Here is a 72,089-nt window from a genome sequence, read left to right on the forward strand (position 1 = left end):
GGGAGTCAGTGCTGACCCATACTGACCCTGTGTATCACAGAAAGAAACATTGCTATAGTTGGGCCATTGAAATTCATTGTTGCCCTGGTGTCAGTCTCTCTCCTTCTTCGGCTGAACTTGTACATTATCAAGTCTGGTGCTCTTTTTCAAGGACTGGTCTCTCCTGAGAACATGTGCAACCTAAGTGAGACGAAGTCTCACGTTCTCGACTTTAAGCCACACACTGGCTGCACTTCTCCCAAAGCAGATTCGTTTATTCTTCTTACAATCTATGGTCATTTCAATATTCTGCCCAACACCCCAATTGAAAGGCATCGTTTTTCCTGCAGTTTTCCTTAAACGTTGCCTTGCTTTTGGCACCTGAGGTGCACGTGGTTTACCCGGAAGGGATGCAGCGAGTTCACTCCCTCCAAAGAAGAGGAAGAAAGGGAACTTCTTATTAGAAGGTAATGCGAGAGGGGTGACTGACAGCGAAACAGGCTTTGTGGTGTGCTGTTTGAAAGCAGAACGCACAGAGAATATGCGCCTATTACTTTGTTTTACGTTAACTCAAGTTTCAGGATAACAACAGGAAACAACTGGCGACCATGAGCAAGCAAACAACCCAATAAACTTCTTTAAGTCTTAAGGCAGCCTCAGATGTCTTTGTTGACTAACTAGATAGCAGGGCCCAGCTTTTAATCACTAAGAGTCAGGTAAATAAGAGAAGACTCTGAGCACTATCTGAGGTGACAGATAATGCTAGGTGACATCCACATCCAACCTGCTTGTCTCTGAGCAATTTAGAAAATTCTATAGAGACTGCATTAAGCAGAGTGCCTTAGGTGAATTGCCCTTCATTAGTCAAGGGCTTTCCCCCCCCCTGAATTACATTAAGTAAAATAACTTAGTTTATACTTTCACATGTGTATGAGGTGATTGAAAATATAATTTTTATTATTTTAAAATAATTTCAAGATACAAGATAATTGCAAAGATACAAGGGATTCTTGTAAGCTCTCTGTGAGGTCAGTAAGTGTTAACAATTTCATCATGTTTTCTGTATCATTCTTGGTCTATTTGAATATAAGGGTACGTTGAAACAGCGTATCTTTTCTCCCCTCACTTACTTCAATGGATATTTCCTAAGAACAATGACATTCTCTTACAATTATCCAAAACAGGAAATGTAACATGATCACAATATTATCATATGACATATGAGGGGGTACTCCCCCAAAATGAAAAAAAAAAAGCTCCCCTGGACAAAGCCTTCATAGTATGCACTTTTCCCACTAGGCGAGCATCCAGCAACTCGCTCTGAGTTAGTGCACCCAGTGGCATCACCTGGGAAGGTTCTCTGTGGTCACAGTGAATATTTTCATAAAAGGAGTTTCACTCAAACATTCATTTTTTTGTAGGGACCGATTTAAGAGACCAGCATGTGACTGAAATTTTGTTTCCTGCTCGAGAAAAATGCTGAAGGAACTGTTGTGGTGTTGAACATAGCTTACAAGGACAGCACTAAGGGAAAAAATCCAAGTATAGGAGTGGTTTTATTATTTCAAAAGAGGTGAAATGTCTGTTGATAACAAACCTCATTCTGGATGGCTGTGACCTTCTCAAATGAACAAAAATGTCGACTTTTAGTGCATTTGGAGTTCATTCCACCAGATCGGACTGTTAATCAAACTTTCTATTTAGAGGTCTGAAAAGATTGGGTAACAGTGTACAACACAAAAGACCTGATTTGTGGCAGATAGGGGACTGGTTTTGCCACAACACTGACCCTGCTCATACAGCCACCTCAGGGAGCCCGTTTTGGGCAAAACCAGCATGTCTCTCTTGCCCCCACCCTTACTCACCTGACCTCATTCTGTGCGACTTCCACAAATGCAGAGGGGCATGAAAGGACAGCGATTTGACGACACAGAGGTGAAGATGAAAATGAGGGAGGTGCTGTCTGCAGCCCTCCAAACAGATGAGTTTGAAGAATGTTCCCAAGCATGGAATCGCAGCTTCCACAAATGTTTTAAATGCAATGGAGAGTACTTTGAAGGTGATAAAGTTGTTTTGTAAAAAAAGTTAAATACATAGCTTTGAAAAAATGCATTTTTATACCCCCTCATACATCACAGTAAATTAAAAAGTATTGATACATAACATTGTCTACAAAGGATCTTAAAAGCTTGTGAACAGCCAGGTACAAATACTGTTCCATCTGGAAGAAGAGGGTAGGAAGTCAAAGATACATGGTTACTGTTAGTCCAGTAGAGTAACACATCATGTGAACATCAAATTCCACAAGCCCCAGACCAGAAGAACTAGATAGGGCCCAGCTATCTCTACCAGTTGCTCTGAAAAGTATCACATTAAAAGGTCCTGGATCCAGTGGGAGAAAAATGTCGAACAAAAATTTAAAAATAATAAGAGAGACTATACTTGCTCATGGTACAGAGAGCGATTGCTGACCGTCAGTCACCCTTCCAGTCTGGAAATGGACTCACCTCCATCCCTCAACTGTCATCCCGGCAACAGAACTAAAAGGGGAGAATAGTCATCCTAGAGACGTAGAAAAACGTGAGAATAGTTATCCATTTGCGGCCAAAAGGACAGCGTTTGCCCAAGTACGGGGTTTAGCAGGGTCAGGAAAGAAGGGAGAACGGAAACCAGAAAGAGGGAGAAAGGAAGATAAAGGTCAGTGTGCTGTAGGAATTGCAATCAGTGACATGGGGGGGGGGGGGGAATAAATTGTTAAATGGAAAATTGTTTTTCTCTGTAAACCTTCACCCAATTCATAACACAGGTTTTTTAAAAGGTACAAAATCCTAGCATTGGGTCATGGGTTGACACTGCTGACTTTGTGGTTAGCACCTAACTGGTAACCCATTACACCTGCTGGGTTCCAAGTACAGAATCCTAGAAAGAGAAACATTTATTTAATATATTTATGTATACAAACATTGAGAAACAATGAATTCACAGTTATATATATATATATATATATATATATATATATATATATATATATGAAGCTATTGTTTCTCAATATTTCTCCATCGAGGCTACACACTTCTGAAGGCAGTGTTTCCGTCTCTGTAACCCTTCCCCACAGCATTACCCATGTTTCCATTTCCACTGTGGAAAAGTGGCCGTTTGGGCATCCTTGAGGCACTCAACTCATGCTCCTTTCAAACTATCTTTGAGTTTGGGGGACAATGCAAAGTCTGAAGGGGCAAGGTCAGAGCTAGAGCTGGTTAGAGTAAGGTTTCTCCACAAAATGTTCACAGGACAACCCTTGCAGAAGGAGCAGGTGCATTGTCATGATGGAAAAACATTCCTCAGTGGGGCTTCCCTGGGCTTTTTCTCACCCCTGCAGATTTCCATTTTCTTAAAACTTCTTCCTAATAAGCCCCCATCAACAGGCTGTGTACTTTGAGAAAAAAACTACCAAGATTACCCTGCAGAGTCCCCCTAAAAGTTGTAGATACCCCTCAGCAACCACAGCTTTTGATTCCACATTTGCTTGAACTTGACCTTCTATTTGGGGACCGAGGTAAGCATATTGCCGAGAGATCTTGTCTGGAGCTATCATTGAAACATGTGTTTGGTTTGGAATTGATCCATACATGTGTGAACTGGAGCCCAGGAGCAATACTTTTGTTTATTTACCTTAGAATTCCATATTCAAAATGTTATCAATCGTCCCAAGAATAACTTTTTATAGTGATTGCCCTCCTAATCGAGGCCCCAGCTCAGGATTACCCTGTGGGAAACTGAGGACCTGGACAAAAGTGTATGTCGCCTGCTCTCAGCGCTTGTGACCACACGGCTTGGCATGCCCGCCCCTAGAGTGAGGCTCACTGCCACAGTCCGAAATATGGGAAGTGCTACCATACACATATTCCAGGACGGATGTTTCTCTACATCACATCTACCCCTCATAAATGCTAATGTAAAGCTGTCTTCTGCAGGCACCTGGCTCCTCACATAAGCAGTGAAAGGATACTTATCTCTAAGAGCATCCACTCCTGTTGTCCTATATGATTAAGCAGAAATTTGCACCTTTTGTCTCCTGCACACCAGGTACTCCCATTGAGGTATTCCCTATTAGGGCTAGTGTGTTAGACAGGGTTCTCTAGAAAGATAAAACCAGATTGCTGATAATTATATATATACATATATATTTATAAAGATAGATATATAAAACAAGAAATGAACAGTTAAATTATAAACAGATATATAATACAAGAAATGAAAGTTAAATTATAAAGTAGTACAAATGGCTCAGTGCGACTCACTCACTCCCGTGAGAGAGTTGTGAGACACTAGCAGTCCCTCAAGTCTTGAGATGCAAATTTCATTTGTGTGGTCTTAAAGGGACCTCAACTTACAGCGACACAGTCCCCAGGCTGGGCGTCCCACAGGTAGTGTGCCCTTTAAATTGAGGCACAGAACAAGCAAGGCAGCCGCACACTGGTCCGATGATTAAAGAGCAAGAGACAAGAGAGGCGAGGCTCACCGAACTATTTCTCTCTCCGCCCTTTAATTAATCCCACTTGTGTTTATGGGCCAGACTGGCACAATACTCTATCTCAGCTAGGGGCATTCAAGATTAACACGTTGCCAATTTTAGTGTGTATGTATAACAAGAGAATTGCAAGCCTCAAGTACTATAAAACCCTATTGCTGCATAAACTCTGGACTCCTCTCCCCCCTCTCCCATGAGAATGAAATCAAGCCCCCTCCATTCCCTTGTCTGTCTTCTTTTTCTTCTATAATTGCATAGGTTACTCCGCAGGACTTTCAACTGTGGGGCTGGACCCCACATTATCCATCATCATTGTCATGTCTTTAGCCTTCTTCCATCTTTAGCCTTCCTTTGTCTTTCATAGTACTAATATTTTTTAAACTTCAGGCTAGTTATTTAGATGTATCTACGTAAAATACAGCCTGTGTGTGTTTCTTGTGAGAATACTATGTAATGTTGTGTTTTAGGTATGATCTTAGGAGCCATGTGATGTCAGGTTCATCCATAATTTGTATTGGTAACTTTGACCACTTGATTATGATGGTGACCAGCAAAATTTTAGATTTGTAACACACTGTTTTCTTCTTTGTAATTAATATGTAATTTGTGGGGAAATTATTTTGAGACTAAGTAACTACCACATTCATCATCACACCTTGCTTTAGCATCTTTTGATGTTTGTGTTAGATGGAGTTACCAAGAGATGCAGAGACTCTCATGTATATATGTAAGATAGAACATTATATCAAGAAGTAATTATGCATCAATAGAACATATCAGTAGAACATATCAACCCAATCCAGATCAATAGAACATATCAACCAAGTCCAGATCAAGTCCATAAATCCAATATTCGCCCATAAGTCCGATATTAGTCCATGAATTCCTCTTCAGAATCACACAGCACATGTAATGATGCCAAATACAGGAAGATCACAGGCAAGTAAATGGAAAGTCTTAGGGGGTCCAATGATTTCAGGGCTCTTGCTGCCATCAGTGTGGCTCTATGCAGCTTGTTAACAGGAATGTGAAGCAGAAGAGTGTGTTCCGCCTCCAGGGAGAAGAGTGGAAAACTCCCAGAATCCTCATGAGAAGGCCATACCCACACAGAGGCATCGTTGGCTATGACCTGATTGACAGGCTAGACTCCACCCCTTCACTCATAATACCCTCAAATTGACATGAGATTATGTAACTGCCACATGATTCTTACATACCAGGGCTGTGAGAAGAACAAACAGACCTGTCTTGGAAGAACTACAGCTCAAATGTTCCTTAGAGGTGAAGGTGGCAAGACTTTGTCTCACATACTTTTGACATGGTAGCAGGAGAGACTAGTTCCTGGAAAAGGGCATCATGCTTGGTAAACTACAGGGTCAGCACAAAGGAGGAGGACCCTCATTGAGAAGGATGGATAAAGTGTCTGCAACAATGGGTTCAAAAAAACAAAAACAAATTCACTGCCGTTGAGTCCATTCCAGATCAGAGCAACCCTATAAAACAGAAAAGTACGGTCCCTGTGAGTTTCCAAGACTGTGGAAGAAGAAAGCCTCGTTTTTCTCCCTGGTGAGGCCTGTGCTCTTAAACTGCTGACCTTGATTGAGGCTAGCAGCTCAACACCTTATGCCGCCAGGCCGCAAAACCACAATTGTTAGGATGGCTCAGGGTCAGACAGTGTGTCCTTCTGCTGCACACAGGGTTGCCATGTAACAGAGCCTGCTAAATGGCACCTACTAACACCTAAGCAACTATTTTCTTGTGGAGACAATTCACAAAGGATGACGTTCACTCGTTTAAACTATACAATTCAGTGGTTTTTGGAATATTCACAAAATTGAGCACCTATCAGCACTAGCTAATTGCTCTCCAAACCCCCCCTGATGCAGTCCCTGGACTCACCAGTAGAAATGAAATCACCTATCATGTAGCCTATTTAATCCGGCTTCTTTAAACTTCATTCTTCTTGTGTCATGTAGCTGCACTCTTACCTCCTTTTCAACGGTCTAAAGCAGTTGTTACTGTGATGGTTTTTAAAAAGGCTGTTTCTACAGCCATTGGTCCTTCTGTTCACTATCAACTTTCTTTTCACCATCCTCGGTCTGGAAGCTCTTTAAGGAAACCGCACCCAGGGAGTTCACGATCCCCCTTGCCCTCAAGCAGCTTCCAATCTCAGCTAAAAACGGCTTCAAAAGGTGACCCTTCCGGGCGTGGGTGCTCCGCCCAAACAGCGACGGATGCGTGCCCCGTCCATCGTCCACGGCCCCGCCCCTGCCTCGGGGCCCCTCCCAGCGCGGCTGGAGCTGCGGCGGGCGGAAGTGACGCACCGGAAGTGGCCCTGTTCCCCTTGCTGTGGGAGGAAGGCCTCAGACCCCAAGATGGCGGCGGCGGCGGCGGCGGCGGCGGAGGAGCGGATGGCTGAGGACGGCGGCGGCGGCGGCGGCGGCCACGGCGACGGCGGCTCTCCGTCGGCTGCCGGCCCTGCCCAGCGACAGCCCCCGCCAGCCCCGCCCCAGCCCTCCCCGCCGGGGTCCCAGGCGCCCCCCGCCCCAGCGCCTGCCCCAGACCAGCTGCCTCCGAACAACACGCTGGTGGCGCTGCCCATCGTAGCCATCGAGAACATCCTCAGCTTTATGTCCTATGACGAAATTAGCCAGCTCCGCCTGGTGAGGACCCCCGCGCCTGCCCCCCCAACCTGGCAGGAACACCCCCCCCTCCCTTCCCCCGGCCGAGCTCTGGGAGGGGCGGAGAAGGGAGTGCGCTCCCCTGGGAGGGGGCCTCCCGCGAAGGCCGGCCGGCGCCCGACTGCCGAGCGCGCCTCTCCGCGGCCGTCTCGGGGCGTGGGCCGGGCCCCCGGGCCGCCCCTCCGTTGGGGCTGGGACCCACCCGGGGAACTTCGCCTTGGGGGCGGGGGGCGGGAAGGTAGCGGGAGTTGGGATTTCCACCTTGCGTGCACTCGGAGCGTGGAAACCCAGGGCCACCCCCACCCGGGGCACCCCCACCCCCGCCTGCGTTTTGCACGCGACCGTCCGGCGCCGGGCTGGGATCGGGCAGGGGAGAGAACTCGAACCAAGTGTCCAAGTAGGGACGTAGGGCCGGCAAAGCCTACTGACTTGTATTGCTAGAATACTGTATTGTTCCACTACCACCCAAGTTGCCTTGGAGGGGGTAAAGTGGAATTGGTCATTCCCCCCCCCCCCCAACTCAGGTAAAGGTGTGGGGGGATTGGAATGCTTCGGCAGAGCCTTGGACCCAGCGCCCAATTGACCAATAAAGTCGAGCCCGGGGACTTGACAGTTCCGGTTTGCCTCCCCTCCGGGAACGCTTTCTCCCCAGTAAGCTGCAGGGGGGGTGGGGGGCCTGACAGGTCTGATTGCTCCCACGCACTTGCCAGTTCTTTTTCTAAATAGTGGTTTATCTACACCCTTCAGCTTCAGGAGAGGTCTGATACCTTAAAAATGGTGGCGATCAGCCCGCGGTTTTTACCAATAATGAATTTGCCTTTGGGGAATTTTACTTCTCTCCAGAGATTTGACTGCCGGTGTGATGGATGTGCTTGGTCCATCTGATATTTTGCTTCCCTCCAATGACTTTATCCTTAGGTGGCAAAGGAGATTAAAGGAGGTGGACATTTTAAAGTGATTGCAGACCGAGGCCGTGCTTGGAATTGTTTTTAAAGAGGACAAAGACATACATCCGAGTGTGTTGTGTAGCGTTTTCTTGTTAATCAATATACTGTATTTTAGGCTTATTCTTCCAGTGTAAAACTGATACCAGTTGCAGTGTGAAAGGCCATCATCCTTGTTTTTAAAAGAAAGCTTAAAGGAATTCGTTGAAAATTATGAACAGTTTTTGACCCCTAGTCAACACAGCAGCTCAACCATGTTAGCCTGTAGGATGGAAAATTCGTCCTTTTAAAAGTGTTATTTCAAAATTGATTGTCCCCAGAATTTCCCCCAAATCTTCATACTAGAATATCATGGGGAATTTTAAGTGTGCCTTCCAATTTTTCCAAAGAAGGGTCTTTCATCCAGATCACGGTCCATATTTCTGGTGACTGGCAGTTGGGCATAGCATTTGATTGAATGGAGCCATTCAGCCAGACAATGGCTTTGTAAAGCTTGGAATATTCACAGTTTTGCTTTCTAAGTGTTGAAGAAACTGGTTTCTTGTTGGTTAGCCATTTTACTTATGAAAATTAACATTTTGGGATGGAGGGGGAGCAGAATAACACTCTATGCTAGGGTACAGAGCCAAAAACACCCCTTAATTTATTAATACATGACATCTCTTAGGGGTGAAATGCTCAGCCTGATTCCAAAATTTCAAACAATCCTATCTGGCCATTTCTAATTTCAAACATAAAAGTTTGTTATTGTTTTTTCATAAGGAGACCTTTCCTTACCACCTCTCTGGAAAAAAATCGGCATCCAGAGATTAATGTCTGCCGAGATGGATATGTATGTATCTGCTTCAGTAATGCAGAACTATTCTTTCTTAAGATTAATAGGTAAATTCTTAAATCATTTCCTTTCTCTTTGGGGGAAAATTGGAAACGTCTGCTTTGAGACTCACAGATTTGAGTGTCAGAAGGTACAGTTCAGGTAATATTATAAGGAAGATGTTCTTTCTTAACCACTAGATGTCAGCATTAATTTAATTATCCTTTCCTGAAATTGGCAACCAAGCCTGGTGGATGCTTTCCATGGCGTTCCAATCTGAGTGGCCATTTATAACTAGACAGTTGCTTGTTTTAAAAAAATCTTTATTAGAAGCTTTTTTTTAAAAGAGAAGGCGCTATACTTGAAAAGGAGTAATATTAGGAACAGGATTGTTTGTTTTTTTCCCATGTGCTGCATGTCCAAGTTTACTTGCCTCATTAAGACCTCAATCATGACTCTTGCCACCTCTAACGGATAAGTACACCCATACCTATACATACTGTTCTTTACTTTTTATTAAGATAAATCATGTTATTGGGGGCTCTTACAACCCTTACAACAATCCATACATCAATTGTATCAAGCACATTTGTACATATATTGCCATCATTATCAAAACATGTTCTTTCTATTTGAGCCCTTGGTATCAGCTCAATATTTTTTAATTTTGCTTTTCATTGCTAAATGAGTTTGATTGAAGTTAGTTTTTGCTTTGTGTTACCATGAATCATTGAAATTGGACTCTCCATTCCAATTATTTCAAACCGACTCTCTGTTCCTTATGAAATTGGGCTCTCCCCAATTACTTATAATTACACAAATGTTCCTTGAATAATTAATGGCCTTGATGTATTTAAAATTATTTGGCTGAGCATAACTTTTGAAGTGACAAATCTTGTACTTTGAGTTTTCCTTCCAGTAAAACAAATTGTGCTGGTGCAACATTGGCATATCACGTAGGCCCCTTGGCAAGAGTGTGAGGAAGTTTGGCAGCAGTTAAGAAATGAGACTGTGGGAAAATGGAATGAAATGATAATGGACTTTTTCTAGGACCCTTTTGAAGCCGTCATGTAGTTAGCAGAATAGATGAGCGCTATCTCTGAAGCTGTACCTTTGGTTCATGAAGCCAGCGTCCTGCTGGTTTCCCTTTGTGCTTCATGTGGAGCCCTGTTACTCGCTTAATAGGATCATACCAGTCATTCCAGATCTGAATTTGACCAAAAACTCTGAATTCTTGCTTAGGACCTGGAAAGAAATGCATAGTTTCTTTCGCATCTTTTCTTCAAATACCGTATATACTCATGTGTAAGCCGAGTTTTTTCAGCACATTTTTAATGCCGTTTTTGTGGTAAAATTAGGTGCCTCGGTTGATACTCAGATTGGCTTTTACTTTAGTCTATACAGTATGTTAGAAAAATTTAAATATAGAGGTGGCTGATGGGTAGGAAATGCAAATAGGCTTCAAAAAGTTCATGGGGAAAATGGAATGTAAAAGATCATGCAATTTTTTCACAAACTCTTTGAAGGCCCTCAGTATGAAGGAAGATGAGCAAGAACCACGGCTTTGCTTATTTGATTTTAAGGAGGCAAACTATTCCTCCTCCTCCTCCTCCTCCTCCTCTGCTTTATATCAGCAGTTCTCAGATATTCCGCCTCGGAATCCCTTTACACTCCTAAGAGCTAACCTGAGAAAATAATAAGAATACATAGCACATATTCCACTGTCTGTCAGCAATGATGTCATCACGTGTCGCTTCTGGAAAATATACTTAGAAGAAGATGAGCGATTTCTTGGAATTGTAAAAAAATAGTTTGGCCTCACAGGTGCCCTCTCCACCTCCAGAAGATCTTGGGAACTCTGGTTCCGCAGACCACACTTTGAGAACCATTGTTCTATATTGCTATAGGACCTGGCTTCAAAGAGAGTGTGAAAAAATGCAATGAAAGAATGTTATTTTTCATCAAACTAATATTCTCAGCGGAATACTATCAGCAGTACACTCACTGTATTGCTGATTTTTATTTTTGAGTCCCCACACCACCACCACCACCACCACCACCCCCACACACTAGCACTTCCTCTTATTAACTGGTACTGTAAATACAGGTAGGACAGTATATCATCTTGTGAACAGTTTCTTTTTCTGGTCTCACCAAGTGGAAGAATGGGCTTAACAGTTTTATTAGCATATAATTCACATCATGCAGTTCAATAATTCAGTCACATCCAGAAGAGTTGTACAATCATACATACTATAGTCAGTTATAGAACATTTTCTTCATTCTTGTACTTACAGTTATTGGTTCTCCATCCCCCCCTTCACTTCCCCTGCTATACTCCCAAGGGATCATTGTTTTGTAAGTGACACAGTGTAAATTCAGTGATCCCTGGTGAAACTGTGCTGCACTTCTTGCAGCATTGACTGCTCTGTAGAAAAGCCTGTGCACATACATCTTGTGAGGAGATGACTTCAGAGTCGGAGTCCAGAAGAACCTGTGGAGATGACTCTAGCCTGCATTTGAGATTGGTTGAGAGAAATTTTAAATTATTTCAGTTCCTGAACATCTCAGGACTTTTCAGAAAAGCACTTGCTATTGCTTTCTTCTCTACCCCCAGTCTCTCCTTCGTTTCAGTCTTCTAGAAGAGATCTGTGCTTTCAAGGAGCAGCTTGTTTAGTACACCTTGTTTGGTTCTTCTTTCAGCTCCATTCAAGTAATAGCTTTAAGTTTCTATTGCATAATCATTGAACATACACATTGTATCAGAATTAGCTTTGAAAGGGCCTCTTCCCAGTTTTTCAGATTACGTGAAGGTGGGACTGTATCCTTGAAATGCCCTTTTCTTGTAAATTTACACAGTCTCGTACAAAATGTTAAATGCCAATGAGGGATTCCAGCTCCTAGATGACCCCATGTAACAGTGCAGAACTGCCCCAGAGGAGTCTCTCTAGGCTGTGATGTTTATAGAAGCACAGATTGCCAGGTCTGGCTCCTTTAAGCCGCTGGGTTAGTTTAAACTGCCAGTCTTTTGATTGGCAGATGAGCACTTAACCCGCTGCCATGGAGTCATTTCTGATTCATAGCAATCCTGTATAGGGTTTCCTAAACTGTAAATCTTTACAGGGTCAGATAACCTCACCTTGCTCCATCAGGGCTGCAGGTGGGTTTGAACTGCTGCTCAACACATAACCCAGTCCATCACCAGGGCTGCAACAGAGGAGATGAAAGAGTAAAGAAAATTGTTAAATTCTAGTTTAACCCATACATATTTAACTGAATTTCACAAAACTATGTCAAGAAGCTGAGTTGTCCCCCCCCCCCCCAAAAAAAACACGCCATTTAATGAAGAACTAATAAGGTGATCTGCAGTTCAACACTAAACCAGTTCAGTGGAGGTGATTCTTACTGACCCTGTGTGCTACCCGACAGAGCTGTTTCACAGGTGTTTCTTGCCTATAATCATTACAGATTACAGAAGCTCATCACCAGCCCTCCTACCCTACTGCTCAGTGGATTGGAAACCATTTGTGCACATGCACACACACACACACACACACAAGTCCAATCCAACTCACCTTGGCCCAATAGAGCAGGGTAGGACTGTCCCTAAGGGTTTCCGAGACAGTAGCTCTTTAAGGGAGTAGAAAGCCAAATCTTTCTCCTGAGGAGCAGCTGATGGACTTGAACTGCTAACCTTATGGTTAGCAGCCCAACGTGTAACCAACCCACTGTGCCACAAGATCATAAGTCATTTGCTGTCAAATTGATTCCATTCATGTAGACCCTATGTGTTTCAGAGTCGAACTGTGTTCCATGGGGATTTTAAGAGCAGTGACCTTTGGAAAGATCATCAGATCGGGCCTTCTCAGGCTCCTCTTGGATTTGAGCCACTAACCTTTCAGTAGCTGAGCTTTTGTTTTTAACCATTTGCACCATGTAGGAATACTTTAAATCTGAATTTATATGTAATTAATAAGAATGGTCATGTACAGTAATGCTTCAAGCCTCCTCCATTATGATCAGCACTCAATACCTATTCTAATGAGAATAATGGTAAAGATTAATAGGGAATAATCAGGAATGCTTTTCAGTTTGCTAAAGCTGATACTAAAATTTGCATTTTCTTTCCAAGTGACTATCTAGGAAAGAGTCCCCAGAAAAAAAACTAGCTAAGATTGAGATATTTTTTAATCCTACCTGCAGATAATTGAGAATAAACTTTATACTAAAACAAATGAGCTTAAGTTGTACCCATATCTGTATGTGTGGGGAAAATTAATATAAGTACACTGAAAAAGCAAAAGGAAGAGCCAGGCCATTTTGACACTTCCTTTTAAAAATGAGTTTATCACCAGTTAACTTCTTGCAGCATTTTGTTATCCCATGTATCCATTGTTATTTTACTGATCATTTGAAGGTAATCAAGTATGACATTTCACACATAGATATTTCTTCATATAACCAGATTATCATTTCATAGCCAGAGTATTACTCCCACGGATTTTAACATTGATATAATCTGTATTCAGATTACTGAGTTGCCCATCCTTTTTGGAAGAGTTTTGGCAGATAGATGGCTTTTTAAATGTCCTGCTGTTCAGCTTTATCTGATTACTTCCTCATGTTTCACTTGAATTTCTGATATCTTTGGAAGAGTTTTAGGAAGATCTTGGTCCAGCTCAGCGGTTTAATCCTTGAAGTTTTGGGATTTTATAAATCATTTTATTGGGCTCATACAACTCTTTTTATAATCCGTACATACATCATTTGTGTCCGGCACCTTTGTACATATGTTGCTATCATCAGTCTCAAAACACCCACTCTCCACCTGAGCCCCTGGCATCAGCTCCTCATTTTCTCCGTCCTTCCTGTTCCCCCCTCCCCGCTTCTTGAAGTTTTTTATTGTTTCACGTATTCTACATTCTAGATTGGTGCCACTCATTTCTGTAGTAATAGGAGCTAATCAGAATCATTAGGATAATTATTTAAGTCTGTATAGTTGCAATCACCAAGTTGTTTTGTTTTTAAAGGCATAAGTCAGAAGACCTAGACTCTTAATTGCACTTTGTCATTAAATAGTTTGATGACCTTGGACATATCACATACTTTACATTTCAGGTTTCTTACTGTTACATGAAAGGATAGATTCTAGTGTTTTTCTGTTAAGGGATTTGACAAACAGCCTAATCTTTGATAGCTTTGGGGTTATAAAGTGAAAAACAAATACTCGGTTTATTTGAGAACTGTAGTGTGCCAAATGAATAGTTTTTAAAAGTTTGCTACCATGAACAAAGTTTCATTGGTTCTGGGATATAAACATTTTCATCTTTTAATATTTTGAAAATGAGAGTGCATCCTGGCCAATATGTATGTATAAGGGGGCTTCAAAAACTTCATGGAAAAGTTCCATTATATTTTAATTTCATTTTTCCATGAACTTTTAGAAGCCCCTTCGTGCGCTATGTGTATTGTTGTGGCAGTTTCCTTTTTCTTAGAAGAGGTTATTACTGTTGTTAAATTGAAGTCTCCATAGCATTTTAAAACAAAAGCAGATGAGTCCAGCATAATGGGGTTTTCAAGGCATCTACATTAGGGGGAAATGCTGCCGGTTACAGCTTTAGCACTGTAAGACCATTCTGTTCATGGAACATTTCACATGGCAAGAAAGAAAAGTACATCTTACACATGATTAAAATTTTACACGAGGATTGAGGGTTTCACGGGTTTTTTTTAACCTGTGTGTCTTGCTCTATTTAGGAGGGCAATGCCCCATGCACATCAAATCGAAACAGATTTCTAAACAAATTCAAATGAAGGGCAAGAAAATCTCATTACTGACCACTTACGCTAGAAAATGATAAAAAAGATAATACAAGGCGATTACACTCTGGAGTAATTAGCAAACCAACAAAACCCACATGGATTCTCTCACTTAACATCATTTAGCCTAAGCTGAAAGCCGGCATTGTATGAGGATCCATTCCACTAGTCCCCTTTGTTTTCATCAGTGCATGGTTCCCAATCCCGTAGTGCCATAGAGCTGTCCTGTCTGTGTATTAGGCACCAACATTGGATTTTTACTGTCTTGGGTAAATCGCCAAATTGTTAGGATTTTTGTCTTATTTTAATAACTGGGGAAACAAAATTTCTTTCATTGGAAAATCTTGGGAAATTATTAAAATATCCTTAGTTTGAGGGCTGCACTTGAAATGAAACAATTTAGCACAAGATAGCGTTCATTATCAGCAATTCTAACCAAATGGCCTGTACTGGAGGGAATTAGCACATTTCTCTTTTCCAGAGAGCACTTTGCTTCTTTCTGAATCCAGCCCTTTGTTTGTGGTATCAGTGGATCCAAGCTTATGGAACATTTGGGGGAGGAAGAAGATGTGCTAAATGCTGTCCTTCTCTTACACTAATTGGTTCTTATGGTCTTTTTCACTTTGACTTTTGTGATACTTTCAAAAACTTTTATTTTTGTGACCTCAGACTTTCTGGACTTTCTCAATGTCAATTGAGACTCCCATTTTTTAACTCTGTTGTAAGTTGGGTGAAGGTTGACAGAGCAGATCCATCTAACAGTCAACAGTCATACACAATCCCCACTTTGTAACTTACCCCACTTGTTGCAGGTTTGTTGCTTTTCCTCCTCCTTTACTGACCCATCTAAAGGTGGCCTTAGATAATGCTGCCCTAAAAAAAAAAATTAAAAAAAATAATAATAAAATAAAAAAAGATAATGCTGCCCTTCTGATCTCAGATGAGTGATTATTCTACTGTTAGTGTTCCCTTATAGACTATTTGTCTGTTCGACTGAAAACTGGGCCTGGAGAGAGGCTGTGCCAACTAAGGGCCGTAGTCTGTCTAGCCAGGAAGCTTGGTCTATTTTTATGATTTTGTGTTTTATTTCAGATTTCTTCCTCCTCTGTCCAGGACTTTCAGAGCAATGGTAGTGGCAGCCACACACTTTTAGGGTTCATCTAAAATCATTTCAGCTATCTCCTTGTGAAATTCACAAGATCATATCTTTTTGTACTAAGGTGACAATTGCTTACAGAAAAATTAACCAGCCCAACTGCCTCCAAACCAAATCCACTCTCCCACAAATGAACGTGATTATTTAAAAGTAATTTCCAATTGCCACATGAATCTCCCTGCTAAAACATGGAGGTTTCTCTCCTCTCATTTAATCTCTCTTTAGAGATAGGTTGCTTTTAATGGCTACTTTATTCCAGACTTGGTGCTGTCAACTCTAATTTTAAAAACTCTCCGTCTCCCTTTCAAATCTTGTACCATGTGATGTCTTACTTGGCTTGACTTTATCAGGTTATTCAAAAGGAGCCCTGGTAGTGTAATGAGTTGCTTACTGGGCTGCTAACAACAAGGTCAGCAGTTTGAACCTACAAGCCCTTTGTAGGAAAAAGGTGGGGCTTTTCTGCTCCTTTAAAGATTGATAGCTTCAGAAACCCACAGGAGCAGTTCTACTCAGCCATAGGGTTGCTAGGACTCAGAACTGATTTCAGTGAGTTTGTTTGGGGCATTCCTTATTCAGGTCCCTGGGTGGTATAAATGGTTTGCTCTCTGGCTGCTAACAAAGGTCAGTGATTCAAAACACCCATTAGCACTTTGGAAGAAAGGTGTGGTGATCTTCTTTGGTAAAGATAATAGCCACTATCAGAATAGAGGCTGGGCCAAGTGAGTATCAAATTATATGTCAGAGAGATCAATACAAGAATGCTTTGTTCTATTAAAATGGCATTCCATGATGCTCACCTTCCCGATCTGATCTCTTAAGACAAATGGGTGCATAAGCAAATGTGGTGAAGAAAGCTGAGGGTACCCAGCTATCAAAAGATATAGCATCTGGGGTCTTAAAGGCTTGAAGGTAAACAAGCGGCCATCTAGCTCAGGAACAACAAAGCCCACTATGGAAGAAGCACACCAGCCTGAGTGATCACGAGGTGTTGAAGGGATGAGGTATCAAGCATCAAGGAACAAAAAATCATACCATTGTGAATGAGGGTGAGTGAAGAGTAGGGACCCAAAATCCATATGTAGACAACTGGGCATCCCCTTACAGAAGGGTCTCGGGGAGGAGACAAGCTGGTCAGGGTGCAGTGGATCAACGGTGAAATATACAACTTTCTTTTAATTCTTAAATGCTTCCTCCCCCCAAATATCATGATCCAATTCTACCTTACAAATCTGGCTAGACCAGAGGATGTACACTGGTACAGATAGGAACTGGAAACACGGGGAATCCAGGACAGATGAACTCCTCAGGACCAGTGGTGTGATACCAGGAGGGTAGAGTGAAGGTGGGGTAGAAAGGGAGATCAGATTACAAGGATATACATATAACCTCCTCTCTAGAGGACAGACAACAGAAAAGTGGGTGAAGGGAGACGTCAGACAGTATAAGATAGGGCAAAATAATAATAACAAATTATCAAGGGTTTATGAGGGAGGGGGATAGGGAGGAGACAAAATGAGGAACTGATGCCAAGGGCTCAAGTACAAAGCAAGGGTTTTGAAAATGATGATGGCAACAAAGGTACAAATGTGCTTGACACAATGGATGGATATATAGACCTTGATAAGAGTTGTACGAGCCCCCAATAAAATGATTTTTTTAAAAAGAGTGGAGGAGAGAAACCAAACACAAGGACAATAAAACGACAGCAATCATGACATGTTATGACAATGGATTAAATGCACCAATCAAAATACAGAGAGTAACAGACTGGATTGGAAAACAAGACTTACCTATTTGCTTCCTACAAGAGAGGCACCTTAAACTAAGGAGTCATGCCACGATGGCCAGAGAGAAGACCAATCATGTAAGCTTCTCTGTCTCACATAATGTATGGGTTGCAATCATCTCTTGGGTCTTGCTTTGTGAGCTCTACTGACAAGTAGGGTCTATTGATCTGCAGCCAACCATGTTCTTATGACAGTTTTCTTTGACCTTCCATAGCCCTGGTAAAGCTCTGCATACACCAAAAAAAAAAAAAAACTATTAAAAATAGCTATTTCCTAGCAGTCGGCTAGATATCAGTACAGTCTAATTCTACTATGATATAATAATTTAGACAGCAGGGAGGATATTAACATTGGAAGTTGACCTTAACTTTTTTTCTTTGTAAATATATTGCTGCCCCCAAATTTCTATTTTTTCTTCCCAGAAATAATCAGTGAGGCTATGGACCTACATAGATGTGCTGTAAAGGGGAGTTCCTTTGAGTGTTTTTGCCTTTCTTTTGCATTCCTAACTATATATAGATATAGGTGACTTAATGCCAAATAGTCTTAATCACAAGAAAAGAATAGATTTTATAACCCCAAAATCTTATTCCCCTGAGGCAATCACTTTCCATTTTTTTCAGTTTGTTTTCTGCCCCCTGTATTTATTATCTGTTAGCTTTTTAATATGAAAGATGATAATTTAGCCCTCTATGGTTTTCCTTCTCCAGTAATACAATCAGAGTTTTTCCCCTCACATTAAGTTCAATACTGGTGTTCCTGGCAGTGTGGTTATTCAGCATTGGGCCATGATTCTCACTCACAGTGTATTATTCTCAGGATGCCAGTGGGATTCCCAAGACCTACAGGGGGTAGGGGGTTCATGATGTTTTCATTAAAATACCAAGATGTTTTTATTCTTTTTCTAGAGACTGTGATAATATGATATCATTGTTGTGATAATTAATGGAATGTATGCTTGTGATCTCTTTGTTTTCTAGAATTTTCACATAACTTAGATTGAATTTAGAAACATATGGAAGAATTAATCTGTCTTCTATTAATGCCAAAAAACAAAGAGACTTGCAAAAATATAAAATGGTGCCATTTGCTAAATATTTTCTTTTCAAAAAGTTACTTTTCATTTTTAAAAGTTACATGTGTTGGCTTTGATATTTTTTTCATTAGACACTGAACACAAATGTTGATGACTAATTTCATGTAGTTAGAAATAGTACCCACCACATTTTAAAATATCTCTTTATAGAAGTTATTCTTAGTATCAGTGCTTAAGATTTATTGTATTTTTGAATTAATTTCTCTGATTTTAGGAGTATCTGGCATTTCATATTATAATAGTAAAGCCTCCATTAGCTTCAGTCTAGTTTGCTAGAATTTATCCCCGCATATTCTCAAGAGAAAGCCAACGTATATCAAGAGTTCCATGAATGTTTCATGTCAACACATATTTGTTGAGCATTTGGGCTTGGGTGATTGAGAGACGTAGAGTCCCTGCCTGATTGACTTGGCTGTGCTAGGGGTTCATTTTGATGTTCGCGCTTTCAACATTCACATGCTCAGGCTCCTGGCTTCGAGACACTGCAGAACTCTCAGGGATTGAAAAACAGATTTTGATAAAGAGATTTAACTACAGAACAAAGTTTTCAAATTAATACTATGTTAAACAGAAATGCCTTTAACATAAGTTTTATGCAGCACTTTAAAATGTATCTAGTGATCTAGCCTGTTTTATTTCGTTTATTCCTAATGATGATTCTTATCAGTTCTGATCTATTTTATAGAAGGTTGCCTATGGCGTCCAGTTAGCTGACTTGCTAGTAGGATGGACTCAAGTTATAAGGACTGTGACTCTGGTCATTTCTATATTGTATAAAAATATCAGATTTGTTCAGGGCTCAAAGTACCTATATACGCAAGTATAAGCCAGCCCAAATGTCAGCCAAGGTACCTCAGTTTACCACAAAAACTGCATTAAAACACAAAAACTTTGCTGGAAAACTCGGCTTATACTTGAGTATATACGGAAGTTGAGAATTTGCTACACAGTGTAAGATATTTTCAAGGGGGTGACAGTGTCTAGTGCAGGACCTTGGCCATCATGAACCCACCGTGGGTGACCCAGATCACTGGAAGAAAGAAGTAAGAATGTGCCTTCTGACTACTGAGGCTGTAAAACATTGTGAGAGCTTGGCTTCAAGTTAGAATATACATTTTTGCCTAAAAGGGAGTTTTTGTTTCAAATGCTAAAGAACCTTCAAATATGTTCTTTTGTTACTTCTCGGGACTGCAATCTCTCACCATAGAGTAAAGCACATTCCGAACAACAAGTACCATAAAGTAAGTGGTAATATTATGGTGGGCAGAAGAGTAATTTCTTAATGTGATATGGCAAGAATTACTTTGTAGGAGAGCTCCACCCACATAACTGATTCGGATATGAGCTGACAGCGGGGGGCGGGGGGGACCCTAGCACAGAGAATTTTCTGCCATCAGTCCTGAGTCGAAGTTAATTGTCTCTTATTAGTTTGGTTATCAGTTTTCTGATAATCTATTTCTCTTCCCGTAGGTCTGTAAAAGAATGGACTTGGTTTGCCAGAGAATGTTGAATCAGGGATTTCTGAAAGTGGAGAGGTACCATAACCTATGCCAGAAACAAGTGAAAGCACAGCTCCCCAGGTATGTCACGGCTAGCAGCTGGGAGTCTAGTTTGTTTCTTGATTATTTAAATGTTAGTAAAGATACACATGTGGGAGGTGTATGTTATCGGGTCGAATGCGACTTACAAGATGGGGTAAAACTGTTCTTTAGGGTTTGTGAGACTGTAACTCTTAGAAGCTGGGAGCTTCTGCGTTCTCTCAGAAGATCCTGTAGTTATAGGGGTGCTTTGTTAGAAGATAAGACACTTGGGGAAAAAAGCAGTTGACTCTGACCTGTTTCCTGAGAGCCAGGTCACACCAGACCCAGGGCCTATTGTTCCCTAAGCTTCAAGAGGCATGATGGAATCTTATCATGGCCAGGTGGGGAGGTCACTAAGAGCCTAGAGCCATAACGCACAGATGTGCTTCTCATTGGTGACCATGCACAGAAGAGGGTAGCATGTCTGTCCTTGGGAGCCAAGAATCCTCCCAGACTTTGTCCAATGTGTCTCTTCATTTATATCCCATTGGGCTGTAGTAAATCTGTGGATACGGTATACTCTCCATGAATTTTGAGTCTTTGCAGCAAGTGTTACAACTCGCAGAGGCTGGTGTCTTGTCTATTTGGCAGTGTGAAGGACTCAGTCTTTTTAACTTCCATCCTCTGCCCCAGCACTGGGTGACAGAGAGCCCCCTTCTCTAGTGTCAGAGAAGTCCTGCACAGACAGCTAATCAGAAAAAAGGTATCCTCCTCACTGGTAACTCAGACCCAGCTCCAGGTGGCTAGAGTCAGAGCGCATCCGCATCGGATGGAGACAGGGAAAGGTGAAGTCAGTCCTCGTTTGGAGGATTGGATTTCTGCAGATCCTCACACCTAGCTGTTGCCAACTCACATTACCCCTGGACTCGTGCAACATGTTCGTGGTTTCCAAGTTTTTTGTAGACTCTAATAAGCAGTTTTTACTCTTGCTTGTCCACACTCACTCCACTCCCCTTCAACATTGTACTGAAGGGTGTAGTAGGGAAATTTAAGCAAGATAATAGAAAGGCAGCCACATTGGAAAGAAGTAAAACTAGTATCTATAAATGCATGATTATGCATGTAGAAAACCCTAAGCAATTTGCCAATCGTTAACGTTAATGAATTCCATAAGGATACAAAATGCAAGAAAATATACAGTCAGTTCCCAAGTTACTAATAGCCAACTTAATGTACAGCCTACAGTTATAAACAACGTATGTACTCAAATATAAGCCAACCCGAGTATAAGCCGAGGTACCTAATTATTACCTGGGAAACCAGAAAAACTGATTGACTCGAGTATAAGCCTAGGGTGGAAAATGTAGAAGCTATTGGTGAGTTTCAGTAATCAAAACAAATGAAAATAAAATTACTAAAAATTGAAACATCAGTGGGGTGATGTATTTAAATATTTATTTTAAATAAAAAACATAAATAAAAGGACAAGTCATTTAACATTAGTAAACCAGCACAGTAAGTGGAAAATAGGTTCAACAAAAACAATAAGGTATCAACAATGATACCTTAAGAGTACTATTCTCTGAGCTCAATCAGCAACCAAGCTAAAATGTAAAGAGTTAAAATCCTTCAAAACTGGATTCCTCATTATCTTCCGTATCCCAATGCTGAGTTTCAGCTGGTGTGAGGTCATTATAGACGCTGTCCTCACTGAGATCGCCGTCATCACCATCACTGCTGTCATTCTCATGAACAGCAGAGAAACGGCAATCACCCACGAGATAACGGGCGCTTGTCCCGTTACTGGGTGTCGGGGGAGGGGGTGGGCAGCGAGACGTTACACCTTGCTGGGGTGCCACTGACCTGTGTATAAGCCGACCCAGTTTTTCGGTACATGTTTTGTGCCGAAAAACTCAGCTTATACACGAGTATCTACCATACCTCTTGTAAAGCCTTTAGGAGAAGGACGGAGCTTTCTACTCCTGTAAAAAGTCTCAGAAACTCAGAGGGGGACTTCTACCCTCCTCAGCTCCTTGTGAATCCTCAAGTGAGAAAGTATGTGTTGCTGCCGAGTTAGTCACAATGTCAGACAATCATTGGCAAAGCACTTTATCGCCACTTCTTCCTCCTCCCGCCCCTCCTACTCTGTGCAGCTATCCTGCAGAAGCCTCCTCCCCCAGCACTAGGAGACTGTCTCCTTCAGCAGGCACCCCTCCACCAAGCCCCCAGCTCTCCAGCAATCGTTCCTAGACCTGTTTTCTTCTACCGCCACCTAATTGTGTCTACTTTCCACCTCGTCTTCCTCTTTACCCCTTCCTTCTTTCCCCCCACCTCCCCCAGGTCTTTCACTGGGATAGTTGCTCCTGTCAGCCTGTTCCTTGGCCAGCTATGCTTCACTGAGGGCTGTGAAGTCCTTAGCCCTGTGTACCACTTCACTACAGTGGATGTAATCCACTGCCCTTGGCCTGTCAGAATCAGGGATTCCCTCACAACCTGCAACAGCCACTGGCTCAGCTTCCCCCTTCCTCTGCTCGGCAACACGCACCAGAATATCATTACCGTGTGGTCAGCTCTCCGTATCCACTGGTTCCACATTCGCAGAGTCAACCAAGGGGCAGAAATATTAGGGGCCCTAAAAAGCAACTAAGTGGTTGGAACAAACCCTCCCAACATGCTATTTACATCACATGTACATTATAATAAGTATTATAAGTAATCCTGAGATGATTGAAAGCTTACAGGATGATGTGCCTAGGTTATATTCAAATGTGAAGGTAAGTCAAACAGTATTGCTGTAAAATCATAGAAACTTTTATTAAATAACATTACCAAAATGTCTATTGTTTCTCAGCATATCTTCCATCTAGGTCTGTGTACTTCTGAAGGCAGTACTTCACCTCTCTGCTCTGAAGAATTCCGCAATCTGATTGACACCATGTCAAAAAGGCGGTTTGGGCATCCTTGAGGACTCTGAAATGTCCTTTGAGTTTTAAGGACAAAGAAAGTTGGAAGGAACAAGATCAGGGTGATAGGATGGAAGGGGGTTCCCTGGGAAATGGTGTGTGTGTGTGTGTGTGTGTGTGTGTGTGTGTGTGTGTGTGAGAGAGAGAGAGAGAGAGAGAGAGAGAGAGAGAGAGAGAGAGAGAGAGAGATCCAAGTGACCTTTTACAAAGCTAGGAGAATTTTCAGATGTTACACAGGTGCCCTCAGAGCACTTCACATCCACACATGGAAAACTGAGGCCAGAAAAAAATGCAGCCCAACCGAGGAGCAGCTAGCTGGAAAAGGAGCCCCTATGAAAGCCTTTTTGCTTTTTTCCTGTTTGTTGTGTATCATCCCCTACCCACCCCATGAAATTCTTAAGGACAGCCCTTTCTACCCATTATCATGGTAGAAGAAAAATTCCTCAGCACAACTACCCTGGCCTTTTTCTTACCACTGAAGTTTTCAGTTTTCTTAAAACTGTGGTATAAGCCCCATGATCATCCTATGTCCTTGGATAGGGAGAGAGCTTATCAAAATGACCCCTTTGGGGAAGCCCCTAAAACAATCACCATAACCTCAGCTGACCTCTCTGCCTTTACCTTTCTGCCTTGAATGTAACTGATGCAACAGGTCCCTCGGAAGCTATGTTTGGAGTAGGGTGCCCTCTTTTCTTTTTTGGAGAACTTGTCTGCAGCCCCCCACTAATCACAGAGACATGTTTGAGCACATTTTGTGTGGAAAAAGCCAGTGCCTGTATGAACTAAAACCCTGGTAGCAACCTTTTTGACATACACTGTTCTGCATAAGGGACTCTTGCTTGTCTGTGGATTTCTGGATTGAGGAGTGGTTGATCATGAAATCAATCCCCCACTGATTCCAAGGGACTACTGTGTTGTGTTAGAGATGCTTTAGGATGTCTGGAATGTTGCTGTAATATTTTTGACAAAAATTTACACTGTGTACTTAGACAAACTTTTTTTTACAAACATTTAACTATCTGGTGTTAGAAATAAACTACTGTTCCCGACTTACGTATGATTTTGAATTGCAGACAGACTTAGGAATGAACCTCATTTGTAATCTGGGGACCATATTTTTATGTATCAAAAAAAAATCTGGAAAAGATTGCATTTATAACAACATCAAAAGAATAAAGTACTTAGGAACTAATAAAAGAGATATGAGACTTAGAAACCAAAAACTACAAAATATTACAGAAAGATAATTTAAGGAAAAGACATCACCAATACCTTCAAATTGATCTGTAGATTTGGCACAGTGTTTTGACAGGCTGGTCCTAAAATTCATAGAAAAATGCAGGAGATCCAGAAGGGCTAAAACAACCTTCATTTTAAAAAGAAGCGAAGATGAAGCACACTCACTTTCTGGTTTCGAAATCTACTGCAAAGCTGGAGTAACCAAGACATACAGCTCAATAGGGTGGAATTGAGTGAGTCCATAAACCATTACATCTTGTTGTGTGCCATGGAGTTGATTCAGCATCCTCAGCCCCTTCCTCTTCCTCATAGTGATGCTGTAGGACAGAGTGGAGTTGCCCTGTAGGTTTCCTAGGTTGCAGTCTTTATGTAGCAGCATGCCAGGCCAAGCTCCTACAGAGTAACTGGTAAGAACAGCTGATAGGTTTGATCCCTGAACTTGTAGTTAGCACCCAAGCACTTGACCACCATACCCCCAGGGACTCATTTGATTTCATTTGACAAGACAGTATAATGGAGGAGGATATCCAAAGTAGATATCCACGTACAAAAGAGCAAACTATAAAACTCTTGGAAGAAAAAGCACAGTTGTTCCTTTAGGATACTCTAAAAATAGAACAAAGAGGTGAGTGGTGTGTGTCTACAGAGCCAGAACTTGACAGGGACTGCCTTGTTTTTTTCTGGATCTCTTGTTTTCCATCTTTGACATTGTAGTTCCCACGTTTCTATTATTCTATTCAGTGAGAAGTCATTGTGTTTCTGCCTGACAAAGGGTCAGGCTTTTGCAGGTAGCACTGCACGAGAGGACTTAAAAAAGCTAATGGGGAATATCTATAATCTTCAGTGTCTGAACTTTTGATGCCCCCTTGTATATATCTTTATAGAGAGACATTTAATTTACTTCAGGAGGTTGCCTTGTTCAGTTGTGGGGTTGGCAAGCCCCGAATCTATGAACAACAGCTGGAGACTTCTGCAGGTTTGTTTTCCACTGCTGCTCAGGTGGTAGGAAGACAAATTGGACCTCGTCAAAATGAAAAGTTCACTGTTTCAGAAGACAGCATCAAAAAGCAAGGCGACAACCTCACAATGGGAAGAGATATTTGCAAATCATGTCTGTTACCAGACTGGTCCACAGTTTTTTAAGTCATACTCAACAACAAGCAATGACCCAATTTTAAAATGCGCAAAGAATGTATACAAATGACTAATGAACACATTAAGCGATGCTTAACATCATTTATCAGGAAAATACTATTTAAAACCTCTATAAGGTACCACTTTGTATCCATTACCCACTACCATTGAGTTAACTCTCATAGGACAGGGTAGAACTGCCCTAAAGGAGTTCCAAGGCTGTAAATTATAGGTTCCCAAATATAATTGGTTTACCTGCCCCCTTTCAGAGAAATAACTACTCAGCACCCCCAGCAATTCAATATAGTACCTTTGTACTATAACCCATATCTAGATAGAGCTTTTGCAGCCCCCCTGAATCGTTCCAGTGCCATCCAAGGGGCGGTATTGCCCACCGTGGGAAACGGTGATGTAAATCTGTACAGAAACGGACTGCTTCATCATTTTTTCCAGCAGAAATGTTGGTGGATTGAAAGTGCCAACAATAAGTCGCAGCTGTGCATGTTAGCCTTTGCACCACCTTCTACACCCATTCCTACTAGCCCAGTGCCATCAAGTTCATTCTCTCTCAAAACTGCGCTCACTGCTGTCAATTTTCAAGTGACCCTCTGGTGCTGGCCCTATTTACTTTTGGGTTCCCAAGACTGCAACTCTTTATGGAAGTAGAAAACCTTGACCTTCTCCTGTGAAGCAGCTGGTTTCGCTGATCTTGCAGCCCAATGCATAACCAGTACACCCCAGGGCTCCTTATTCTGACTAAACCCTATAAAGCAGCGGTTCTCAACGTGGGGGTTGAACAACCCTTTGACGGGTTGCCTAAGACCATATTTCCGATGGTCTTTGGAACCAAGACACCACTCCTCTGTCAGCAGGCAGGTCCACCCGCATACAGGATCACCACAACATGAGCTTATTAATTGATCTCGATGTTGGGACGGTTGAGAACCACTGCTATGAAGGATTTCTGAGAGAAAATCTTTATAGGAGCAACAGTCTTTCTCCCAAAGACAGGTTGATAAATTTGAATTACTGACCTTGCGGTTAGCTGCCCGGGCCTAACCCACAGCATACCAGGACTGCTCCTTACAGCCATTAGAGTGACTAAACTAAAGAGAATAACAAAAATTGAGGAGGATGTTGCAAAACTGAACTCTTGTTCATGGTGGAGGAAATTATAAAATGGTTTAGCTATTTTAGAAGACAGTCTGGCAGTTCCTCTAGAAGCTAAAAATAGTTTTTGTATGACTCAGCAATTTCATTCCAAGAGAAACAAAACATACCAGTAACTATCCCGACCAACTTGTATACCAATGTTTATAGCAGCAGCATTCATAATAGGAAGAAGTGGGGATAGGCCAGATGTTTGCCAACTGATGATTGGGTGAACGTGTACGGTGGCATGGGGCTCAGTGAAATGGGTGAAATGCTGCTACAGGCTGCAGCATGCACCTTGAAAACTGCCAAGTGAAATGAGCAGCACTCAACAGAATGGAGACATGTATTTGGCTCCATTTGTATGACACTATCCTGAATAGGTAGATCAACAGAGAGATTGGGGCAGTGGTTGCCAGGGCCTTGGGGGATGAGTGACGACTAAGTTTCTTTCAATGATGATGAGAATGCTCAGAAATTAGGTATTGGTGACATTTGCACACCTTTTAGTAACTAACAGCTACTGATTGTACACTTTAAAGAGGAACCCTGGTGGCATAGTGGATACTTTGTTGGACTGCTAACCACAAGGTCAGCAGTTTAAAACTATCATTCACTCCTTGGGAGAAAGATGACTTTCTACTTGTGTCAAGGGTTACAGCCTTAGAATTCCACAGGGACAGTTCTACCCTGTCCTTTAGGGTCACCGTGAGTCCAGACTGACTTGATGGCACAGAGTTTGGTTTTGTACACTTATAAAAGGGTGAATTTTATCTCAAGCTTTCAAAGAACTTAAAGGTAGTTTTGGAGGGAGAAAGATAGTCGTGTCATCTCTTGTCATATATAATATCCATGTATGAAGTCTCATAGAACTGTTTTCTCTAATTTTAATAGCCATTAGATTTGACATAGCACAAACCAAAAAAATAACGAATTTGAATAAAAATTCTTATCTCAAATGTTTTGTCAATCCTTAGCAAGAATTTCAGGCTATGGTAATTCATGCACCCTGAAGTTACAGTCTATTGTATACTTTATCACATGAAAATCAGGCGGTTTCATTGAGGCATTTCTTTTATTGCTTAACATTGTAGTCCATAGAATGGCTGTAATTGTCCCTTTTTACAGGAGAGAGTCAGAAAGAAGAAACCATTCATTAGCTCGTCATGCAGACATCCTTGCTGCTGTTGAAACAAGGCTATCACTGTTAAATATGACTTTCATGAAGTATGTGGATTCCAATCTCTGTTGCTTCATCCCAGGAAAGGTAAAGTGGAATTGCTTACTTAAAACTGCTGGACTGCACTGTGTAAACTTTATTAATAAAGTGATGTTTTAAATGTCATAGTTGTCCCTCCGCCATTGAATTGAGTTCCTTTCAATAGCTTCTTTGGTACTGTTGTTGACATAACTATGCATCATTGGTATGGCCTTTGTAGTTAGCATTCTGATTACGAAATACACCTTTGAAGCCTTTAAGTTCTTTAACAAGAATCACTTAAGCTTTCATGTTTAAGAAAATTTCTTATGAGCCTTCCTTCTTTGTAATGATGCCAAAGTTAACAGTAGTGAATGAGATAGGCTTTACCCCTGTCTACAAGATTGGCCGGGGAGGGGGGAGACCGGGGACACAGGCCAACTGGATTTTGTTCCATTTGTGAAGTGTTTCAAAAGACAAACTTACATTTGGCCACAGAATTAGTCGCCGTTTTGTGTATAACCTTTCTCCAGGCAGGCTTGCCGCCGACATTCGGAGACAGTGCCTTGCCCCAGCAGATGAGTAGCTGTTGGGTTGGCTGCAACTCAAGGGGACCCAAGTATGTTAGAGCAGAGTATTCCATAGGGCTTTCAATGGCTGATCTAAGGCACAACTGGGTGGACTTGAACCTCCAGTGTTTCAGTTAGCTGCTAGGTGCTCTAACCACTGCGTAGCTCTGGTGGTGGAGTGCATTGTCTGATCTTAATAAAATAAATAAATTTTTTAAGTAAAAAAAAGATTATATAGAAACATGAAAAAATAAAGGGAGTTATACTTTTAAAAAATAGCTAAATACATGAAATTGTATAATTGATAGGTACATTTATGCATAATTTATAATCAATGTTCCATTAGGTGATGCCAAAAACTAACTTGACTAACGCTTGAGTTATAATAAATTAAATGAGATCGAGGTTCTCTCACCCACAGTGGACTGAAAGCTTTGTTCTGGGCAGTGTGCGTGATCTAGTGAACTTTGGGTTAGAAATGTGATCATTGATCACTGTATTTGGCTTGTATCACTGAATTTCGTAGCTATAATATTTGTATATTTTACGTTATATAATACATATAGTATTTTATAGTAATTCAAGCAAGCAGTACATTATTTGAAAGGCCTAGGAATAGACATTAAGTATTTAACTGACTTGCTTACGACCTGAGATCTTTCCACTGGGCTCCACAACTCGTGCCATTACACTTTTATTGTTGTTGTTTGTTTGTACTAAAGATAAATGTAGTGTGCCATCTGCCAATTCGGCGTTACTTACATGTGCCGTTCAATGGTATGGTTCTGTGTATTACGTTGTACAAGTGACCACTGTCCACTTCTACATTTTTGCACTCAGTTAAAGCTATGTTTCTGTTGCCATCTAAACAGTAGCATATTTCATGTAAATAGGATCATAAAATAATCGTTGGTGGTTGATTTATTTCACTCAGCATAATATTTTCCCACTCTGTCCATGTTCTAGCATGAGCCAGGACCTGACTCCTCTTTATGGTTGAGTAATAGTCCATTGTATATGCACCACTTTTCTGTTCATCCATCTCTTGCTAAGCACTTATGCTTTGGCTGTTACAAAGAGTGGGGTTATTAAGCCAGTTTGCAGAGAGGGATTAAACCCACTCAGAAGGTTAACTCGATACTGCCATTACTGATGGGGCCTGGAGAGTAGCTGCAGCACTGGTCGAAGGGATGCGGGTCTCACATGCAGCGCTCTGGCTTTCCCTTAGCTCATTTTCTGTTCAAAGCTGCTGAGCAGAGGAAAGAAACCATTTCCGGTTGTATTGAAAACATGAATTCTATTTTAGTAAGATAAGCTTCATATAATAAACTTTTTAAATATGACCTTTTCCAATAATATAAACAGCTTCCTTGCTTTTTCACAGTATATTTGTGCTATATTTAACACTGTATTTACACTGTACTTCATATTACATGTATATTTTTATAATCATAAAAATAGTTCCACACATTAGTATATTTGATATTAACAGTTGTTGTGGAATATTTTGATAAGTTTATCCTGAAATATAAGGGTTATAGAGAGGATCAGGTACATAATTTTTTTTACATGAACTCCATACTTTTTTTTTTTTAGAAACAGCCCTAGAATAATAATAATAATAATACATTCATTCTTCAAACAAAACCCATTGCCATTGAGTCCAACTCACAGCAACCCTGGAGGACAGAGTAGAGCTGCTTTCAAGGGTTTCTAATGCTGTAGATCTCCGTGGAAGGAGACTGGCGTGTATTTCTCTTGAAGAGCAACTATGAGAGTTTGAACTTCTTTCTGACTTTTGGACTAGCAGTTGAGCGTTTTTCTATCAGCACCCAGGCTCCTGGTCTATCATGGTACTCTTTAAATGTTGATTTCTTACATATCCATCCACATTATCCGTCTACGCGGCCCCCCTCATTCTTTAGCCAGATGTACGCTTCTAAGCAGACCTGGTAGTGCCCTGCTTATGAATGTGCCTGCTAACTGAAAACTTGGTGGTTCATCCTCACCGCTTGCTTGGGGGCGGGGAGGGGGGTGTTAGCGTAGCAGTCGGCTTCTGTAAAGATTTACAGTCTTGGAAACCCTAAGGTGCTGTTCTGCGTTTTACAGGGTCTCTGAGTTGGAATCATCTCTAACTTCCCTTACCTATTTGAAATCCTACTTAGCCACCATTCGTGTCCTTCCTTGAGACCAGAACGCTCACTCCTGGCAGCCCCCTCCCAGTCTGTCAGAGTAGAACTGTGCTCCTGGCAGTGTTCAAGAACGGGACCTTTCTGAAGCAGATCGGGCCGTTTTCTTTCTTTCTTTCTTTTTCCTGAGGCCTTTGGGTGAGTTGAAATAAAAAAACCAAAACCTTTACCACCAAGTCAGTTCCAACTCACAGCTTCTCCCCTAAGGCAGAGTAGAATTGTACGTCTGGTTTCCAAGGCTGTGCGGCTTTACAGAAGCAGGCAGACACATCTTTCTTTTCTCCGCCAGCATGCTCATGGGGTCAAACTGCCCACCTTGAAGTTGGCAGCCAAATGTTTTAACCACCCGGGCCTACGCAGGTCTTGTAAACAGAGCTTGTCTTTGCTTCTTCAAACAACACTTGTTCATAAAATGGATGACAGTCTGCTTGAGTTACTCATTGCTGTTTATGGGTCTTTAACGAAGTTAAGTCCTAGTGGAAAGGGCCCGTGTCTTACTCCAGCTTGAATGATTACAACAGTGATTTCTAATCTAGCTCCACTGTGTAATTACAATTTCAAGTGTGTGGGGGGGGGGGGCTGGTGGTGTTTGTGTGTAGATCTCATGAAGTTCTATTAACTCTAACCTTTTCTAAACGGAACTCACTGCCATGACGTTATAAGATAGGGTAGAACAGCCCCTGTGAGTTTCTGAGACTGTAACTCCGTGCTGGCGTGGAAAGCCCTATCTTTCTTCCAGGAGCAGCTGGTGGTTTTGAAACTGCCGGCCTCCGTGACTAGCCCAACTTGTAACCACTACGCCACCAGGGTGCCTGTGATTTTTATAAGCAAAATAAATTTTGCTTTCTAAAAACCGTGCTCTTGAATTGTATTTAACTTCTGGCATAGTGAATGATTTCTAATACTTGACCATCTCTGCTATTCATTTGGCAAACATTGAATACTGGTTACATGCCAGATGTTGCCAAATTCTCAAACCCTGACAGTGAAACTCCATATGCTTCTTTTCCTATAGAATTTACCAAAGGTTGTCTCTTAACACTGGGATCTTGTTCCAATAGCTTTCAAGAGTCAGTTCTGACTTGTGTTGGCTACCTGATTTTCTCTTGGTTTTATTACTGGAATTAAAGAATATGTGTTTTTTGTATCTGTATTTTGTGTTTTCCTGTTGTAATTATCTCCTGTTTTTATGGATCTTTGATGACTTTTTGTTGTTAGAGAAATGCAGTCGTTTCTGATGAGCCCTCTTTCCAGCCCATAGCAAGTCTTAAAGAAACAGAACCTCTGGGGGTAGGCCACCTGAAGGCAGTGCAAATCAGGAGGAGGTCAGGCCGCATCCCTAGGGAGTAGATGTGACTAAAGCGAAGTGGCCTTGTAGGATGAACAATATTAAATCCCCATTCAGGATTTAAATTCTTCAATAAGTCCTCTAAGTGTACATCCTTCTTTACATGTTTCCACGATGATTTCCTTCAAGATAGAGCCGCCCTATATTGCTTACCCTGATTCCTTAGCACCAGCACAATCTCTGGTTGTCAAAGGAGCTTAATAAATAGAAGTATGAAAAGTATAGAACGTTGTAAGGAGCCCAAAAGCTGTGTGGTTCAGATTGGGAATGCTGGGTAATGCTATCAATGGCCAGGACATCTGTGAAAGCACCCTGCAGGGCTGCACAGCTATTGAAAATAAGCAATCACTCTACTCCCTATTTGATTGGTTCTCTTTCAAAAATGTATTTATATATGTGTACATAGAACTGTAGTGCTAATGCACGTTCTTCATTTCAGGTGATTGATGAAATTTATCGTGTATTGAGATATGTCAATTCTACCAGAGCCCCTCAGCGAGCTCATGAAGTACTTCAGGAGTTACGGGACATCTCCTCCATGGCGATGGAGTATTTTGATGAGAAGATTGTTCCAATTCTGAAGAGGAAATTACCGGGATCAGATGTGTCCGGAAGACTCATGGGCTCTCCTCCAGGTATTCTTATTTATAAGTTCTCTTTGTAGCAATGTTGGTAGGATACTTTTTTTTTTCTTTCACTTAACCATATAGCTTGAGCTTTTCTGTCCCAGTGGATATTTATGTGCTGGGTCCTTTGACTGACTATAAATAAGACTGTAATTTAGGTAACTGATTGTTACCATTGGATACATTTGTTGTTTCCAGCTTTTTCCATATTTGGACGAAATCTTTACACCTATTCACCACTACTGACTTGCAATAAATTGGTAATAATAATTAAATATATCTAATAAAACCCAAGTACTTTTCATGAAACTTTTTTTGTTTAATCATTTTATTGAGGGCTCGTACAACTCTTACCACAATTCATACATGTATCCATTGTGTCAAGCACATTTGTACATTTGTTGCCATCATCATTCTCAAAACATTTGCTTTCTACTTGAGCCCTTGGTATCAGCTCCTCATTTTTCCCTTGCTCCCTTCTCCCTCATGAACCCTTCTTAATTTATAAATTACTATTTTGTCATGTCTTACACTGTCCATAGTCCCCCTTCACCCACTTTTCTGTTGTCCATCCCCCAGGGTGGAGGTTATATGTAGATCCTTGTAATTGGTTTCCCCTCTTTCCACTCTCCCTCCACCCTCCTGGTATCGCCACTCTCAGCACTGGTCCTGAAGGGATCATCTGTCCTGGATTCCATGTGTTTCCAGTTCCAATCAGTACCAGTGTACATCTTCTGGTCTTGAAGGAATCATCTTTCCCAGATTCCCTGAGTGTCCAGTTCCTATCAGTACCAGTGTACATCTTCTGGTCTAGCCAGATTTGTAAGGTAGAATTGGGAACATGATGGGCGGGGTGGGGGAGAGGCGCATTAGAGGAACTAGAGGAAAGTTGTATGTTTCATTGTTGCTACACGGCACCCTGACTGGCTTGTCTCCTCAAGACCCTTCTGTAAAGGGATGTCCAGTTGCCTACAGATGGGTCTTGGGTCCCCAATTTGCACTCTCTGTCATTCACAGTGGTTTGATTCTTTGTTCTTTGATCCTTGTGATCACACAGACTGGTGTCTTACTTCCATTGTGGACTTTGTTGCTTCTCAGCTAGATGACTGCTTGTGTACCTTCAAGTTTTTAAGGCTCCAGACACTATATCTTTTGATAGCCGTGCTCCATCAGCTTTTTTCACCACATTTGCTTGTGCACCCACTTTGTTTTCGGCAATTATGTCGGGAAGGTGCGCATCATGGAATGCCAGGTTAATAGAACAAAGTGTTCTTGCATTCAGGGAGTACTTGAGTGGAGGCCCAACGTCCATCTGCTACCACAATACTAAACCTCTAAATATATGCCCATAGATCTATTTCCCCATCCTCACATATAAGTATATTTATATATGTACTTGCCTTTATTTAGACCTCTATAAATGCTCTTTGCCTCCTAGCTCCATCCTCTGTTTCCTTTTACTTTCCTCTTGTCCTACTATCATGCTCAACCTTCATTTGGGTTTCAGTAATTCCTCTCGGTTACATTACTCTTGATCACATGCTACCAGGCCTCCTGTACCCTTCTCACCACCGATTTGGATCACTTGTTCCCTTGCCCCGGGGTTTGTTAATACCACTTCCTTCCCCCCCCCTCCCCCTCCCATTGCCCCCAGAAACTGTCAGTCCCATTGTTTTCTCTTCTAGATTGTTCATCCAGCCTATCTTATTTAGACAGACCTGCAGAGATAATAACATGCACAAAAACAAGACAGAGCAAAACAAAGCAAGCAAAAGAAAACAGAAAGCCAATGACAACAACAAAAAAAACACCCCCAACAACAAAAAATAAAAGCCTGTAGTTAGTTCAAGGACTGTTTGTTGACCTTTCGGAATGTTGTCCAGTCAAGTGTGATGGGGTGCCACGCCCTAGCCCCAAAGTCTATTTTTTGGTATTCCCTGGGGACTTCAGTTGCTCTGTTCCCCTTGCTGTTCTGTTGCACGCCCTTAGTGTGGTAGGATCAAATCGGGCGCATTTCCCACAATGTGTCTCCACTGTTGTCCCCTATAGGGCTATGGATCAGTGAGGGATGTCGTGTCTCATTGTGGGCCAGCCATGTGGTCTCTGTGGATTGGCTACTCTGAGCAGGAATATCATCCTTAAGGCTTGGTGAGCCAGAATGTGTTCCACTCTCTCTTCCTCCCCCTTCATTTGCCCCCATGTGCTCTGATCAGACATGTCCCTCTCCCTGAGTGCTATCCTGTGAAATAACTTCTTTGGGGGTGAGAGACAGGTGTCCATGTAGTTGGGATTGGGGCTGGCCCCTCAGACCTCTCCACTGGTTCCCTACTTCATGCCAGTATGTTTCATTTACATCTTGGAGCACCAGGTTGAAGTCTGGTAGTCCCTCTTTCCCTGTGGAGATATAAACAATACCCTCCCTTGGGTGGGTTAGTGCCCTGTGCCCCTGCTACCCATTTCTTTTTCCTTTTTTCACCCCTCCATTTTAGTTGGCTACCATATGTATCCCTGGATTTTGTCTGGCCCTGCCATAATATCTGGTCCTCACCCCAGGCATGTTTGTATACAGTAGCTTTTTCCCTATGCCCCTTTTGCATTTTTAAGCTTACTTCAGCAGACTCATTTCATGAATCTATTTAGTGAATTTTTTTCAAAGCCATGTTATTTGGAGTTAGCACAGATAGATCATTCCATTGTTGAGTCACATCAAGCAGTATTGCACAGTTGCTACCACAGTCTCAAGTGTTTGTTGACTACTTTAAAACACAGCCTGCATCGTCTCTTTTGAGCCCTGTCTCCTCTGTGGTGCAAAAGTCAGAAGTATATTCGACCTCAGAGCTCTCTGCAGTTATCTATGGAAAGATGACATGGTTCCATATACTTAAGGCTTGAGGATACTTAACTTCTTTAAGGTAGGAGAGAATGTCTTGGTAAAACTTTGTGTTTTACTTGGCTTAGTTCACTTCCTGCAGTACTCAGTGGGTCAGGGCCCTGGCTCTGTAGGTAAACAGTAAAGCTTTAGCAGTGTCTACTCTGTGTGCCTGTTGTGTGCACAGTACTGCACTGTGTCCTGTAGAGACTGGAAAAGTCGTTTAATCCGTGGTGTCTGCCCTCAAGGATCTCAATTGTTTCTGAAGGTCAGGCATATCTAGACTCAAAGTTTTATGATCATAGACAAAAGAAATATTTAATGAAAGTGTCCAATTATATGCCACAAGAGTAACGGATCTGATTCCTAAGGTGGAAAAAAGAATCATTAAGGCTGATCTCATAGAGAAGTCACTAGAGGTGACCCTTGATGTGTGAGCAAACTGGGAAGAAAACCACATCCATCAAGGGCAGGATTAAGGTTGGAGACTTGTACAAGTAGAAAATTAGCCTAATGGATTTAGGATGTAAGTGATTCCATCCCATCTGGTCCTTTTAGAAAATATGGGAGAGACAGGTTTTTACAAAGTAGATTATTAGTTTAAAATAATGAGTGTCCTGTTCTTGGTACTCCCTCATTATGTTCTAATTATTTCTAAACCACAATAGCTCTGGAGCCTTCCCATACCCTGTCAGAAATTATTTCTGATCATCATTTGTATGCCAGGGGAATTTTGAAAGTTTATGAGGAAATTCTATTATTTTCTAATTCCATTTTTTCCACAAACTTTCTGGAGCCTTCTCCTTTATAGAAGTAAACTGAAGTGTGGTTCTAGCCCCAGGAGAAGACAGGGCTTGGAAGGAAGCTCAGCAGTTATTCACATCAGGATGCTGTGCACCCATGTCTCTTAGCTTCTAGGCTTTTAGAATTCAGATAAAGCTGTGAGTAAGTAAGAAAGACTGCTTCTGGGGTTCCAGTTCGTACATGCGCAGGTTAACTCCAAGTAGAATTTATTTAAGTGTGCCCTCAAACGTACTCTCAGTTATCTTTGTCTCATTAGGGTGCATTCATAAAAAGGTCCCATCTAAACAGTGACTTCGAGGGGATCTGATGGGCCAGTTTCATTTGCAGCAGAGAGGTCAGCTCAGAAGGTTGTGGTGACTGACTATACCCTTTGTGGTTCCAAAGAGGTTATCTTGATAAGGTTTCTCGAAGGACACAGGATGATCACGGGGACTTACTAGAAACAAAGTTTTTAACAAATGAGGAAAAGGCCAAGAAATTTGTGTCAAGGAATTTTCCTCCATCAGAACAATACCCCTGCTTATCATTTTAGGGTAGCAAGGGGTGTACTATGAAAATGTAGTTGGAAAACTGCTTCATTTACCCAACAGCTCAATTTGGCCTCTTCAGACTTCTTTCCCCCCCCCCCCCCCCCGGCCCCCCAACACGATTTGAGTTCCTCTAGATGACCAAAACTACCTTCTGGACATGGTATAAGTTGAAGAGCACAGAATTATTCAAGGACACATTAGAGAGATGGAAAAAAATACCACCTTCAGAAGTGGATAGACCTAGATAGAGAATATGATGAGAAACAAAAGGTAGCTTAACATTTTGGTATTTTTGGTTTGTTTTTGTTTGTTTGTTTCATAAAGAATTCTATGATGGCATCGTGGGTTCCACGTTGGGGTGCTAAAAGGTTGGTAGTTTGAAACCACCAGCCACTCCAAGGGAGAGAGACTTTCTACTTGGAAAGTACTTTCCACTTTTCTTCCAAGAGTCTTGGAAACCCACTGGGGCTGTTCTATTCTGTGATTCAGTGTCAGAATCAACTCAGTGGAAGTGAGTTTGAGCGATATAGCAATACTTGTAGACTTACCCTAGCATCTACTCCTCTGTTTGATGGAGTCCCTATTTTATCTAGCTGATAGTGAAGCCTTTGTATATATAACTAAGTACAAAGAACTTTAAAATGTGATAATTTGCTAATTCTAAACTTGTATTGTGTACTCCTGTTAGATAAAGTAACAGATAGATAAAATAAAAATACCTCTAGTCAAAAATCCCTGTGGTGGACAGAGCAGAACTGTCTGTGGCTTTAGCTGTGAATCTTTTTTTTTTTAAGTTGTTCTAGTTTTTAATATTTTCTGCTTCTGTTTCTTTTTCTTTCAAACATTTTATTAGGGGCTCATACAACTCTTATCACAATCCATACATATACATACATCAATTCTATAAAGCACATCCGCACATTCCCTGCCCCAAGCTGTGAATCTTTATAGGAGCAGACTGGCACATTTTTTTCCTATGGAGTGGCTGGTGAGTTTGAACCACTGACGTTTTGGTTAGCAGACAGTGTTCACCCACTCATTCTGCCAATGGGACTCTTTAAACAGACTTTTTCCTTATTGACTGTTTGTGTTTTCTTACTATATTAGATTCTAAATTGTTTTCTGAGACTTTTAAGTTAATGCCCTCTCCCTCTGTTGTCAACCCACATACTGCATGGGGATGAGAATTTCAGATTGCTCATAGTTAAACAAGGTATCTGCTTAACTCATTAGATCATGCAGATTGGAAATACAGTGATCAGAACTTATCAAATAATGACCCTCCATCTTTAAGGACTTTTAACTAACCCAGTATTACGCGGAGGAAAACACTGTGATTGACCATTTTAAACTCTTTCTCTGCAGTCCCAGGACCATCTGCAGCGCTAACAACAATGCAGTTATTCTCCAAGCAAAACCCTTCAAGACAGGAGGTTACCAAACTCCAGCAGCAGGTGAAGACAAATGGTGCTGGAGTGACTGTTCTCAGGCGTGACATTTCAGAGCTGCGCACCAAAGTGCAAGAACAGCAGAAACAGCTCCAGGACCAGGATCAGAAACTGCTAGAGCAGACCCAGATCATAGGCGAACAGAACGCCCGGCTGGCAGAGCTGGAGCGCAAACTGCGAGAAGTAATGGAAAGCGCAGTGGGAAACTCCTCAGGTTCCGGGCAGAGTGAGGAGTCTCCACGGAAACGGAAAAAGGCAGCCTCGGAAGCTATAGACTCTCTTAGGAAATCGAAACGACTCCGGAATAGGAAGTAAATTGGAATGTGGTTGGTTGTCTGTAGCTCCGGAAGATTTGGCTGAGTCGCTTAAGCAGTTATGCATATCAGGATGCTGTGACCACCAGCACCCCGTAGGCTTCTAGGCTTTCAGAACACAACTGAAACTTGAACTGTTTCACGGTTAAGACGTTGTTTTCCGCTTCTCCTGGGTGAACTGATGCACAGTCTTTTTACTTTGCAATAGATTTGTACTAACCAGACTTGGTCTATTATGTTTTGAGGGGTTAACTGTTTTCCTGTGCAGATAAAGTTTAAAGTTTGTATCTGCATATATGCACATTACATAAAGATCGCAAACCCAGTCTGGACAGACTCAAAGTTAACGTTTAACTACAGAAAGAAAATGTCCTGTTCACTTGAAAGAAAAGATCTACTTTTTAAATGGACACTTTCTTGGGTTTGTTTTGTTTTTAGCGTTGACTTTTTTGACTTTTTGTTATAAGTGACCTTTGTCTGGAAAATAGTTCATGCTTTTTGGTATTGAAGTACTGGGTAATGAAAACGGACTTCCCTAGTATTGACTGTAGAAGGGGCCTCTACAGTATTGACTGTCTATTTTTATAAACTGCAGGCAAGGGACATATCCAGTTGTTCTATGATGTTTTCAGTTCTCTTTGGGGGCCATGCCCTGCATTTGCATGGGTGGGTGCATTGCATGCATTGCCTAATCAACTCCCTTAAACAGCTCTTGCACTGGTATTGATCTTGAACCTCTATACTTCACTTTTTAGAGCAGCTTCTTAGTTTACTTAAGTGCTTAACATCTTCCACCACAACAGCTTGCCTCTAGAGGGCCACATAGTCCATTTGTCCTCCACGGCTCCAGGGCAGGGGACTATTGAAGGCCATGGCTTTCCCTGTTCTCTGTAGGGCTCAGGTACTCCGGCTCTTCCTCGTTGCTTTCAGACCTTCGGTAACTAATGCCCATCACTGTGGCACTTGCTGATTGGATGTGATTGACGAGGGGCACAATGTAAAATGCAGTGTTGCCATTGCAGCAGTCTATTGACGAGAAGTTGTACTATGAAGAAGTCTTCATTTTTGGGGCGGGGGGTAGGTGACCTAAGGAAGCTTTTTAAATAATCCCAGCTGTCCTTATCCTACAATGTCAAACAGAAGCTTTAATTTTTATTTTTACGCACTCCTGTTTTGAACTGTAACCGGAAAAGCATGTCTTGCACTGTTCGGCCTCTTGAGTGGTCACTTTAACAAGCTCCAAATTGTGTACAGCAGTTATTTTTCCCACTGTATATTTTGAGACATTCAACTCTCACTGTCCTAGTTTTATTTTAATGTACTAAGTTATATAGCTATTATTTGACTGTTAAATTCATTTAAGCCTTGGGCTTCAGTTATTTAAAGTAAATTTAGGTGTAAAAAAGAAGGAAAAAATGCTTTACAGGTTGGAGTTTGTCACCTATATCAACCTAAAGTTTGAGTAAGTACCTTTGTTACATAGAGCACAAGGTTACCACTTGTTACATCCGTCCAGCATAACATGGTTATGCACCCTTAGATTGACCTCACCAGATGAAACTTTCCTATTCATTTTTAGTATTGTTCGTACAGAATATTGTCCTTAAGATTTCCATCAGTTCTTTGTCTAATTTTGAAACTCCATTTACAATGTAGTATGTTTTCGATGAAAAACCACAAAGCAACATTTCAAGTGTTTTCCATGGTTTGTTGGGGAGATAATTGTAAAATAAACAATTTACAAAACAAGCAAACAAACAAAAATTTGTCAGCCAAGGTCCTCCATATAAATCCCCGTCTGGAAATTTTCTCAGCAGGTCTGTCTGTCTCATCTGTCTTACCTTTTTTTTTTAACCATGGGGTTTAGCCATATTGCCGTAACTTTGAGCGAGGCCTACACGAATAGTCATAGCCTTGAATAGTCTGGGTTTCTGTGTCTTGTTGGGGAGGTTGTGGGAGTGGGGAGGTTTCCTGGTATTGGAACACAAAATGACAAAGTACATGTTTACAGGTTTATTGAGTATGATCCTTATGCATCGGAGGGATAGAGCCTTAGATTATTTCTTTAATAGTTGTTAATGAATCACCAAGAGTTTCCTGAGTTTCTTTTTAAACATAGAGAAACCCTAAGTGGGCCTTGTCTTCCATTAATGAAAGGCTATATTAGTGAACATGGATCTATGGCTTTCCTAGTGTGCATTCACAATATTAGAAGGTAGATTTTCTATTCCAGCATGCGAAGTCCTACTGCACACACTTGTTAGCGCATGACTGTTCCAAGTCAGTAGAATAAAATACTCTGTTGAGGCTGAACCCTTAGAAGAAGGATCTAGCTCAGCCACTTTGGGAAGCTGCTTCCACTATTAATCACAATTACTTACTTGTTTTCTTTTTGGACAGCATAGTGGCATGTAACATTCACCCCATCTTATTTTGACCATCTAAAACTGGTACACGTTTCAGGAAATTTGTAAATTAGCCTCCGGTGAGACAGCTGCCCTGCCCTACATTACGTGCCACTAATTTAACTGCTGTGTGCTGTTAATATGTCCTAGAGTAACATTTCATAACTGATGATTCCCATTATTTTCCTTGGATGGTTTTTAGATGCATCTCAGTTGTAACAGGTCATTCCCACTTAGAGATCCAACACTACAGACATGCAGCAAATGTAAGATGCATATGTCCACCCTCTGCATATACCCACGGGGACTTGTTTTACTTGATTTCACATGCTGAGGTGGTTGAACTTGTTACTCAATTCCTCTTAATTTACAGAGCCTGGAACTTTTGGGGCAAACACACATGTATTCAGAAGGAGCATTGTGTCTAAAACACTTTGGGTGCCATAAGGTCTAAAGCCACTGATTTGGGGAAGCTTTTTTCTTTTTTAAAAAACCGTGTCTTTTGGAATACTGAACTTTACAAGTGCTTGCCTTAATTTCTAGTAGTTTCATAATGAATGCGCTATTATTCTGTGTGTTGAAATGTTAAAATATTCTATGTAGCCCCTAAAGTGGGCAAAATAGAGTATACGTAATGCGTGAATAAATAAGCTAAAAGGTGTCACTACAACAGAATTTTTGAGAGAAAATGGACATATGGAAATAGGCTATGTGTAATAAAAATAATGGCACCTTAAGATTGCACTATTTTATGCATTATTGTATATGCCATTTCATAGCCTGCACTTTAATCTCCAAAGAAACCATGTATTATGTCCCAGTTGTTCCATATTAATAAACCTTTTCCTAAGACAGGGCGCTTTAATTCTATTTTACAATACTGAATTCGTTTCTTGGAGATGGATTCCCTTTTTTGAGTTCTCAATTTCCTTAGCCATAATATTTTCTAGGATCTGGGAACTCCCTAGCTTGTCTATTTCCAACAGTATATTACCTTAATGTGATGTATGTAACTCTCATTCCTGGTGATCAGCACATTCTTATATCCTACTCTGTCCGTGAGCACCGATTAGTTGTGCTTCTCCAACCCTCTAGGAATACCATATGCTATAAAGTACAATTTGAAGGCAGGATTAAAAGGCATTCAGAAAGGAAACATCAGTGATACAGTTTCTTGAACACGGCTGGGTCTGATAATGAAATTCACTTTTCTGTGCTCTCCAGTTTTTGACTTGAGGTCTATCTGAATCCCTCAGTACACAAACAGGTTAATATGTTGAAACTATGTCACAATTCCAGAGATAGCTTGTCATTTGAGGCAAATTATTTCCAAACAATGCTAAAGCAACTCTAAGTGACACTGGCAAGTAAGTCACTGCTGTTGACCATAATTTCACTCTTAATAGCAATACTTTATATTGGTGATACAAATGATAGTTTTTAAAATGTTGACCTTTTCTAGCTTCCTAAGAGTCTTTGTTAAATTTTTGAAGTGTAGACATTAAATCCAAACTTTGAGGTTATGTCTGATGAAGAGATATAGAGGCATATTGGTAATTCAGCTGGTCCAATGCCAAAGTATAGTGCTATATTCGAAGCTATACTAAAGAGGTCAGAAGTGTTTAAAATTCCTTCATGTGGTACCATGTCTGTTACCTCTGCTCATGAGCAACAATAAATTACTAGTTAACCTTCTGGAATTTTAATTGTTTATAACTTTATTCAATTACTGAAAAGTGAAAAACATCTCCCGGTCACACATCAGGGTACATAAATAAATGTGTTGTTACCAGTGCGCTTGTTTCTTTGTATTTCGTGAACAAAAGAATATTGCTAACAAATACCCTTATTAACGGCTACCATCTTTTGAAACATTTCATCGTGTATGTGTTCTAGTTGTCACAAAAAAACCTCTGCCTCCTAACTTCCATTCTGACTCATAGTGACTCTAAACAGGATAGAACTGCCCTTGGGGGTTTCAGAAACTTAACTCTAGAGGAGTAGAAAATCTATCTCACCACCAGTGCTGCTGGTGGTTTTGAACTGCTGACCCACACCCAGCCATAAGGCCACCAATAATCACAGCCCCTATGAAGTAGGTTTTATTCAACATGGGGGAGTTAAAACATTAACTAACAATTCCACAATGTCATTCAAGTAAGCTGTGTGGAAATTAACCCAAACTTAACGGCTTCTGAAGCATCTGTACATCCTGGTACTCTGGTACATTCTGAAGAGGCTGTGATGCAAGACTCTTTAAATCCCATTATTTTTAATATGTAGGTATCCATTCCATGCGCCTGCTAGAAGCAGTGCCCAAATGACAAATGCGAAGTGGCATAGAGAACCGAAGGGCAGGGCGTGAAGAAGGCAGCTTTTATCCAAAATATGCCTGTTGTGTACGTGGCCATGCCAGGCATTGGTTAAAGCTTCTAGAACCTGTGTTCTTAACCCTTTCAAGACTGAGTTAGCTTCTGCCTTTTTAGAATTGAAATCGTGTTTTCACTACTGTAGGCCTTTTGAATTAAAGTATTATATCTTGAAGTAACACTGATTCTGATACCGTGCTCAAGACACATGTGTCCCAAAGAATCTGGAGCTGGGGTTGGTGGGCATACATCCATAGGAGCGTATGTAGATTAACACGATTATACAGCCCCTACCAGATGGTAGCATACTCTCCAAGAGGAACAGCTTCCCACTGAACCCGAGGAAGGAAGTGTAGGTGAGCACTGTATGCCTGTGGGTCACTAACTCGTCGCCATCAGGTTGATGTTAGCTCCTAGGGACACTAAGGGTAGAACTGCCTCAGGTAGTTTCTGTGGGTCGCATAAGGGTTAGAGAGGCAGTTGACGTGCGGTAGGTGTGGTCTCACGGCACTAGCATAGCACCATACCGTAACACCAATTTTTTTGTCTTGCCAGGGAAAAACAACGCTCTCCAAAGTTGCTTCCAGATCTAAACCATATATATTTATATAAATTCTGAAAGAATACCTGCCAACCAAAAACCTATATATACAGAAAAATAATCCCTTGAATAGGAGGGTAAATAAGCGTATTTTCAACAAGGGAAAGCTAAAGGAATTTGTAAGACAACTATCATTACAAAACATTAAGATCACTATGGACAGAATAAAAACGCCCATCTATAGACTGCCAACAAGAGTTACACCAAATTCAAAGACAAAAAAATCAAAGGATGGAGAAAACTTTACCAAGCCGATGGCAACTATGAATAGGCAGGAGTGGCAGTCTTATTCTTGGACAGTGTAGACTTCAAGGCGAATAACAATCAAAAGTGCACTGTGTAATGATTAAAACAATAGAACGAGAAGACGCAACCACAATAAACGTGCCCAGTGAAAGCCCCTCAGTGCATCAGAGTGTGGAAGTGAGACAGAGCTCAACAATACCAGGAGACTTCAATAAACAACTTTCAAGGACAGACCAATCAGAGAAGAAAAACAGCTAAACACAACCAGTTCGACCTCCTAGACATAGGCATAGCACTCCCCCTGGCAAGAGTCTACATTCTAATTCAGTGCCCACAGTTACATACTTTACATAAACCACGTGTTTGGCCACAAAGCAAGCCTTAAAACGTCCTACGACCCATTTTCTCAGATCGCAGTGCTATAAAACTGGAAATTAGCAATGGCAAGAACAAAGACATAAAGCCAGACACGTGGAGAGTGCGTAACATACTACCACTTAAAAGGGATTGGGTGAGTGATCAAATAGGGGAGGAAATGAAAGAAGTTGAAATGAAAAATGATTACATACCAAAACCTTTAGGACAAAGCAAAGCCAGTTATCATAGGGTAAGTTATAGTAATCAAACTTATTTTTTAAATTCACAATACCTTAACATGACAACTCCAACAACTAGAACAAGGCCAACAACAAAAACCCTCAACCAACAGGAGGAAAAAAATCAGATTAGAGCAGAAATAAATGAACTGGAAAACAGAAAACCATGGGAAAAATCGACAAGATGTTGGTTTTTTGAAAGGATTAATAAAATTCACTAACTCCTGGCAAACTTAAACAGAAAATGCAAATATTTAAAAGTAGAGATGCAAAGGGCAACAGCACAACAGATCCAAATGAAATAAGAGTAAAAACATACACAAGACTGCAACAAGTTTGATAACCTAGAAGAAATGGAAAAATACCTAGAATTATGCCTTTGCAAATTAGCACAGAGAGTTGTAGAAAATGTCAACATACGCATAGCAAAAGAAGAATTAGAAGGTCATCAAGAAACGCCCAACCAAGAAGATCCCAGGACCAGGTAGCTTCCCAAGGGAATGCGGTAGGGATTCAGTGAAGAGCTGTCACCAGTGCTCCACACACTATTCCAGAATTTGAGAGGGACAGCAAACTCCCTAACTCATTCTATGAAGTGACTACTTACCATATGACCCAGCAATACCTCTGCTGGGTATATACCCCAAAGAAAGTCACTATGAGTCCGAATGGAATCGCCTCAATGGCAGTGAGTAGCCACTGTGGAAGAGTGCTGAAGTAAACTGCGATGTTCAAGTTTCTGTTTGCATTTCAGCATTCCGTTTTAGGGGGTATATTATATGGTCGTTTTATGTCTAACTTTTTGAGAAACTCAAACTTTTCCACATTAGTTATACCATTTTGTAATCCTACCCACAATAGCTGAGGTTTTCAGTTTCTCTACATCTTCACCAACCCCTATTTTCCTGACTTTTGTTTGTCTCATGGCAATCTGAGTGTGAATAGCTCACTGTGCTTTTGATTTGCATTTTTCTATTAACATTTATCATCTAGGAAAACAAAAAATCTTTACTGGTATTGTGTGTTTGGGTGTGTTTTTCAGAATTCTGTTTAATAAATTCACCTATGTTTGAATTTAATTTTTAAAACAGTTCTTCGAGATCCACTAAAGATGATTTCCTTACCCATACAAGTGGGTGTCAATTTGTGTGGATTCCTCTGGTTGGCGGTGGGTCAAATCCTGGGCATAGGAAACAGTGAGGGGGGAAAACGTTTCATTTGTTTTTAAAATTCTACCCACCGCCTCTTGTCCCTTTAGATTGAACAAAAGTATTTTCTGATTAATCGGTTTGTTAAGGGTCTGTGTAGCAATAGCAGTGAAAATAGTAAATGACTCTCATAATGAAAGTCTTAAGATGTACCCTTCTGTGTTAAAACAAAGAAAATATGCCTCCTTTCTCAATATTCAAAATACAAACCCACTACTGTTGAGTCCATTCTGACTCATGGAGACTCTTTTAGGATTTCTGAAGCTGTAAATCTTTATGGGAGCAGACAGCCTCATGTCTCTCCTACTGAGCAGCTGGTGGGTTTGAAATGCCCACCTTGGCGTTAGTTAGCAGTCCACAGCAATACCAAAGTGCCGCCTTCTGAATGTTAGCTCCCCCCTTTGCCACCCCTCCAAAAAAGGTAAAAATACTTGGTTTTATTTTTGAGTTGAAGCAAACATAAACAGGTGCTTTAACTCCCTACATAACCAATTTCCATGAACTCCTAGGCAAGTTTACTAGCGGTTACCACCACAGCCACTGCCCTGTATTCCCCAAACAGCTATGAAATGCAGCTTGTGCCTCCCAGTGGTGAGCTGGTTACCCGTATAAGAGAACCATAAAGAAATGAAGGTCAAAAGGTTAACACCATGCCCAGCACCTAAGAGGCTTGTAACACATAGTAGTGATGTATAAAGCTGTAGATATGGCTACAGAAACACACATGAGATTGGCACCAAGGTATCCTCAAATCCCTTCTTGCTAGAGTCAGTGGTTCTATGAGTATTGCTCCAGGTGAAGTGATGCACACTGGGTAGTGGTCTCTCCAGGCACACCTTACATAATAGATGGACAGCATGCCTGTTTTCAGAATATTCAAAAGTACGTATATACGTATACTGTGTGTAAAGGCACTGGGTCGAAACTCTGGAACCTAATGACAACAATATACACATCTGGAGACCTTGGAGTCAGTTCTGACTCACAGTGACCCTCTGTACTGTAAAAGGAAACACTGCCTGGTCCTGCCAGCACCATCTTCACAATTGCTATGGTTGAGCCCACTGTTACAGTCGTTGTGTCAATCCATCTTGTCAAGGGTCCTCATTGATTTCCGTGCTCCTCTACTTTCCCAAACATGATGATGTCCTTTTACCGGGACTGTTCTCTCCTGGCATGTCCAAAACCGTGAGAGACAAAGCCATGCTCACCTCTAAGGAGCGTTCTGGTTGTACTTCCCAGGCAGATTTGTTGGTTCTTTTGGCAGTCCTTGGTACTTTCAATAGTCTTCTCTTGCACCCTAATTCAAATGTATCGATTCTTCTCTGGTCTTCCTTATTCAAGATCCAACTTTCACATTCATAGGAGGCAATTAATTACACCTTAGTCCTCAAAGTAAAACATCCTTGCTTTTCAACACTTTAACGCGGTCTTCTGCAGCAGATTTGTCCAGTGCAATATGCATCATATATCTCTTGACTGCTGTTTCCATGAACATTGATTATAGTTCCAAGGATGACAGTCTTTGATGATGCCAACTGTTCTCCATTTATCATTCTGTTACCTATTGATCCAGTTTGAGGATTCACACTGAAGACTGCAGACCTTGACCTTCATCAGCATATGATTCAAGTCCTCCTCACTTTCAGCAACAAAGTTGTGACAGGTTGTTTATAAGCCTTCCTCCAATCCTGATGCCACATTCTTCCTATGGAAACACTATGCATGGCTTTGAAACACTAATACATGTATCAGTAATTAATTATTTATTTTGCTAAGTAATATTCCATTGTCCAGATATACTAGAATTTAGTTGTTTAGTTACCTAATGAGAGCTATCTGAATTGTATCCAGCTTTGGGCTATTATGAATAAACTTGCCATGAATATTCAAATACAATTATTTCTGTGGCCATATGTTTTCATTCTTCTAGGACTGGAAAGACTAAGTATATGTTTAACTTTACAGGAAATTCCAACTAGAAAATTTATGAGGATTTTGCAGGACCAAGCATTGTTTCACTCGTTCTGTGGGACATTCTGTTGCTATGAGTTAGAAGCAGCTTGGTAACACCTAACAATATATGGTTTAAGTTTTCCTTTGCCTGAAAAAGAATGGTGTTAAACATTTTCTCATCTACTTATTAAATATTTACCTATCTTCTTTAATGATAGGTCTTCAAAAATTTTATCCATGTTTTAGGGAGGGGATATTGTGTATTCTGCATACAAGTTCTTTATATAGAGAGATATATATATGTAAGTATTGTTTTATATATGTATTTACAGATATTTTACTGTGAGTAGTTTCTCTTAATCCATGCCTTCCATTTTTTCTTAACTGTGTCTTGAGAGTAGAAATACACAATTTTTGTTGTCTTCAGCAACATTTTTTTTTTAGTTTGTGCTTTTCATTTTTTTAATAATGGTTTTGTTTTTGTTTTTAAATCATTTTATTGGGGGCTCATACAACTCTTATCAAAATCTATACATATATGAATTGTGTAAAGCACATTTGTACATCTGTTGCCCTCATCATTCTCAAAACATATGCTCTCCACTTAAGCCCTTGGCATCAGCTCCACATTTTCCCCCTCCATCCCTGATCCCCCTCCCTCGTGAACCCTTGATAATTTATAAATTATTATTTTGTCATATTTTGCCCTGTCTGACATCTCCCTTCACCCACTTTTCCATTGTCCATCCCCCAGGGAGGAGGCTATATGTAGATCCTTGTAATAGGTTCCTCCTTCCACCCCACCCTCGCTCACCCTCCCAGTATCACCACTCTCACCACTGGTCCTGAAGGGATCATCTGTCCTGGATTCCCTGTGTTTCCAGTTCCTTTCTGTACCAGTGTACATCCTCTGGTCTAGCCAGTTTAATAATAGTTTTAGTGACATATCTTACACAACCCAATATATCCATTTGCATATGATTCTGTTGTTCCATCCTATCGAGTGGAGTTACACTATCATCAATGCTATCAGCTCCCCATTCCCCTCCCCCCACCCCGTATACTCAGGGAACCATTACTCCTGTACTGTTTCCGCAGAGTATCTATGATAGCTTGAGTTTCATGTACCAAGCAATCATAAGTAAACAAACGAACACACGCAAATCTAACATGATTAACGAGGTAAAACAATAACAGCCTTAATTGTAAGGGGAGGAAATACTAAAGAACTGGAGGATAATTATGTGGTTTATCAGTGCTATACTGCACCCTGGATTTATCATCCTTTCTGTGTGGCCCTTCTGAAAGGGACTGTCCAATTACCGTTCAGGTGAGTTCTGGGTTTCTATTGCATGCACATTCCTTCACATTGAGTTGGTTGCTTGTTTTTTGGACTTCTGATACTTCTTCCCATCATTGACACCTCATGATCACACAGGCTGGTGTTCCTCTTCCATGTGGGCTTTGTTGCTTTGCTGCTAGATGGCCACTTGTTTAACTACAACCCTTTAAGATCTCAGACATTATATCTTTTAATAGCCAGGCACCATCAGCTTTCTTCACCACATTTGATTATGCACCCATTTTGTCTTCAGCAATCATGTTGGAAAGGTGAGTATCATAGAATGCCACATTATCAGAACAAACCATTCTTGCACAGAAGTAAGATTTAAGTAAAAGCCCAAAGTCCATCTTCTTCCTGGTTACATATGTGTTTGTGTGTATATATATGTAGATAGTTTTTAAATTTTATTTCTTTTCTACCCACAGTTATGTTTACCCATCATTCACATTTTAGTAATTCCTCTCAGATACAATTCAATTGTTCAAATATGTCAAGAAAAGCTACCCACTCCTCGCCATCAATTTTAGAACACTTACTATTGTCTTGTACCCGTCAGTATTGGCTCCCCACGCCCTACCTCCTTCTCCCCTCCCATGCCACCTAGAAACCATAGGTTGCCTATCCTGGATTATTTGTATAGCTAAACACCAGAAAAGACATACAGTCACAAGTATCACAAGAATAATGACATAGAGCGGAAAAATAGGCCTGTGTTTAAAGAAAGAAAAGGACATGTTAAAAACAGCACTCCAGGTCCCATTTCTTCCAGGGTTACCTATCCTGGCTCCCGCTTACTAACCCTCATACACCCTTTTAGTCTTAAGGAATCATGTCAGAAAGGCAAACTTCCTAGATGACCACATTCCTGTTCCAGCAATCAGGATAGAGTGGTCTAGTGCCCCCAGCCCTGCCCCGCCTTCTCCCCACCCCTACTCTTACACCTTTAGTCTTTCAGTGTGGCCCCCTTGTGTGTAAAACACATCTAGTTCAGATGGGGTGCCAAGTGTTGTCCCCCAAGCCAGAAGGCTACACTCAGGATGCTTCAGGTACTTCATAGTTTCCAGCATGTCACTGGTCTGTTACATTCCCATGTTGGTTTGGCCTCAGTGTGGTTAGCACGTCTTAGAAATCTTTATCTACCTTAACGTCAAATATTTTCTCCTGCTCATTTTATAATTCTAAATTACATGCAATTACATGATTTAAATTCTGTCTGATTTAATTTTTTGTATGTTCTCAGAGTCAATGTTTATTTTTTCCAAAAATCCATTTGTTCCAGAACCAATTGTTGCCAAGTATGCCATTTTCCCCACGTGAATTACTGTAGCTTCTTTATCAAAAACCAGTACACCTAATTTAACTCATAGAGACAAGATTCTATATCCTAATTTGGTGACTAGCAACTTTGATCTTAAGCTAATGAGTAGTCATCTCGGGTGCAACTGTTCAATTCTCCCCATCAGAAGAAATAATAGTGAAGAAAATCAAAAGGTACATGGAAGCCGTCCAATGACCTAATGGCCCACCAACCCTGAGGTCAGAAAGACCAAAGGCTGTCCAGCGACTACTACCAACTGTTCTGAAAAGGGTCCCACTAGAAGGTCCTGGACAGAGGGGGAGCAAAATGTAGAAAAGAACTCAAAATCATAAAAGAGACCAACCAGACTTCCTGGTTTGATAGAGACTGGGGGGATGGCCTTCAAGCCTGTGAGCTTTAATGAATTCAGCCCCAGGTTGAAATAATCAGCCATAGCCGATCAAAAGGGTAGCATTTACCCAAGGATGATGTTCAGAGAAATGGGAATAAAGGAAGGAGGGTAAGAGGGAACCCAGGAGGAACTGGAATAAGCAGCGGCACGTTGGGGGGGCTGCAATGGATATGACAGGATGTGTATGAAAGGTTGAGTGAAAAGCGGTGACCTCCATGTACCTTCACCTAGTTCACAGCATAAATAAACTAGTCTGATTCTGACCTCCATGCACCTCCACCTAGTTCACAACACAAATAAACTAGTCTGATTCTGACCTCCATGCACCTTCACCTAGTTCACAACACAAATAAACTAGTCTGATTCTGTTTGTTGAAACGAATCTGTGTACTTACATGTACACCTTTATCACACTGTGCACTATAGTAATATTACAATTCAGTAGTATAAATCTTTTGTTCTTTTTTAAGTTGTCTATTATAGACTATACTTCATTATGCTTTTTTAATTGTGGTAAATATACAAGTAACAAAACATTTGATATTTCATCTCTATCCCTCAGTGGCAGTCATTGTTTATCATGTTCAAGCATCTCGCTGAACCATTTACAATTAATTTCCACCTCCCTTAATAGCTCCATGTCCCCTCAGCATTGTGTCTTTTCCCCCTCCTTCTTCCATGAGCTTCTTTGTAAATTTTAGAATCAGTTTGAAAGCAGTTCTTTGACATCTTAACAGTATTGGTTAAGCATTCCATTGATTATGGTATAGCATTCCATGTATCTGTGACTTTTTCATTGGTTTCAAGGAGCTTTGGTGGGGTTGCGGGTTCCATGCTGGGGTGCTAATCTCAAGATCAATAGTTCAAACCCACCAGTGGCTCAAGGAGAGAAAGGGTAGGCTGTCTGCTCCCAGAAAGATTTATAGTCTCCGAAACCCAATATACGGTCCCTATCAGTCAGAATCAATGAGATGGCAGGGGTGTTTTGGAGTTGGTGGTGGTGGTGCTGTTAGTTATGAATCTCAATGATATTGTGTACTTGTCATTGTACAACTGTCACACCGATTTTGTTATATCTGTCCCTAAGTATTTACTGTGTTTCAATGCTAATGTAAACGGGTTGGATTTCTTTTAATTTCACTCTCCAATGGTCTGTTGTTAGAAGTACCACTGGTTTTTAGAATATTGACTTTTTATTCTAATAAGTTTGCTAAATCAATTTGTTATTTTAGTTTTGTTTTTTTACAGACTCCTCATGAATCTTAGCATCTGTGCATACAAAGTTTTCCTAATCCCTTCCCCATCTGTTCATCTTGTCTCCGGCCTTGCTGTGCCGACTGAAATCTCCTATCTAATATTGAATGGAACGTAACAACCCATGGGCTTCCATGCATTGTTTTGCTTCACCCAGCAAGGAGTGGTATTTCCTTTCTGTCTGTCAGGAAACCCTGTTGTCATCATACTGCTTCCTCCCTGATTTCATGGTTTCTGTTCTAAACTCTGAGCTCCAAGTCTCTGTGTTCTTCTACGTGCACAGAGCCTCTGGCTCAGAATATTTAAAGGAAAGCCTCAAACAAACAAAAAAAAGCATGAATTAGACGAATAATGTGGGGAAACATCTCATTTGCAATAGCAATAACAACAAAAATCCAGGACACTCGCCGTGAACTTTACAGAGCTGAGGATTCCAGGTCAGTAGAAGCACCTTCCAGCCATCAACCACAAACTTCCCCCATGCTTCCTCCCTCCACCTCGGTGCTGCTCCTCGGCAGGCTGGCTGCTTTTAGCTGGGTCTAGGCTGGGGGGGGTCAACCACACAATATTTCCTGGTTTCTTACTGTTTGCCTACGTTTTCTTTTAAATCATTTTATTGGGGGCTCGTACAACTCATCACAATCCATACGTACAGCCGCTGTGTCAAGCACATTTGTACATTTTTTGCCCTCATCATTCTCAAAACATTTGCTTTCTACATGAGCCCTTGGTATCAGCTCATTTTTCTCCTCCCTCCCTGTTCCACCCTCCCTCATGAACCCTTCTTAATTTATCAATTATTATTATTTTGTCATATCTTACACTGTCTGACATCTCCCTTCACCCACTTTTCTGTTGTCCGTCCCCCTGGAAGGGGGGTTATATGTCAATCATTGTGATTGGTTCCCCCTTTCTACCCCACCTTCCCTTCACCCTCCTAGTATCAGGTTTCGCCACTTTCACCACTGGTCCTGAAGGGATCATCTCTCCTGGATTCCCTGTGTTTCCAGTTCCTAGCTGTACCAGTGTAAATGCTCTGGTCTAGCCGGATTTGTAAGGTAGAATTGGGATCATGACAGTGGGGGGCAGGAAGCATTTAAGAACTAGAGGAAAGTTGTATATTTTATCGTTGCTACACTGCACCCTGACTGGCTTGTCTCCTCCCTGCGACTCTTCTGTAAGGGGATTCCAATTATCTACAGATGGGCTTTGGGTCTCCACTCCACACTGCCCCTCATTCTCAATGATATGATTTTTTTGTTATTTGATGCCTGATCTCTGATCCCTTTGATACCTCGTGATCACACAGGCTGGTGTGCTTCTTCCATGTGGGCTTTGTTGCTTTTGAGCTAGATGGCCACTTGCTTGCATTCAAGTCTTTAAGACTCTAGACACTATATCTTGTGATAGCCGGACTCCATCAGCTTTCTTCACCACATTTGCTTATGCACTCTCTTTGGTGTCAGGAAGGTGGGCATCACGGAATGCCAGTTTAATAGAACAAAGTGTTCTTGCATCGAGGAAGTACTTGAGTGGAGGTCTAATGCCCATCTGTAACCTTAATACTAAATCTATAAATATATGCACATAGATCTATTTTCCCGCCATCCTATATAAATATATTTACATATGTGCATGCCTGTCTTTAGAACTCTATAAGTACCCTTTGCCTCCTAGTTCTTTCCTGGATTTCCTTTTACTTTCCTCTTGCTCTGCTATCATGCTCAGCCTTCATTTGGGTTTCGGTAATTCCTCTCGGTTACATTGCCTTTGATCAAGCCCTACCAGGCTTCTTACACCCTCCTGGACACTGATTTTGGATTACTTGTTCCCTTGTCCCTGGGTTTGTTAACACCAACCACTTCCTTTCCCTGACCTCCCCATCGCCCATGTCCTCCAGGAACCATCAGTCCTGGTGTTTTCTCCTCCAGATTGTTTATCCAGCCTATCTTATCTAAACAGACCTGAGGAGATAATAATATGCACACAGAGCAAAACAAAGCAACAAAACAACAACAAAAAAACAATTTTAAAAAAAAGGTGAAAAGCCCGTAAATAGTTCAAGGTCTGTTTGTTGACCTTTAGACTTCCAATCGAGTCTGATGGGGTGCCGTGCCCTGGCCCCAACGTTTATTTTGGGGACTTCCTTGCGCTGCTCCCTTTGCTGTTCTGCTGCATGCCCTTAGCGTTTTGCCAGGTGTGGTGGAGTCAGATCTCCGCCCACGTTTGTAATCCCCATTTGAGTCCCCCTGCTAATTAGGTGCAGGTTCGTCATGAGTGCTGTCAAACTTAGCAAGAAGACGGGGCTGACCTCTTTGCAGTTGCCATGGGGCCATTCCCGCTGAAGAACTGTCCCTTCTGCTGGAAAGAGAGATACTTTGTCCAGGTTGCCCCCGGCGGATATTCGGCCCCTGGGGGGTCGCTGCCAGAATCACATCCCCTCTTCTCGGAAGAACTTTCATTCTTTCCAGCAGTCTTGTCAGGAAACGTGAACAGTGTGTTTTCCTCTGCGCCTCCTGCCTCCATCTGCCCCGGACGTTCAGCGGAGCCGGAGCATCCTTGCCCATTGTGCTAGGGATGCACTGCTTCCAAGATCGGCAGAGATCTCGGAGAGTCTGTCTGCGCACTATTTTCCCCACTTAGGCTTTCATTGCAAGGTGCAGAACCCTCTGACTTCAGTCCTGGGGTTGTCTGCCCTCCCCATCAGCTCTGGCTCACGGCAACCCCGTGCACAAAGGCACGAAGGGCTGCCCGGAGCCGTTCTCCCGATCCTGGCAAATGACAAAACTCCACTCCCCCTCCATGTGTTCTTGCTGCCACGCTCCCTCACCTTTGCCATTCCTCTGAGCCAACAGTGTGAGGGGCTTTCCTTGTTTCTGGAAGGTATGCTGGATCTCTCTTCCAGTATCCTGGCCTGCGAAGTGTATTTGGTGCTGGGCACGGTCCCGCCTCCCTGCACGGACGCCAAGGGGGCATGGTCTGGGGAGCGCATCAAACGTGCCCGGTATCGTTAAGAATAAAGAAAACGTCAAGAATGGAGGCGCATGTAGAGTCCCAGGCTCCCTAGTGGCCACCAGAGACCGGAGGGACAGGGTAGCGGGGAGTCTATGTTTAGGCAGCATTTCTGATTAAGGGACTCGTGGCACAGTCTCAGCTGCTACCTGAAAGGACGGTGGTTCAAACCCCCAACAGGAGAAAGATGTGTCCGTCTGTGTCAGTACAGATTACAGCCTTATAACATATGTACAAATATGCTTGATGCAACTGATGTGTGGAATGTTATAAGAGCTGTCAGAGCCTCAATTAAATGATTTATATTAATTTAGAAAAAAGGATTATAGCCTTAGAAGCCCTGCCTAGACAGTTCTATTCCGTCCTGTAGGTTGTAAACAACTCAACAGCAATAGGTTGGGGTTGGGGTTTGCATTTTTTCTTTTTCAAGCTTCTGTTTATGGTGATGGGGAATTGGACACCGGTGGATGATTACGAGTTTGGCTACTAACTCAAAGGTCATTGACTCAAACCTGGCAGCCACTTTGCAGGATAGAGATGAGACAGTCCGCGTCAGTGACGATTACTCCTTGGGATCCCCCTGGAGTAGGTCTTTACTGTCCTATCGGATCCACGTGAGTTAAAATTGACTCAACGGCAGTGGCTTTCATTTTGGTGTATGAGTTATAGATGATTAATGTGGTTGCTATCACCACATTGAACACTTGAAAAATGTTGAGTTGGCAAAGGTAGCATATGTATTATCACATTGCTCAAGGGGAAAAAAGAAATTGAGATGTTCTAGTCCCCAGCCCCCTCATTTTCTCCTACATACGGATTTTTGGTAAGGGATTGTCATGGGTTGAGCTGTGTTCCTCCACAACATGTGTTAGTCTCAGTGGTCTGATCATTACACCTCCAGGATGTGATCTGGTGGGATCACTCATTCAGTTGAAACACCCTTACTCAAGTAACAGCCTGGCATGACACAAAGGGAGTTCTCCTGGAGTGTGGCCTGCATCACCTCTCTCTTCTGTTCTCCCTACCGGCTATAGTTTATTGTGCCAGCCTGGCCGATGAACACAAGTAGGATTAACTGAAGGGCAGAGGGATAAATGGCTCGGTGAGCCTCACCTTGGTTGTTCTGTGCCTCAGTTTAAAGGGGTACACTACCTGTGGAATGCCTAGCCTGTGGACTGTGTCGCTGTAAGTTGAGGTCCCTTTAAGCACACACGATTGGAATGTTCATCTCTGGAGCTGGGAACCGACAGTTGATGACAGTTGGGGACCTGCCTTGCTGTTTGCTGCCTGGATATATATAGCCCAGCTCTCTCTACAGAAGGGGACTGGCACCTGGCAGCTCTCAAGCCTTAAAGGACTGCTAGTGTCTCACTGCTTTATAATTTAACTGTTAATTTCTTGTATTATCTATCTGTATATAATTTAATGGTTCATTTCTTGAATTATATATCTATCTTTATAAATATATTTATATATAATTACTAGCAATCTGTCAGCAAAGGGTGCCCAAGGGGCTGGATCAACACGTGCAAAGAACGCAGGCTCGGCTTCCTCACAGCACAGACACGAACGAATCCAGGATGGACTAGAGCTCTGAAGGTGAGAGCTAAGCCCTAAAACTACTGGGGCGGGCCGGGGAAACACTTGGAGCACACTGGTGACTATGGGTCGGGCAAGCCTCCTTATACAGGACGACACCAGACGCACAAGTGACAAAAAAAAAAAGAGAGGATGGGGAGGGGGGTATGTAAAGTGGACTACAGTAAAATGAAAGCCTGTGGTGCTTCCAAGATTACATCCAGAAAATGAAAAGCCAGAAACCCACATATGTCGAAAACTTGAGCTTGACAACACAAGTCAAAAGCTGAATCCAAAAACTGGGCAAAGGATTTGACCAGACATTTCACTAAAGAGGAAATTCAAATAGCCACGGTGGTAGTGTTTTCTTTGTAAACGGTTTTGCTGACATATAACTCACACATCGTATCATTCAGTGGTTGAACCATATTAAAAAAGAGTGGTGCACTCATCACCCAAACAACTTTAGGACAGTTCTTTCTTGCGTGAATGGCTCGTTCCCTGGCTCTGGGTTCTGGGTCACTCTTTACAGGAGTGGAAAACCACAGAGAAGCTGGTGGTTTCGAACAGCCAACCTAGCAGCACACTGGTCACTGCTGCTTCACCAAGTCTCCTCTTGGTGTCATTAGGCTGATTGATCACAATTACCTTCATTTGCTGCATGCACGGCATACAAATCATCGAGAGGGATTTGAGTCTTGTCTTGCACTAACTGTATGAACTGTAGGACTGAGAGCTGAAGTTCTACACGTGCAAGGAGTCATCACTTAAGGCCAAATAGCATCTGATTTCATGTATCTAAAATGCCCAGAAGCGACTCATCTGTTGACACAGGAAGGAAGTAACAGTTGCCTGGGAGGGAAGGGAGGCATTGTGAGACTGGGTGAGGAATATGAAATATATATCCCGATAAAACATCCACAACTATAAAATTGTTAAAAATTAAAAACGTGACCATGCCCAGTGTTGAGCAGAGTGGGTCCACAAGAACTCTCCTCTGTTTGTAGAAAAACACTGGTGCAGTCCCTTTGGAAAACGCACTGTGAGAGTAGATTTTTGTGCCCTCTGGACTTTCTGGAGCCTAGTGGCTGAAAGATAGACACTTCCCAAATCCTAATCGAACTGGGTTGTTGACAGATAACTAACAGACTTAGGGCATGTGCTTTCTTGCTGTGACTCTCAGTGTCCCAAGCCTAAGGTACCAATTCCTCGGGCCGTGCATAAGAGACTCCAAAACTGTTGCGATCAATGACTAATATTCGGACTCTTGATTCCCCCCCTCCCCCCCAGTGATGATCCTTTTTACATCCGGTTTGGATTCTGCCTGATTCCTGAGTTGTTTGGTCCTGCTCCAGAAGAAACTCATTATAAAAGAAGATGCGCGTGGATCTCTGAAGTTGGCTTCGACAGCATTGCCTAGTGAACTCGTATGTTTGTTGGTGTTGTTAGTTGCAGTTGACGTTCGTGCAGACTCGTGTCAATGCCATGTCCTACAGAAGAGGGCTCCCTGTAGGGCGTCCTGAGTGGTAATCTTAACAGAAGCAGAATTCTAGGCCTGTTCTTCTGCAGCATCTTCCACCAGGCGATTTCACTCCTACTAATATCCTAGAGGTATGGTCTTTACATCTTTTTGTTTCAATATCTCCTAAAATCTTTTGAAATCTGTATTCTTCCCACTTCTCCCTCTCCACCACAACTACCTGGCTAACAGAGCTCTTTTTTTTATGACAGAGCTGAAGCTGAAATAGATGAACTGGATAGCATTTCTGAGAAATGGCAAAATCCTGGCATTTAAAACTTTATATTGCTCTCACTCTTTCGTGCCACTCCAGCAAAACCCCACAGGTCACAACTTTAACCCTAAACCGCCGAGAGTGACGTTTTTGTAACATTTAATTAAAACAGATCTGAAACCGAAATTATGAAGCTTTTGGATGATGTCAACGAAATCGTCTCACTTTACTCGTACAAATGCATACCACCAGTCACGCATTTTAGCGGCAACATGCTTGACCAATGGCTCATGTTTTGACTGATTATGCATTTGAGGTTAAGTGGTCGTTGGTGTTCAGTGCATTTTACGATAATTGTCAATCTAGTGAAGTTTTAGTGTTGATATTTTTTAAATGATTAAAAAAAACTGTAGTTTTTATGTCAAAGGTGTAATACTCATAAAACATTATATTTATTATATATTTAAACATAACAACTTGGTTACGTTCGTCTTTTGAATCGATGGTGACAAATATTCCCACAGCATGGATTGTGATTGGTTTTATGGAAAATGGCGAATTTATGACCTAGATGGAAGCGGTATAGACTCAGACAAGGAACCAGATGTTAATATGGATGAAATTGGTAATAAAATGTGTATTATATTTTAAAATTTTGATTTTACTATATAAAATTTTAATTATATTGCTATTCAAACTATTTTGATAACAATATTTATTTTTTCCCATGATAGGAAGTGATTATTCTGATTTGGATGAATTAGAAGTCCTTATAGTTAGTAATGATAATACTAGTGAAGACGAGTTAGAAACTTCACTTGTTGAAGTTGAAGAATCAATTCCAATAACTATAAGTTCAAAGCCATGCACATCAAGAAATCAAGGAATTCCTCTTTGGTGGCACATTTCTGGAGCCGGTACAGCTAGGCCTATGCTCAAATGGTTAGGACAAATAGATCCTTCTGGGGTAGTAAAACGTCTAGTTGGATGTTTTAGACATTTTTTTCTTGAAGGATATCATTACTCAATCAAACCTTTATGCAATCCAGCAAAATCCCAATAAATCTCTTACACTGAGTAGCCAGGAACTTGAGCAATTTTTTGGGTACGCTGCTTGATTGATAGACTCGCTAATTGCACTGTACAGAATTCACATCAGATTGAAAAAATATTATCACCAATTATTTTTTCACTTTACAGATGTGACTGTTGTGAACCCTTGGCTACTTCATCATAGAGACTGTGAGAGCCTTCAGTTACAAAAAAAAACCCCAAAAAACAAAAATCCAAAGTCTGCAAGAATTCAAAATGAGCATCGCGGAAGCTCTTCTTCTTGAAGGAAAGAGTAATAGACCAACAAACAGAGGCAGACCTTCTACGAGCTTTACTGATGTTGAGTTTGCTAACACAAAGAGAAGAGGTCCTGCCACCAAAAGTATCCCTGGAAGAGATGCCCGTTTGGATGGTCTTCACCATGACCCTGAGATCACAAACAGGAAGATGCAAAAATGTAAATTACAAGGGTGCCCCAGGATTTTTCTGCAGCAAATGCAAAGTTCATCTTTGTATCACAAAAGGAAAAAATTGTTTTGTTCAATTTCACAGTAACTAAAATTATAAACAAATAAATTTTGTATTATATTTTATAGATAAAATAAGTTTTCAGTTTGTTTTTTATTTAATAATAAAATAAGATGAAAAATGAAGGTGCATTTTTTTATTCTTGTATTATAAATCCATGAATGAATGTGACAATTGGGCTACATTTAAAAAAACATTGCAAATTTTATATTTTTAAAATATATTTTGGTTGTTATATATATTGATAACTATGAAAGCAAAGAATAAAAACAAAAAAATTTTTTCCCTGAAATTAAAAATGCTGGCGTTATAGGGTTAACAGTTGTATTCTCTTTCAGGAGACCAGAAAACTGACTAGAGGTCTCAGTTTCAGGGAGGGGCTTTCTGTCTCTCTTAACGCTGAAGGAAAGTCCTTAGCCTCTCTCAGCATCTGTGAGGCTGCTGTTCTTTAGAGATCTTTTTTTAAAAAACATTTTATTAGGGGCTCATACAACTCTTATCACAATCCATACATACATCAATTGTATAAAGCACATCTGTACATGCTTTGCCCTCATCATTTTCAAAGCATTTGCTCTCCTTTAGAGATCTTTATGTGCCCTGACATCAATTTCCTCTTGAGTTTAGGAGTGCTAATGCAGGGGCCCTAGGTCCAAAAGATGTGTGCTGCTACTAGCTCTTGTGTCTTGGTGATAGTAGTCAAGCCCCCCTCTCTCTTTTTATCTCTTATAAGACAAAAGGTGTTGCACACACACACACACCCCATAGAAACTCCCCTTACAGCAGGTTAGGGCTGTGACATGAGTAAGAGAACTGCATTCCAATCTAATCCTTTAAAAAAATCATTTTATTGGGGGGTATTCTTTTACAACTGATTGCTTGATCATACTAGATTATGTCAGAAGAGATGATCACATCATTATACAACTCTCAACCCACTGAAAAGCCTGGCCCAGCCAAGTTAACACCTACTCTGGGGGCACATAATTCAGTCCATGGCTGTATCCAATAACATCTGAATAAAACAATGATTTTAAGGCCTATCTTGATTGGTTTTTGTTTTTAAACTTGAATGAGCTCTTATTTAACAGAAAGCATGACGGATTTCAACATGCCTGCACAAAGTGCCCACTGGTCCTTTTTAAACGTGAGTCAACAATTAGTGATTCACCTCTGGCAAATAGAATATTTAAAAGTGTGATTCATTGTGAGAGTAGACTCACTTCAAAGGTTATACAGCCTCCACTTGGCTCTCACGCTGGGGACTTTTGCCCTTGGAAGCCAGCCACCATGTAGTAAAGGAACCAAGCACCCTTGTGAACTGCTGTAGCCTCAGCCCTCTGACTCCCCAGTGTACAGTCAAGCTCACCTACCAGAGGTGTGAGTGAGAAGCTGCCACGTACTCCTGGCTCTCCATCCCGCCCCATGAACAGAGATGCGATGCCCCTGCCAAGACCTGTCCAAATTTCATATTCATAAACAAAATTAACTTTGTCTTTGTTTTATCTTACTAATATTGGGGTCTTTTTTCTTTTTTAAACACAGCACTAGAGATTGTGCGGAACCACCAATTTTCTTGAATCCTTCCGTTTTATTTGTTGATTGTCCCTGTAGGATTTTGCCCCCAAATTTTATATATGTTAAATCTTGGAAATTATGTTTATATATTTAAATTTAAGAATTTTAATTCAGGAGGAGTAGGTGCATAATGATAACTGATAATAAAAGGTTATAGGGAATACAGGGATGGGAGGTAGATGATTGGGAGGGTAAGGGAATTTCAGGAGTAACTAATGAAGACAGGAAGGGGAGGGAGCACTAGAATGGATTGTGATTGTATAACTCATCCTAGAGACAATTTAACCACGGGGTGTGTGTGCTCTAAAACCAACGTGAGGGTGATTGCACAATTCTTGATATTACTGAATGATTAAACTATTGAATTATGTGATATGTAAATTACTCACTGATATAGTTAAAGTTTATTGTGTCAACCTGGCCCATAAACACATGTGGGGTTAATTGAAGGGCAGAGAGATAAATGGCTCCGTGAGCCTCACCTTTGTAGTTCTTGGGTCTCTTGCTTTGTGATGGTCGGACAAGAGTGTAGCTGCCGTAGCCAGTTCCCTGCTTCAGCTTGCAAGGTTCACTTTCTGTGAAACATCCCTGAGGAGAAGCCACATGGACCTACCCCAATACATCCCTGGGTGCTGGACAGCCCCGTGGAGACCCCTGCCAGCGCTGAGATGCTTACACGCTCACTGATTTGGCTTTCCTCCTGCAGTCGACATCTTTGTGTGTGTTTTGTGAGATGGAGGAGGACGTTGTGGATTGGTGTTGGACATATGGGTTAATGTTGGACTTGTGGGCTTGGGCAGCACTGGGTTGAGATGTTTTCTTGATGTGCACTTACCCTTTATATAAAACTCTCTCTTAAAAAAAATGAACTCTCTCTTATACATATAAGTTTCTGTGCATTTGTTTCTCTAATGTACCCAGACTAACAAACTTGCTAATAAAACTGTTGGAAAAAAAATAATTAGTGAAAAGAAAAAAAATTTTCATAAGATTATATGACTCTTAGTGTTAATGAATTTATTTTGTATAGAGTTCAGTTATAATTCATTTCTTCTAGGGGAGTGGGGAGGGAGGGAGAAAAATGAGGAGCCGATATTAAGGGCTCAAGTAGAAGGCAAATGTTTCGAGAATGATGATGGCAACAAATGTACAAATGTGCTCGACACAATGAATGTATGTATAGATTATGATAAAAATTGTACAAGCCCGCAATAAAATTATTTTAAAATAATTCATCTCTTCAAGTTAGTCCATTTTTTGTGGACATATTCTAGATGAAACTAGAATAAGACAGGATTCAATGAATTGTAGTCTTATTTTTCATATATTTACATAAGTAAGAAAGTGAGAAAGAAAGTTTGATTACAGTAATGTCAACACCATCAATTCTTTAACTCTAAGTTATATGAGGTTGCTATGAGTCAGAACTGATTCTATGGCAGTGAGTTATTTATTTTTTAAGTTATGTGTTAAAGTGCATTGCTATAAAAGATATTTGTAATGATCTCTCCAGCTGAAAACTTGATTTCTTTATAATTTTGTTGAGCACAAAAGGATTTTACTCATCCATTTCTTTTGCAGTCAGAGTAAAGCGCAAGTGTGTCCCTGGCATCAGCCTTTCTCTGGGTCTAGGAGTGACCGCAGGTACAAAGGACATACTCTATTCCTGGGTTTTCTTGGTTTAGGAGATCTCTCTTCTTTGCTCATGTCTGCTTTTGTTATTGGTAAGATTCAAGGTAGGTACGCTGGTGGTGAAGTGGTTACTTATCGGGGTGCTAACCACAAGATCAGTAGTTCAAAATCACCAGCTGCTCTGAGCGAAAAAAGAGAGAGAGAGAGAGAGAGAGAGAGAGAGAGAGAGAGAGAGAGAGAGAGAGAGAGAGAGAGAGAGAGAGAGAGAGACTGTCTACTCCCATAAAGAGCTAGTTTCAGCCCAGAACAAAAAATCCTATCAATGTGAATGAGGGAGGGTGCGGAGTAGGGACCCAAAGCCTTTGTGTAGACAATTGGGCATCTCCTTATAAGAAGAGCCAGTCAGGGTTCAGTAAAGCACTGATGAAACATACAACTTTCCTCTAGTTCTTTAATGCTACCCCCGCCCACCCCCAACTATTATGACCTCAATTCTACCTTACAAATCTGGCTAGACCAGAGCATGTACACAGGTACAGATAAGAAATGGAAACACAGGGAATCCAGGACAGATAAACCCCTCGGGACCAATAATGAGAGTAGTCATACCAGGAGGGTAAGGGAAAGGTGGATTTAGAAAGGGGAAACTAAGCACAATGATTGACATATAACCCCTGCCCAGGGGGACGGACAACAGAAAAATAAGGGAAGGGAATTATCAGTCAGTGTAAGATATGACAAAATAATAATAAATTATCAAAGATTCATAAGGGAGGAAGGGTGGGGGGGAAATAAGCTGATACCAAGGGCTCAAGTAGAAAGAAAATGTTTTGAAAATGATGATGGAAACATATGTACAAAGGTGCTTGACACAATGGATGGATGGATGGATGGATTGCGATAAGAGCTGTACAAGCCCTGTGGTAGTTATATAATCTGGTGTCAATTTGGGACTTGAGAGGATTAAGAGTGAAGGGGTGGAGTCTAGTCTGTCAATCAGACCATTGGCCGCTATGTGGGCATGGTCTTCTCCTGGGGATTCTGGGAACTCCTGGATTTCCTCCTTGGAGGCGGGAGACACTCTTTCTTGGCTAACTACCTTAGAGACTCTCAGCTGATAAGACATATGGAGCTACACTAGACCTCTGGAGCTGGAGAAGCCATGTGGAGACCCCTGCCTGCGCTGAGATGCTTATGCCACCACTGGATCCACAAGACTCCCCACACACTGGCCTGTGATTCTCCTGCATTTGGCATCATTGCATGTGTTTCTTGAGGCTGAAGAGGACTTTATTGATTGGTATCAGACATATGGGCTAATATCGGACTTAGGGACTTGATCTGAACTGGTCTGGAATGTTTTCTCAATATTCAATTGCTCTTGTATATAAACCTCTTTCTTATACACATACGAGGGTCTATGAATTTGTTTCTCCAGTCAACCTGGACTAACACAAGCCCCAATAAAATGATTTAAAAAAAGAGTTATAGTTTCAGAAACCCACAAGGGCAGTTCTATTGTAACCTATAGAGTCGCTATGATGACATGGCCTCGCGCTCGCGCGCACACACACACACAGCTGGCTACCCACGCAGGAGAACTGGCATCGTGTGGGCTGTCCCAAACACCTTGCACCGTGAGAGAAGGGTCTGGGGGAGGGCCGTGGGAAAGCCCCAGCTCTCACGTGCCTATTGGATGGTTGTGCAGGAAGCTTCCCCTGAGAGGGAGGGGGGTTTTGTGATTGCGCCCCACCCCCACTCCCCCACTCAAACTCCCTGTGCTCATCGCTGGCGGCATCCCCTGGAGGTGACCAGGACTCCACCACCACCACCCCCACCCTGCCCTGTTCCAGCAGCAATGAAGGTGGCCCCCAGAAGGCGAACACTTCCACGACCCCCGCCCCAGAGAGTGTATCCAGGAGCCTCAGGGGAGAGGGGCCTGAGGAGCCCAGACCCCCAACAACACGGTGCCCCCACCCCTCCCCACCCACAGTTAAACCCATTGAGGAGCTGGTGCCTTGCCCCCCAAAAAACGACCCCGTTAGGAACCCTAAGGGAAAGCGAAGCTCTCCTTCCCTAGCCTTGAAAAGTCCGCAGGAAATCCTGGAAGTGAAGCCAGCCCCAGCCCCTGTGTCAGCAGAGTCTCATTTGGACGTTAGCCAAGGCTCTCTTTCCCCTGGGCCTTCCTCCATCGCTGATTTTTCCCGGAGATCGCCAGGCCTTTCTAGAGTCATAGCATTTTAGAACCTAAGATCTTGAGGCCTTAGTAGGAATCTTGAAACCAGAACATTTAGAGCCATAGCATCTCAAAGTCTAAAATATTAAGCCTTCAGGCCTCCATGCTATGTCTAGAATTTCAGCACTGGTGACTAGACTGTCAGGCCTTTTGAACCAAAGCCTCATAGCATCTTTCAAATCTAGAACCTCTGAGTCTAGATTCTTTGAAATCTAGAATCTTGGAATGTTGGGCCTGAGAGTACCCATGGGGACTGCAGTCCAACCCCAACCCGGTGACCAGAAATCCCGCTTTTGGCGGGATAGTCCCGATTTTTAACATTTTTTCCCGTGCCCCGCGGTATTTTTTTAAAAGTCCCGATTTTTGGAAAGAATGCACGACCAGCTAGGGTACACAGTGTTCCGCAGCCATGTGGCTATTTCACCAGGATATGTGATTTATCGCTGGTGTCCCGCTTTATCAATGTTAAAATCTGGTCACTAACCGCCCCCCCCCTCTAGTTCCCCCGCCATTTACAGAGGGGGACACCAAGACCCAGATAAGAGGAAGAGGTGTCTGTGGTGGAGACGAAGTAGATGGGCTAAGAGGGCTGCAGTTGGAGGACAGGCCTAGAGTGGAAAACTAGTAGTAGGGGAGGCCCCCAAGCAGTGTCACGCTTGGGTCCTGAGAGGAGTTCCCTGTGAAAGGTGGTCGCAGGTTCCATTCGCCTGCCCTGGGAGTGTTGGGGCGCTCCTACAGATGGACCTCAGCTGACATAAGAGAGCTGAAGTAATCCTTGGGGTCACTCTGGGGGGTGAGGGTGGGGATCAGTCCCCCCAATAGCTTCAAGGGTTCAGTAGGACCCCCACCTTCATTCATGTTGACAGAGGATTTCTTCAGGCTCCTGGAAAGGAGGTCTTTGTCATGTTCTCCAGGTCCGCCTGTAGTTCTAAAAAACTCAGTTAGTCCCTGTGGTTTAGCTCCCAGTAACGGGACATCAGAGCATGCAGTCCATCCAAAGAGTCCACCGGCTGTTTCAGGGAGCTGTGAATCTCACTGTCCTCCACACCCAGCTATGGCCTTTGGCCTTGCGCGGCACTCTCCCACATCATCACCCAAAAGGCCCACACATCGCTCTTGCTAGAGTAGATATGGTTAGCCAGACTCTCCAGGGTGTTGTATCCATGCAGTTCCTGGCAGCCAGGTCCCGATGTAAGAAGCTCTAGGAACTCAGATACTCATGACATTGGCAATATCTGTTATGGACTTCTGAGTACCATGGGCAGGAACAGTTCTGCCCTTGGCATTTGTCCCAGTCACACCAGACAGCATTTTCCTTCCCCCGCCTCAGAGAGGCAATGCTTGTGTAGACCTCAGAGCCTTTGCTCACGCTCTTCCCTCTGCCAGGATTGCCTCTTGCCCGGATCTCCCCACGCAGTCCTCTTACCCGCTCCAACCTCAGCTGCCTCCGTCTTCCTGCATTGACTAAGGTTAAAATGCTAAACCAACCTTGAACCCCTGGAAGAAGTCCCACTTTGGCCCGGTGTAGGATCCTTTTTATATGATACTGAATTATTTTTGCCAGTGTTTCGTGGAGGGTTTTTGCTTCTAGATTCATAAAAAAATATTCCTTTGTAGTTTTCTTCTGATGGTCTTATATTGATATCAAGGTAATGCTGCCCAACTACAAAGAGGTGGGAGATGTTGTCGCTTCTTCTCCTTCCAATTTTTTGGAAGAGTGTGACAAAGATTGATATTAATTCTTTTTAATGTTGCACCGCCACAATTCAGCTCTTGGCTGCTAACCGGATGGTTGACATTTTGAACCAACTCACAACCTTGGTGGTGTACTGGTTATGAGTTGGGCTGCTAACCAAAAGGTCAGTAGTTTGAAACCACCAGTAGGTTCTGTGGGAGAAAGACGAGGCTTTCTATTCCCCTAAAGAGTTACAGCCTCAGAAACTCACAGGGGCAGTTCTTCCCTGTCCAACAGGGTCACTCTGAGTCAGGACGGTTTCGTTTGGTCTTACTGGGCAGCACCATGAAAGACAATCTGCTTTAATAAGGTTCCAGCTTCAGAAACCCTATGGAGTTTTTGTTGCTTGGGGTCACATGAGTTAAAATTAACTCAGTGACACAAATCAAAGCCCGTTTGTTAAACCTGATACTGAAGCCATCTTCTCCTGGAATTTTGGAGGTAAGATATTTTGAAATTACTAATTTAATCTCTCTCTATTTGTTATAAGTCTTTTCAGATTTTCCATATCTCCTTGGTACAACTTGGTCATTTGTGTTTCTCTAGGAAGTTATTCATTGAATGGAAGTTAGGGTTGGAACCGACACAATGGTACACAAAAACCACCTAATTTGTTGGCGTCCCCTTACTCAGACTAGTCCCTTATCATCCCATTCATTTCTGTATGATTGCTAGTTAACCCCTTCTTGTAATTTTTCTTTGCATTTCTTAGTCTGTCTAGCTAAGACTTGTCAATTTTGTTGATGTTCTCACTGAAAGGCACTTTTATTTTTCATTTTTAAACAGAAGAAAATGGGTCTCTCAAATACAACCCAAATAAACTGTCTTTTCATATAGTTCAAAGCCTAGTTTGAAATGTGTTCTTTTAACTACAGCAACAAATATGATTCTCTTCAAATTGGTCACTCCACCAGCAAGAAAGAGAAGCACGAGGCCATCTCTTTAGTCTTGGAAAAATGAATTACCAAGAACATCAACAGTTGGTTTATGTAGACTTAAAGATGGTTCATTTTGTTCTTGGGCAATAAAGTGACTACACAAAGTATCTTTGCTTTTGAAGCTTTTGGCGTAGTAGAGTCAAACATGAACATTAGGCAAGAAAAGATTAGACCCCCAAAGGATTGTACGGTGGTTGGAGGACAAAATGTAATCAATGAACCTCTGATAGCACGAGATAGAATCATGCTACCAGCACTACTTCATAAAGGTAGGCCTGATGAAACAATTTGCAGAGGCTTTGGACAAAGGCAGTTCATGCATTGGATACATAGCACATTGAATGTGTTGCCTGTACTTTCCCTGGAAAAAAAATGAAGGCAGCAATTTTTGATGGTCCACAAATCACACATTTTATAAGGGACCCACATTTCATAGCATCAGTGAATGAAATAGAATCATGTGCCTGGTCTTCATTTGTTCTTGTTATAAACAGCTTTCTTGACAACAAGAAGGCAGACGAGATGCAATTAGCAGAGGAGTAGCGCTTTCACTTCAGCAGGATGTGGATGTCACGGGAGTGCAAACATCATTATCTGCACAGTCACTTCGATCGCTTTCCAGCAAAGAACAAGGGAATAGATTTCACCAAGACGTTAAAAAACAGAACACGGAAGCCAGATACCAAGGAAGATGGAATGCACACGTGTTAGTCTGGGTACTTTGGAGAAACAAGTCCACAGAGACTGATGTATAAGAGAGAGTTTTATATAAAGGTTAAGTGAGCATCAAGAAAACATCCCAACCCAGTGCTGCCCAAGCCCACAAGTCCAACATTGACCCACATGTCCAACACCAATCCACAAAGTCCTCCTCCATCTCACAAGGCAGACGCAATGACGACTGCAGGAGGAAAGCCGGCTCAGTGAACATGTAAGCATCTCAGCTCTGGCGGGGTCTCCACACGGCTGCTTCAGCACCCAGGGCTGATCTGGGTAGGTCCATGTGGCTTCTCCTTGGGGATGTCTTGCAGGAAGTCAGCCTTGCCAGCTGAAGCAGGGAACTGACTAAGGCAGCTGCACCCTGATCTGATCATCAGAAACAAGAGACCCGAGAACTAGAAAGGTGAGGCTCATGGAGCCATTTATCCCTCTGCCCTTCAATTAACCCCACATGTGTTTATTGGCCAGGTTGGCACAATAAACTACCTCAGCACACATGATGGCAGACTGTGGTTGGAATCTGATGCGGGATTGCCCTGGCAGATCCCACTCTCGGAAGTCTTGCAAAAGGAACTTCTTGTGTGTTGAATAATTGTTGAGTTTATATCAGAAATTTGTGCTTTTGGTATAAAATAAGTCATTTTTGATGTAGTACATTTTTTCTTTCAGTTTTTAATATGTTTCCTTCATGTTTAAGAGATATTAATTTAAACACTACATTAAAATGACCCGATTTTCAATACTGCTTGATATGACTGACCTACTGAATGGTATGATATCTGGATTTTGTTCTAATAAAATGATTTAAAAAAATAATCATCTGATTTTTTTATGGGCAAGCGGAGAGAAGAAGGGTATATGGCATCTGTTCTTTATTGGAAACTTAAAAAATTTTTGTATTTAGTATTTGTATGCGATATTAATGATTTTATTTGCTTATTTCTCCATTCTTTTGGATCAGCTTTCTTTGGGATGGGCACAAATATGGATATATTCTATCAAGCTTTCCAAGTAGCTGTCTCCCAATCTTCTTGGCCTAGAGGAGTGACTAATTCCAGCATTTCAACACTGTGATGTTGAAACAGCTCAACTGGTTTTCCATCGTTCCTTATTTTTCCTTGATGGCCTTCAGGGAAGCTTGGATTTCTTCCTTCGATGCCAGAGGTTTTTGATCTGGCACTGAAGGAAGAAATTGGTTGCACATCAACCAACGCTGTTGGTACAATGACTGTATCTTTCCATTTTCCCTTGATGCTTCCTGTATTGTTTGATATCTTGTCCATAGAATCTCCAATATTGCAATTTAAGGCTTGAATGTTGTTTCATTGTTTGCAGCTTGAGATATCTTGAGCATGTTCTTTTTTGGCTGTGTACACTTGATTACAATACTTTTTTCCCCCAAAACTGCTCTTTGAAAAATTCCGCTCAGCTCTTTTATTTCATAATATTCTGTTTGCTTCGCTACTCTATATCATAACAAGTTTCAGAGTGTCTTCTGACATCCATTTTGGTCTTTCCCTACTGTCCTGTTCATGACCTTTTGTTTGCATCGGGTATGATGTCATCTCACAGCTCACCTGATCTTCATTCAATGAGTCCAATTTATGTCTGAATGTCTGGGGGAGTCATTAAATTCGGGTGGGATAAATTAAAGGTTGTACTTTGGCTCTCATGGGCTTGATTTCGTTTTCTTCAGCCTCAACTAGAATTCACATAAGAGCAATCGATGGTACTTTTCCATAGTTGGTCCCAGGTCTTCTCTGATTGTTGATATTGAACTTCTCCATCTCTTGCCACATAAGGGCATCAAGTTTACTCCTGTGGATTAAATTTGCCAAGGTCCACCTACATAAGCACCAGTTATGTTATTGAAAAATTATTTCCACTGAAGAAGTCATTGGTCTTACAAAATTATACCATAGGATCTTTAGTATAGCTTATCTCATCAATGCCGAATTTTCCAACAGCTGATTCTTCTTGTTTCCAGCTTTCACATACCAAGAATGAGTAATGATCAGTGCAGCTTGAGTGCATGTTTGATGAATTTCAAACTGCAGACGGTAGTAAGAAGCTTCCATCTCTTTTTCTTGCGCTGCAGGGTTTGGTGCATACATTTGAATAGTAGTCATACCCACTGTTCTTCCTGGAGGGTGTAGGGATCTGATCCTATCATTGATTTATACTTCAAGATACATCTTAAAATATTTTTTTGATGATGGATGGCATGCCATTTTTCTTTGATTTGTCACTCCTGTCATAGCAGACCATATGATTATCCAATTTTAATACCTAATATGAGTCCATTTCAGCTCACTAATGTTTAGTATATTAATATCAATAATTTATATTAATCTTTCAGCTCACTAATGTTTATTATATTAATCTTTATGGCTTTCACTTTTGATGGTCTTGTTCTTCTAGTTTCATATGTTGTATATCTCAAATCCCAATTATTAATGGATGCCTACAATGTGTGTTCACATCTTGAACTATGCCATGGCAGCCATGAAGGTCCTGAGAGGAAAGAGTGTTGTTGTTGGGGTGGTGGTGGTTGTGCTTGTTATTGTTGTTAAGAGCCATTGAGTCAGGTCCTACTGATAGGAAGCCTGTGTACAATAGAATGAAAAATTAAAACTGGTGAGTCCTGAGCCATCTCCACAATTGTTATTTGTGAACTCATTGTTGCAGCCACTATGTTAACCTATCTCACTGAGGAACCTCTACTTGATGTCTAAGCATGACATCAGGTCATGTCCTTTTTTACATGTCCTTTCCATGTAACCTGTCCAGAGTGTGTGAAACAAAATTACACCATGCTTGCTTTCAAGGAGCATTCTAGTTGTACTTTTCCCAAGATTGATTCATTTGTTCTTCGGCAGCCCATGGTACTTCCCATATTTTTTGAAACACCATGATTCAACTATGTCAATTCTTCTATGACCTTCC

General features: G+C 41.6%; 1 protein-coding gene across 1 annotated transcript; it reads left to right on the forward strand.

Moving 5' to 3' along the window:
* The first annotated feature begins 6,850 nt into the window (after nt 1-6,850).
* Nucleotides 6,851-42,913, forward strand: FBXO28 (F-box protein 28). The gene is made up of 5 exons (XM_075530656.1): nt 6,851-7,173; nt 20,279-20,388; nt 27,945-28,083; nt 32,560-32,755; nt 38,315-42,913. Exons 1-5 carry the CDS (start codon nt 6,886-6,888, stop codon nt 38,710-38,712), a joined length of 1,131 nt encoding a protein of 376 aa, XP_075386771.1. The 5' UTR covers nt 6,851-6,885; the 3' UTR covers nt 38,713-42,913.
* The last annotated feature ends 29,176 nt before the right edge of the window (nt 42,914-72,089 follow it).

This window comes from Tenrec ecaudatus, chromosome 1 (genome assembly GCF_050624435.1).
Source record: "Tenrec ecaudatus isolate mTenEca1 chromosome 1, mTenEca1.hap1, whole genome shotgun sequence".
Lineage (NCBI taxonomy): Eukaryota > Metazoa > Chordata > Mammalia > Afrosoricida > Tenrecidae > Tenrec > Tenrec ecaudatus.

Coding starts and splice junctions, on each gene's coding strand:
- FBXO28 (XM_075530656.1), top strand. CDS start 6,886: ATGGCGGCGGCGGCGGCGGCGGCGGCGGAGGAGCGGATGGCTGAGGAC. Junction 20,389..27,944: donor GTGAAAGCACAGCTCCCCAG/GTATGTCACGGC, acceptor CCCTTTTTACAG/GAGAGAGTCAGAAAGAAGAA. Junction 32,756..38,314: donor ACTCATGGGCTCTCCTCCAG/GTATTCTTATTT, acceptor CTTTCTCTGCAG/TCCCAGGACCATCTGCAGCG.